Raw genomic sequence first — 72089 nt, 5'->3', positions numbered from 1 at the left:
GTTTCTAAACCACACAGAGAGGTATGAGGAAGTGTGAAAAAAATGAATAAATACGTTAGTATGATTACTTACGTTCTGTTTACATTTTTCGTCCTGAATCAAACCTCACCACCAGAGAGGATGTAATGTAAATTGAAACTAAAAATTATACCATTTTTAGTGACAATTAGAAAATATTAATTACAATTTGGTTAATTTGTTTTTTTCATTTGTCGTAAATCTCTAAATGTTGTTAAGAATGCTTGTTCGATCAGATTCTTCTTCTCCTATTCTATATCGCCTCTTACATAATAATCTCGTTGAAACATTGATTTTTCTATATGAGATATAGTAATGATTACTTACGATCTGTTTCCGGATCAAACCACAGCAGGAGGTAGTGAGAAGTGAAAAAAAAATAAATACGTTAGGAGTATAATATATGACAACAAAAATTTAAGACTATGCAGCTCACTGCAATTTACGGCAATTATTTATATATTTTTAAAGAATATGATGGAATCAAATTTTCAATATTATAATTATAATCCTCAATATACTTAATATGTAATATAATTTCATATCATTACATTGCGATATCATTTTTATAAAATAGGATTACCTTTATTAAAAGATAAATAATGAAATTAATGTAAAAATGATTATCAGAAATTATAATTTCGATTCATCAATCTTTTATTCAATTTCGTAATATTTATATTAAGTAACATGAATTTTTTGTTTTTTCATTTGAATGATAATAATTTTTTTTTAACAAAAATTTAAAATTGTTTGATAGAAAGAATGAAATGAAAATTAGGTTTAAATAAATAAAAATAATAAAATCAATGGATCATATATTCAATTTTCATATTCTATAATTCAAACATAAATAATATTGTAATTATGTATTGTAATTATAATGTTGTATTACGCAATTTTTCAAATTTTAAACATATTACGACAATTATAATAAATAAACAAAAATGAAAATTAAAAATTAATTTTAAATTAATTTGATAGAATGAATTCTTTGACATCTTTTTTTTAAAATAAAAATTATACACTATTATAATTCAAAAATATATATGATAATAGGAACAATAAATTTTATATAAAAAAAAATATTTTTCAAATTATTTTTGTTTGACTTTTGATTTATTTTTATTACGATTTTTCTAAATTTCTTTTTAAAATAAATTGCTTGTTACATTGTCTATTGAACGTTAACATACTTGATTGATGATGATAATATATATACATCAATCAATAAATAATAATAATATATGATTTTATTTTTTGTCATATATATATTAATATCAATTTAATATCCGAAATTAAAAAAAAAATCCATTTTTTCTAAAAATGTTAGGTTTCTCCCGCGAAGGATATGAATATTGTAATATAATCAAAAATATATTTCATTAAACACTGTGATATCAAATTAGGTTTTCAGGATTTTTTAGAAACGCTACCAAATTATATTGTTAATGTCTTCATCACATTTCCATTGGTAATCATAGTTGTCTAATGGTAACTCGAAATAAGTAGCTTTACTTTCAGTAAATTATGTCGACCTGATTTGTCTCTTTGACCGACTTGATAAATAAAAAATATAAAGTAGATACCCATCTAAGATTTACTATTACAAAAATAAACTATAATTACAATTTAATGTACCTGTCTGTTCGTTCATTTATCGTAAACATATAAATAACTGATAAGGAATGCATAATCGGGACCATATCGTTCATCTTATTGCTATATGCCTCCTACAATAATAATAACGTTTGAATCATTAGTTTTCTATTTATGGACATATTAATGACTACTTAACTTATCCTGGTTTCCGGAACAAAACACAGCAGTGGAAGTAGTGAGATGTGCAACAAAATATAATAAATTTAAGTTAAGGTTGGGATTATAACAATTGTTGACAAAAAGAATGTTTAAGGACAATGCAGAACGAATTTTACGTAAAGAGTTATAATTATTTTTCAAGAGGGCCTGTATGGATCAGGTTAATTTTCATATTATATTCTCCTCAACATTCTTAAATATTGTTAGCTGTGGTATATTTATTAATCCACATGTATGTACGCCCATGGTTTTCATATTCCAAACACGACCGATAAGAAATAATGAATGTGAAACAAGAATTGAAATTAAAAATTAAATTAATAACCATTGTCTTGTATGAAATATCGACTTTTTTCTAAAAGAAACCATTATCAATCAATATTCCAAGTTATGGTGGTGCTTGAAGGTAACAACAATAATTTGTATATTCAATGTTAAATATATTTTTAAATATTTCTGTTGACTTGATTCTATTCCTCTGCATTCGTTTTCTAAACCTATCATCACATTTCGGGTAATTAGTCTAATGAACGTTAAACATTCCTTGAGGTCTGATCATCTATAAAACCCACATCGCTAGCATTATAAACAATATATTTTTGTCAAGTCATCTTAATTTTACAACTGAATATCCGGAAAATTGAAATAAATGTAAACCATTTTTTTCTGCAAAAATGATAAAGGTTTTCCAGACGGGAGACATGAAGTAATTGTTAGAAATATCAAAAAATATTTGATTTTAAACACTTGTGAAATGAATTACAGATTATCAGCAGATTATTCAAAGAAAGGACTTTAATAATATTAATTGTCGAATGTAACATCAAATTTCCATTGGAATTCATAAGTTGTTCGAATGGAAACTAGAAAAAAACTAGCTTTACATTAAAATAGAATGTTGTCCCGACTGATTTGTCTCTTTGGACAACTTGTTAAATTAAATAAAAAGTAAGTAATACACAATCTAAAGATTTTAACATTGAAAATAAACTATAATTACAATTAAATTAAAACTTTCCGTTCATTTCATTTGTCGTAAAATCTAAATAAATTGAAAAAAATGCATATCGATCATTCATTCATTTCTTATTTTATTTCGCCTCTACATAATAATCTCTCGTTAAACATTAATTTCTATATGAGATGTAGTAATGATTACTTACGTTCTGTTTTTCGGATCAAACCACAGCAGAGAGGTAATGAGAAGTGAAAAAAATGAATAAATACGTTAGGAGTATAATATTAACAACAAAATATTAAGACTATGCAGAGCAATTTTTTTAGGAAGATTACAATATATTGTCTAGTGTAATAATACATTTTCATTTGTAATCATAGACGTATAATATAAACTCAAATAAGCTAACTTTGCATTCAATAAATGATGTAGACTGATGTATGTCTTTGACCGACTTGTAAATTGAATAAAAAGTTATACCCATTTCAGATTTTCTTAGACAATGGATATTAATTACAATTTGATTAATTTGTTCCGTTCATTTGTCGTTAAATCTAAATATTGTTAAGAATGCTTGTTCGATCAGATTATTCTTCTTAATTTATCGCCTCTACATAAATAATAATCTCGCTGAAACATTAATTTCTATATGAGATGTATAGTAATGATTACTTACGACTGTTTTCCGGATCAAACCACAGCAGAAGTGAAAGGTAATGAGAAGTGAAACAAAAAATAATAAATACGTTAGGAGTATAATATTGATAACAAATAAAATATAAGACTATGCAGACAAATATAACGGAAATAATTATTTTTTTTTAATTAATAATTAATTTATTATGATTTTAATAATATTTATTCTATTTTTTATACAATTTATTTCAAGTAAATTTTATCATTATATGTTTATGTGTATTTTTTGAAAAATTATAATATTGAATTTGATTAATAAATAATTTTATTGTATTCAAATTATTTTTTTAAATTGCTAATGAATTAATTAAAAATACTTGTTTCATATAGTATATATAATGAAAAAAATTTGTTTCATTAAATTTAAATGATTTTTTTAAGTTGAAAAAAATCTTGTAATAAAATGTTATTTCCAAAATTTCTAAATATTTTTTAAAATTTGTTATTATTTCTAATTTATAATCAATAATGATATTTTATATATTATAATTTATTTTATAAGGTCAATTTTCATATAATATCTCTCTCAACATATTAATTTAATGTAGATGTATAATATTATAATATTACTATTTCCGCAATGTTTCAAATCAAAACCACACCAGAAGGTAATAAATGAAAAAGTGAAAAAAAAAAAAATTTTTTAGATTATTTTTTGATTAATATCAAATTATAGAAAATATTCAATTTAAGAAATGAAAAAAATTTTTTTTCTTATAATTAAATTTTTTTTACAAATATATTCATTGTATATTTTAATTATTTTATTTTTTTAATTGTTAATATTGAACGTTAATGATAAAATTATAATGATAGAATTTAATTCAATAAATATTATAAATAATCATAATATGTATGTATTATTTATTATTTGATTTATATTTAAATGTAATAAAAAAAAATTAAATACATTTTTTTTTTTTCAAATTTTTTATTAAAAATTATATAATTTTTAAATTTTATATTTTTTTAATTAATATATTATTTTATTTTATAATTCATTCAAATTTTATTTATTTCAATCTATTGAAATCTAAATAATTTTAATTAAATTTCTTAATAATTATAATATTTTAATATTAATGTTATATATTCGAATCACATGTTAAAAATTATTTCATTTCGTATGACTTTAATAATATTTAAGATAAATGATATTCGATAAAAAATATTCATGAAATTAATTAAATTACAAATCATAAATCTTTTTTTTAAAAAAAATAAATAAATATGAATATGTTAATAATTCATTAACTGAAATTATTTTAGAAATCAAACAAAGATATAACAGAAAATGAAAAAATTAAATTACTGAATAAATTAAAGTTAAATATAATTGTTATTAAGCTTTTCAACAAGAATGATAACATGGAATGAAATTTAATAATAATATAAATTAAATTAATAAATTAATATAAAAATTTTAATATATTTCAAATGAAATAATATATTTAATTAAAAATTCAATATTTTTTTTAATTTGTTATTAACATTTTTAATTTTATTAGAAAATGATTTAAAATATATATATTATAAAATTTTTATAAAAAATTTATTTTTTTAAAAATGATTTATTTGTTGTAAAAATTAAACTTTTATGTTAATTTAAATAATTGTTCGATAAATTATTATAATCATATATCGCCTTTTAAATTTAATTTCATTGAATTAAATATTAATAATATAAATATGATTAGATATTTTTGATTACTTATACTCATGAAAATCCGGATCAAACCAACAGCAGAGGGTATTTTTAATTTTACGTAAGTGAAAAAAATGAAAAAAATGAAATAAAAATGTAAAATAAATACGTTAGGAAACAATATCAACAACAAAAATATTAAGACTATGCAGAGCAATTTTTAAGGAAGACTGCTAATATATATATTGTCTAATGTAAATAATACATTTTCCATTTGTAATCATAGACGTATAACGGAAAACTCAAAAAGCTAACTTTGCATTCAATAAATGATGTGTAGACTGATGTATGTCTTTGACCGACTTGTAAATTGAATAATAAAAAGTAATACCATCTATTTCAGATTTTTTACTTAGACAATGGAATATTAATTACAATTAATTAAATTAATTTGTTTTGTTCATTTGTCGTTAAATCTAATATTGTTAAGAATGCTTGTTCGATCGATCATATTATTCTTCTCTATTTATCGCCTCTACATAATAATCTCGTTGAAACATTGATTTCTATATGAGATATAGTAATGATTACTTACGTTCTGTTTCCGGACCAAACCACATCAGAGAGGTAATGAGAAGTGAAAAAAAATGAATAAATACGTTAGCAGTATAATATCGACAACAAAATTGTTAAGACTATGCAGAACAATTTACGGCAAAATTATATTATTTTTTTTTTTTTAAAGAATGATGATGGATCAGGTCAATTTTCATATTCTATCTCCTCAACATACTTAATATATATGTAGCTGTGGTATATATATTAATATATCATATGTATGTACGCCATGTTTTCAGATTTTAACCACGACCGAAAAGAAAAGTAATAAAAGTGAAACAAGAAATGAAAATTAAAAATTAGATTCATAACATTATCATGAATCAAATGTCAATTTTTCTAAAAGAAACTTATAATATAAAATAAATATTCAAGTCATGTCGTTGATTTAAGGAACAACAAATTTTGTATATCAAAAGTTAATATATTTTCAATATTTTTTTGTTGACTTTGATTTATTCATCCTTTCATACGATTTCTAAACCTTTCACATTTCGGTTACATTGTCTCTTGAACGTTAACATATACCTTGATGATGATAATCTATACCACATCAATAAATAAATACACGATATATTTTGTCATGTCATATAAATATCAATTTAATAAAATTTCGAAATTAAAATAAATAAATCCATTTTTTTTTAAAAATGTTTAGCTTCTCCCGAAGAAGAATGAATTATTGAAAATCTAAAATATCAAAATATATTTTGATTAAACACTGTATATAAATTTAAGTTTCAGCAGACTTTGCAGCAATTTTTAGAAAGACTACCAACATTTAATGTAAATGTAATATACACATTTTCCATTGTTAATCATAGTTTTCTAATGTAAAACTCGAAAAAAAATAGCTTTACATTCAATAAATGATGTCGACTGATTTGTATGTCTTTGACCGACTTGTAAATTGAATAAAAAAAATTAATACCCATTTCAGATTTTTCATATAAAATAATATTAATTACAATTTGATTAAACTTTTTTTTTTCATTTGTCGTTAAATCTAATCTATATTGTTAAAAATGCTAATCGATCATTCATTCTTCTTCTTATTTATCGCCTCTACATAATAATCTCGTTGAAACATTAATTTCTATATGAGACATAGTAATGATTACTTACGTCCTGTTTCCGGATCAAACCACAGCAGAGAGGTAGTGAGAAGTGAAAAAAATGGAGAAATACGTTAGGAGTATGATATCAACAACAGAAAATATTAAGACTATGCAGAGCAAATTTTAGGGAACACTGCTAATATATGATATATAGTCTAGTGTAATAATTACATTTTCATTTATAATCATAGACGTATAATGGAAAACTCAATAAGCTTACTTTAGTCATTCAATAAATGATGTTAGACTTATGTATGTCTTTGACCGACTTGTAAATTGAATAAATAGTTATACCCATTTCAGATTTTCTTAGACAATGGATATTAATTACAATATGATTTTATTTTTTCCGTTTCATTTGTCGTTAAATCTGAATATTGTTAAGAGAATGCTTGTACGATCAGTATTTTTCTTCTTATTCTATCGCCTCTACATAATAATCTCGCGGAAACATTATTTCTATGAGATGTAGTAATGATTACTTACGGCCTGTTTCGGATCAAACCACAGCAGAAGAGGTAGTGAGAAGTGAAAAAGTGAATAAATACGTTAAGAGTATAATATTGACAACAAGAAAATTTAAGACTATGCAGAAATTTTACGGTAAAATTATTTTTTATTTTTAAAAATGCATGATGGATCAGGTCAATTTTTTTCATATTCTATCCCCTCAACATACTTAATTAATATTGTAGCTGTGGATATATATTAATATAATATATTATGTACATGTTTTTCAATTTTAACGACCGACAACCGAAAAAATGTAAGTGAAACAAGAAATGAAAATTAAAAATTAGATTCATAACATTATCATGAATCAAATTAATTTTTAATCGAAAATTTAAATTAAATATATAAAATATTTCAATTATATGTTTCGATAGAAGGAACAACAAATTTTATATCAAAAGTTAATATATTTTAATATTTTTGTTGACTTTGATTTATTCCTCTGCATACGATTTAAAACCTTTTTCAATTTGGATATTTGTAATGATTACTTACGTTTTCTGTTTCCGGATTAAACCACACAGAGAGGTAATAAGAAATGAAAAAAAAGTGAATAAATACGTTAGGAGTATAATATCAACAACAGAAATGTTAGGACTAATGCAGAGCATTTTTAGGAAGACTGCTAATATATGTCTAGTGTAATAATACATTTTCATTTGTAATCATATACATATAACGGAAACTCATTAAGCTAACTTTGTATTCAATAAATGATTGTAGACTGATGTATGTCTTTAGACCGACTTGTAATTTAATAAAACACGATATACCCATTTTCAGATTTTCTTAGACAACCGGATATTAATTACAATTTGATTACTATTGCATCCGTTCATTTTGTCGTTAAATCATGAATATTGTTTAAGAAAGCTTGTTCGATCAGATTCATTCTTCTTAATATATTGCCTATACATAATATAATCTTGCTGAAACATTAATTTTCTATATGAGATGTAGTAATACATTACTTACGTTCTGTTTCCTCCGGATCAAAACCTAACACAGCAGAAACGTAATAGAGAAAGTGAAAAAAAAAGAGAAATATGTTAGGAGTATAATAACAACGAACAGAAAATAATTAAGACTGTGCAGAACAATTTTTAGGGAATACTGCTAATATATTGTAGGTATAACGGAAACTCAATAAGCTAACTTTGAAATTCAATGAATGATGTAGACTGTTGTATGTCTTTGACCGACTTTTAAATTGAATAAGAATTCAAAAAAAAAAATTACAACATTTCAGATTTTCTTAGACAATGAACATCAATTAAATACAATTTGATTAATTTTGTTTCGTTCAATTTGTCGTTAAAATCACAAGAATATTGTTAAGAATGCTTGTTCTCGATCAGATTATTCTTCTTAATATATCAGCCTCTACATGATAATCTTGCTGAAACATTCAATTTCTATTTGAGAGTGTAGTAATGATTACTTACCCGACCTGTGTTCCCGGATCTAACCACAGCAAGAGAGTAGTGAGAAGTGAACAAAATGACAATCTAAATACGTATAGAAGTATAATAATGGACAATAACAACACTGTTAGGACTGATGCAGATCAATTTACCGGCAAAATTCATATTAATTTTTAAAGAATACTTGATGGATAAGGTCAATTTTTCATATTCTACTCAACTCTCCTTAACATACTTACATATTGTAGGCTGTGATATAATAATAATCATTAGGTAATGTAAGCCATGCATTTTCAAACTTTACTACCACGACCGAAAAGTAGTAAAAAAATGAAACAAGAAATGACAACGTTATAAAAATTATCGACCCAATGTCATGCTTCCTATTCAATCGGCTCTATTAATTTATCTCGTTTAAGCATTAATTTCGATATGTATGATGTAGTAATTATATACTTACGTTACTGTGGTTCCGATCAAACCAAATAAATCATGGTTAGTGATATAAAAAAACAAAAAATTTGTATATCAAAAGTTATATATTTTCAATATTTTTTGTTGACTTTGATTTATTTCTGCATACGATTTTCTATTTTATCATATTTCGGTTAATTTGTCTATTGAACGTTAACATACCTTGATGCCTGATAATCTATACCACATCAAATAATAATTCCTGCTGAATACACATATGATTTTTCATGTAAAATATTATGAGATCATATTTAATATATCCGCATCTACATGATTCTGCTGAAATCAATTAATTTCTATATGAGTGTAGTCTTAATACATTTTCATTTGTAATCATAGAAGTTAATAACGTGTAAAATACTTTTGTAAGCAATAAGCTAACTTTGCATTCAATAAATGATGTAGACTGATTTGTATGTCTTTGACCGACTTGTAAATTGAATAAAAAAAGTTATACACATTTCAGATTTTCTTAGACAATGAATATTAATTACAATTTGATTAATTTGTTTCCGTTCATTTGTCGTTAAAAATCTGAATATTGTTAAGAAATGCTTGTTCGATCAGATTATTCTTCTTATATATATCGCCTCTCTACATAATAATCTCGCTGAAACATTAATTTCTATATGAGATGTAGTAATGATTACTTACGTTCTGTTTCCGGATCAAACCACAGCAGAGAGAGTAGTGAGAAGTGAAAAAAATGAAAAAACGTTAGGAGTATAATATTGACAACAACAAAATATTAAGACTATGCAGAACAATTTTTTACGGCAAAATGCAATTTATTTTTTAAGAATAATGCATGATGGATCAGGTCAATTTTCATATTCTATAATAAGAGGACGTATAACGGAAACTCAATAAGCTAACTTTGCATTCAATAAATGATGTAGACTGATGTAATGTCTTTGACAGACTTGTAAATTGAATAAAAAGTTATATACCCATTTCAGATTTTCTTAGACAATGAACATTAATTACAATTTGATTAATTTGTTCCGTTCATTTGTCGTTAAATCTGAATATTGTTAAGAATGCTTGTTCGATCAGATTATTCTTCTTATTCTATCGCCTCTACATAATAATCTTGCTGAAACATTAATTTCTATATGAGAATGTAGTAATCATTACTTACGTTCTGTTTCCGGATCAAACCACAGCAGAAAGGTAATGAGAAGTGAAAAAAAGGAGAAATACGTTAGGAATATAATATCAACAACAGAATTATTAAGACTGTGCAGAACAATTTTTAGGGAATACTGCTAATATATTGTAGGTATAACGGAAAATCAATAAGCTAACTTTGAATTCAATAAATGATGTAGACTGTTGTATGTCTTTGACCGACTTTTAAATTGAATAAAAACTTATACACATTTCAGATTTTCTTAGACAATGAATATTAATTACAATTTGATTAATTTGTTCCGTTTATTTGTTGTTAAATCTGAATATTGTTAAGAATGCTTGTTCGATCAGATTATTCTTCTTAATATATCGCCTCTACATGATAATCTTGCTGAAACATTAATTTCTATTAGATGTAGTAATGATTACTTACGGCCTGTTTCCGGATCAAACCACAGCAGAGAGGTAGTGAGAAGTGAACAAAATGAATAAATACTTTAGGAGTATAATAATGACAACAACACTGTTAGGACTATGCAGAACAATTTACGGCAAAATTATATTATTTTTAAAGAATACATGATGGATAAGGTCAATTTTCATATTCTATCTCCTCAACATACTTAATATTGTATCTGTGATATAATAATAATCATAGGTATGTACGCCATGTTTTAAAATTTTACCACGACCGAAAAGTAGTAATGAAATGAAACAAGAAATGGAAATTAAAAATTATCGACCAATTCATGCTTCCTATTCAATCGGCTCTACTTAATTATCTCGTTTAAGCATTAATTTCTATATGAGATGTAGTAATGATTACTTACGTTCTGTTTCCGGATCAAACCACACCAGAGAGGTAATGAGAAGTGAAAAAATGGAGAAAAACGTGGAGTATAAATCATAACAACAGAAAATATTAAGACTATGCAGAGCAATTTTAGGGAAGACTGCTAATATATATTGTCTAGTGTATATAATACATTTTCATTTGTAATCTTAGAGGTATAAACGGAAACTCAATAAGCTAACTTTGCATTCAATAAATGATGTAGACTGCTGTATGTCTTTGACCGACTTTTAAATTGAATAAAAAGTTATACCCATTTCAGATTTTCTTAGACAATGAATATTAATTACAATTTGATTAATTTGTTCCGTTCATTTGTCGTTAAATCTGAATATTGTTAAGAATGCTTGTTCGATCAGATTATTCTTCTTATTCTATCGCCTCTACATAATAATCTTGCTGAAACATTAATTTCTATATGAGATGTAGTAATGATTACTTACGACTGTTTCCGGACTCAAAACCACAGCAGAGAGGTAATGAGAAGTGAAAAAATGGAGAAAATACGTTAGGAGTATAAATATCAACAACAGAATATTATTAAGACTATGCAGAGCAAATTTTAGGGAAGACTGCTAATATATTGTCTAGTGTAATAATACATTTTCATTTGTAATCATAGACGTATAACGAAAACTCAATAAGCTAACTTTGCATTCAATAAATGATGTAGACTGATGTATGTCTTTGACCGACTTGTAAATTGAATAAAAAGTTATACCCATTTCAGATTTTCTTAGACAATGGATATTAATTACAATTTGATTAATTTGTTCCGTTCATTTGTCGTTAAATCTGAATATTGTTAAGAATGCTTGTTCGATCAGATTATTCTTCTTATTCTATCGCCTCTACATAATAATCTTGCTGAAACATTAATTTCTATATGAGATGTAGTAATGATTACTTACGTTCTGTTTCCGGATCAAACCACAGCAGAGAGGTAATGAGAAGTGAAAAAATGGAGAAATACGTTAGGAGTAGTATAATATCAACAACAGAAATATTAAGACTATGCAGAGCAAATTTTAGGGAAGACTGCTAATATATTGTCTAGTGTAATAATACATTTTCATTTGTAATCATAGACGTATAACGAAAACTCAATAAGCTAACTTTGCATTCAATAAATGATGTAGACTGATGTATGTCTTTGACCGACTTGTAAATTGAATAAAAAGTTATACCCATTTCAGATTTTCTTAGACAATGAATATTAATTACAATTTGATTAATTTGTTCCGTTCATTTGTCGTTAAATCTGAATATTGTTAAGAATGCTTGTTCGATCAGATTATTCTTCTTATTCTATCGCCTCTACATAATAATCTTGCTGAAACATTAATTTCTATATGAGATGTAGTAATGATTACTTACGTCCTGTTTCCGGATCAAACCACAGCAGAGAGGTAATGAGAAGTGAAAAAATGGAGAAATACGTTAGGAGAAAATATGTCAACAGAAATGTGACTATGCAGAGCAATACAAGACCGCTCATATATTGCCTAGTGTAATAATACATTTTCATTTGTAATCATAGACGTATAACGGAAACTCAATAAGCTAACTTTGCATTCAATAAATGATGTAGACTGATGTATGTCTTTGACCGACTTGTAAATTGAATAAAAAGTTATACACATTTCAGATTTTCTTAGACAATGAATATTAATTACAATTTGATTAATTTGTTCCGTTCATTTGTCGTTAAATCTGAATATTGTTAAGAATGCTTGTTCGATCAGATTATTCTTCTTAATCTATCGCCTCTACATAATAATCTCGCTGAAACATTAATTTCTATATGAGATGTAGTAATGATTACTTACGTTCTGTTTCCGGATCAAACCACAGGAGAAAATTAATACGAAGTGAAACAAAAATAAATAAATACGTAAGGCGTATGATATTAACAACAAACATATTACGACTTTGCAGAACAATTTTTAAGGGAAACTGCATATATATTGTATAGTTCAATAGCAAATTTTCATTTGTAATCATAGATGTATGAAGAAAACTCGATAATCTATCTTTACATCTAATAAATGGTGAAGACTGATGTATCTCTTTGACAGACTTGTACATTGAATAAAAAGTATAACCCATTTCAGATTTTTTAGACAATGGATATTAATTACAATTTGATTAATTTGTTCCGTTCATTTGTCGTTATATCTGAATATTGTTAAAAATGCTTGTTCGATCAGGTTATTCTTCTTATTCTATTGCCTCTACATAATAATCTCGCTTAAACAGAGAGGTTCTAAATGAAGTGAAAAAATGGAGAAATACGTTAGGTTAATATCAACAACAGAAATATTAAGACTATGCAGAGCAATTTTTAGGGAAGAAGCTAATATATTGTCTAGTGTAATAATACATTTCCATTTGTAATCATAGACGTATAACGAAAACTCAATAAGCTAACTTTGCATTCAATAAATGATATAGACTGTTGTATGTCTTTGACCGACTTTTAAATTAATAATACTTATACACATTTCAGATTTTCTTAGACAATGAATATTAATTACAATTTGATTAATTTGTTCCGTTCATTTGTCGTTAAAACTGAATATTGTTAAGAAAGCTTGTTCGATCAGATTATTCTTCTTAATATTCGCCTCTACATGATAATCTTGCTTGAAACATTAATTTCTATATGAGATGTAGTAATCATTACTTACGTTCTGTTTCCGGTCAAAACCACAGCAGAGAGGTAGTGAGAAGTGAACAAAATAAATAAATACGTTAGGAGTATAATATTGACAACAACACTGTTTAGACTATGCAGACAAATAGAATACATGATAGATAAGGTCAATTTTCATATTCTATCCCCTCAACATACTTAATATTGTAGCTGTGGTATATTAATTATCATATATATGTACGCCATGTTTTCACATTTCACCACAACCGAAAAGTAGTAATGAAGTGAAACAAGAAATGAAAATTAATGATTAGATTAATAACATTGTCATGAATCAAATGTCGATTTTTCTAAAGGAAACTTATAGATAAATATTAAAGTTATTGTAGTGATAGAAGGAACAACAAATTTGTTTATCAAAAGTAAATATATTTCCAATATTTTTGTTGACATTGATCAATTTACCTGCATACTATTTCTAAATCTTGTATCACATTTCGGTTACATTGTCTATTGAACGTTGATATAACTTGATGCCTGATAATATATACCACATCAATAGCATAATAAACGATATGATTTTTGTCAAGTCATCTTAATTTACAATTGAATATCCGAAATTGAAATAAATGAAACCATTTTGCTGCAAAAATGTTCAGCTTTTCCAGACGGAATGAGTAATTGTAAAATATCAAAAAATAACACCCGTGATATCAAATAAAGATTTCGGCAGTTTTTAAAAAAAGATATATTGTCGAATGTAATATCACGTTTCCATTGGTAATTATAATTGTCTAATGAAAACTAGAAAAACTAGCTTTACATTCAAATAAATTGTGTCGACTGATTTGTCACTTTGACCGACTTGTAAATCAAATACAAAGTAAAACCCATCTACGATTTACATGGAAAAACAAATATAATTACATTTTAATAACTTTGTTTTGTTTATTTTGCGTAACATCTAAATACTGATAAAGAATGCATTATCGACCAGATCATCTTCTTATTATATCGTCTCTACATTATAATCTCGTTGAAGCATTAACTATTATTTCAGATATATTAATAATTACTGTTCCAGGATCAATTTACGATAAAGTTATATTATTTTTAAAAATGCATGATGGATCATATCAATTTTCATATTTTATCCCCTCAACATGCTTATTATTTCTGCTGTGATATATTGATTATCACATTCATGTATGGTATGCTTTCATATTCAACCACAACCGAAAAGAAGTAATGAAGTGAAACAAGAAATGCAAATTAGAAATTATATTCATAACATTGTAAAAAGGGATAAAAGGAACATCAAATTTGTAAATCAAATATAAATATATTTTCAATATTCTTGTTGACTTTCATCTGCATGCAATTTTTAAATCATGTATCACATTTCGGTTACATTGTCTATTGAACGTTAATATACCTTGGTGCCTGATAATATATACCACACCAATAGCAGAATAAACGATATGATTGTGTCAAGTCATTTTAGTTATCAATTTAATATCCGAAATAGAAATGAATGAAACCATTTTGTTCCAAAAATGTTAAGCTTCTCTCAACGGAATGAATTATTGTAAAATATCAAAATTTATTTTGTTAAACACTATGATATCAAATTAAGATTCAGCAATTTTTTAAGAAAGACGGCCAAACTATTATCTACTTAAATATCACATTTCCATCGGTAATCGTAGATGTCTAATAGAACCTCGATAGACTAGCTTTACATCCAAGAAGTTAGGTCGATTGATTTGTCACTTGATCAGTTCTTCTGAATATGATTTCTAAACGTTTTGTCACATTTCAGTTACATTATCTATTGAACGTTAATATACTCTATATGATAATCTATACCACATCAATAACATGATAAACGATATGATTTTGTTAGGTAATTTTAATTATCCATTTAATATCCGAAATTGAAAAGAATGATAGCATTTTGCTCCAATAATGTCTCCCGAAGGATTGAATTTTATGAAAATATTAAAATATATATTATTAAAAATTGTGAGATATCCAATTAAGGTTTCAGTGTATTGTAAAAAAGACAGCCAATATGTTGTCTAATGCAATTTCACATATCCATTGGTAATCATAGTTGTCTAATGGAAACCTGATAAAATAGCTTTGCATTTAATGAACGGTATAGACTGGTGTATCTCTTTAAGCTACTTGTAAAGTGAATGCAAAGGAATACCCATCTAGGATTTTCTGATACAATGGACATTAATTACAATTTAATTACCGTGTTCAGTGCATTTCTCGTAAAATCCAAATATTAATAAACAATGGATAATTGATCAGATCATTCTTCTTATTCATCTTCTCTACGAATTAATCGCATTGAAGCACTAAATTCTATCCGAGATATAGTAATGAATACTTATGTCCTGTTTCCAGATCAAACTATCAAAATATATTTAATAGTAAACTGTGAGATATCAAAAAAAGGTTCCAGCAGTTTTTAAGAAAGACTGGAAATGTACACAGCCAATATATCCTAACCTGAATTTCAGGTGAAATTGACCAGAAATTCTGGTTAATTTCAGGTGAAATTGACCTGAAATTCTGGTCAATATCTGGTTAATTTCAGGTTAAAATTTCTTGACCTGAATTTCAGGTCAAATTTCAAGAGAAATTCTGGTCAATTTCAGGTGAATTTCAGGTCAAGAAATCTTCAACTGAAATTCAGGTTAAGAAATCTTGACATGAAATTCAGGTCAAGAAATCTTAACCTGGATTTCAGGTCAATATTTCTTGACCTGAATTTCTGGTCAATTTCAGGTCAAGTTTGGTCAAATCTTGTCAAGAAATTTCTTGACCTGGGTCAAGAAATCTTGACTGAATTCTGGTTAAGATTTCCGTGGGTGACTTTCAGGTCAAATTTTCTTTGGATCATTTACTGGATGCTGTTATGGCTTTCAAAAATCTACTTTCTATTAAAAATAGTTTGTAAAATTGTCTATTAAAATGATTCCTCCATTATAAAAACGTCTGAAAAATGAAGAGAAGACATTGTAAGTGTTTTTAAAACAGTATTTATTTTGCAGTTAAGAAAAAAAAACTGCTACATAAAACTTAAGCACATGTTTTGCTTATCATTTGTAGCAAAGAGCGATAACTCTTTACCAATATCTTGTTTGATCATCACTTTGGACAGAGAAATATGCAAATTATGCATGATATATATACCGGTATGTACAAAAGTTCCTGCTCTGACACATAGCCATTGTACTTATAATTACACAATTCGGTAATAATTGGTATATACACTGATGAAGTTAACTTTTTACATATATGCACATGCTTTGTACAAAGGATTGATGTGGGCTTTGTCAGTGTGATATATATGGAGCTGTGTATATGACCAGAGGTGTTGCCTTGTAGCCAATCAAATCCCTTGTTGCCATGGCCAAGCCTGTTACTTGAGAGTAGCCGTCGCTTGTTGACCTAACCAATAATTCAGACAAACAGAGTATGGACTCCTCACTCCAATTCAGGGGTTACAGGCACTGACTGGCCCCAGATATCTGCAATCTCATACCAACAGAAGGCAGCAGTCCGTCCATTTAGGGAGAAAGAAAACCTAATGAAATAGAATTAAAAAACAAATGCCACAATGAATATAATGTTGACTAAGTAAATATCATGATAGTATGTCCACGTATGTACGTGTATAGATAATATGTTCTACTAGATGTTTCTGAGGTTTGCCGGCACGCATAAAATATGAATACATGTATTGGTCTTAATTAACCGCAAGTGAAAAAGAAAAAGATTTTGTTGATTTGTTCGTCAAATTACCAAGTCATGTTATTCATACTGGAAACTATTTGTGTGTCTTTTACCAAGTTGATTAATTATGGACATTTGATCTATTCGAAGGTATTACAACATGTATTTAGAATTCTACATGGTTAGTATAAAAGCATACTCCAACTCCAACTGAAAAGTCCTTATTTCTTACACTAGAAATGTATGTGTTTCAAACAAGGTAAATGTTAACCACATTATTTAAAATTTACAAGCAGGAACTTAATGTCACAAAAGAAATATGTTGACTAAGTAAGTTTCATAAATTTCAGAAAGACAACTCGTATTTAAGTATGAAATCATTTCAGACGTGAAAAAAATACCTGATCTCCGTAGCCCAAGAGGCATGGCTAGTTTGCTCATCTTCAATTTTCAAACACTGTCACGTCTGGAGAAAAGTGCTGTTTGTGGCCATGCAATTTAATGTGGTCAGTCTGAAATATTCAAAAGTTGTCATTAATAAAGTTTTACAACAAAGAGGCTACAATACTAGTGCCTTTTTGTTAAGATCAATGCCTAGGCATATAAATTATAATGCTGGAATGTCACTATTAGATCATGTACATGTTTGTGAAAATGGTTACATACTTTTTATATATGTTAGGTTTACACTATGTTCCCGGCGGCCACGGCAGCCCCGTTTACACTATGTTCCCGGCGGCCACGGCAGCCCCGTTTCAGACCACCGTGGACAAAACGTGGTGACCGCGAGACAACGTGAGACAACGCAGAAGGACGTGATAGACAAACGTGAGCGGTCGTGATTACCGTGGATGCCGTGTCAGATTTTTAAACTGTCAAAAAATTTGCCACGGCAGTCACGGTACAGATGGTGAACGCCACAGGACGTAATAAAACGGCATTGACGTAACAAAACGTAACATCGCGTACGAGGCCGTGACAAAACTTCCAGACGGTTCGTGGTGGAACGGGCAGCAAGCACGTTCCCGGGAATCTCACGGTGATTTCAAGTTTTGTGACGTTCTGTTGCGTTTTTTCCACGTTTTGCCAAGGTTTATGCAGATTGACTGCACGTTTTGTACCGGTTTGTCAAGGTTTTAACGGCAAGCCAAGGTGGATGATAGCCGTTTTGATGCGTTCTGTTAAGGCACATCACGGCTTGTAGCGGTGGAAAGCCCGACGTAATACGGCGTGTTACGTCCTATTACGTTGCAAGCATTGTATGATAGAGTATCATTGCCTTGCCTGGTGCATTTTGCTACTTTTTGGAATTATTTGTTTTAATAGATAGATAGAATAGTCATTTTCAAACACACTTTCCCCTGTATCCACGGTCCACCACGTAATCCGTAAAAGACCGTGGCAAAACTTCACAAGACCTAGCTCAACTTGAATACAGAAACAAAAATAGCCAAAATTCAACGGCGCACCACGTTATTCGGGAAAACGGGGCTACCGTGGTCGCCGGGAACATAGTGTAAACCTAGCATTAGGTCCATGGCAAGTCTTTCACAGACCCATGTGTATCAAAAAGAAAAAAAAAGGAAAATTGTGACTAAATTAAACAATACATCTGTAGAACAAATCATATGCAGCGTAACTCAAGATTGTCTCCCCTTATTAGTAGTTATTACTACAATTAGTTCGGAAGTTAGGGTCCAGCCTGGACAATCAAATCACTGTGAAATTGGCTTTTATTTTTTACCTTTCTCTTAGAACATATGGTCAATGACCTGAATATAGTGTATTAAACATCAGCCTTGGGTTACGTAACTGAACTACATATGTATCCTTCAAATTTCATCATCATAAGTCATATATTTAACACTTCAGAAATGCGGGGCTTTGCAGGATATTAATAGATAAGAAGAGGATGAAGAGCCAGTTCTTATACAATATATCTCACTTCATTCAAAGGGAAGATATTATGAAGTATACATGTATATTGTATAATATACCACATGAGTTATAGCAATCTGATTTTAAAGTTAATTATGGAATTTATTTTTAACTTAAAACTTACAATGAATAAAAACATTGCTCCCAATACACTTATCAATACAGTGACATTCATATGTACAATATCATACAAACTTAAAAAGTCCACATTTTATTTGCTCACCAAATAAAAAAGTTTTGGTAAGTTATTCTTGCCCAGTCCTGGAATATTTTCTTGATTAAAATCAATTTTATTTCTCCGGTGTTTAATTTCAAAGACATCAATCTGTCGAATCTGGAAAATTAAAGAAAAACAAACTAAGGATGGCAATTTTGCATGTTTGTATCTCTGCCATATACATGTACATGTATACATTTTGTGTATATGTAACTACATGTACTACCTATAGGTTAACTACCCATATTTACTTGGGGTTATTGAATCAATATTGCATGTAAGGTTCTTTAATAAAGATTTACTTTTCCCTATTACACCATGCTGATAACTGTTCTTAAAATAAACTTTTACAGAACTGTCGAATCAGTTAAAAGTTCTATAAATGTCCTAATCAAAGACTAGACATACAAAATGTTATTATATAAGTACATGTATCTATAATTAATTTCAATATTCTATGTTAACATGATAGAATGTATACCAATGTAAACTTCAACATTTACATATATAAACATTACCCATAATGGTGTGGAATTTATACAATTACCACACTGAAGTTGTGATAACACTAACAGCTAGTGTTCATGTTTTATTTGATTTCTAATTTCCTGTTTTATTTGATTTCTTATTTAACTTTTATTCTTTATATAAGCCTATTTAAGCAAGGTTATGGACAAAAGAGAATGATGACAGTCTTGAGTCTTATAAACATAGTTAGTTCTACATGTACAATTATTATATGTAGATTTCTACATGTACTATGTAGTCTACATGTAGGGTACAATTAATGTACATGTACCCTTCTTCATGCCAATCATGATTATAAATGTAATTTGAAAGATTCATTACAGTATGGGTTGTGACAATCTAATTCACTGAATATGGATATGCATACACTACATACAGTACCTGATGATACACAAACTACTAGACTCTACATAGAGTACAAACAGTAGGCCTAATGGACATACAATGTAATGTATATACCTTTATTTATTTGGTCAGATGGACTGGGCTTTCTTACGGATTTATTTTTGCTTTAGTTTTAGGTACTTTGGAAATATATGGAGTCATAAAAAGACACACTAAAACTACTGTCTTAATCAGAACCTCCCCGCTTCCGGGCGGCATAGGATTTATTTTTCATCAGATGTTGGCTTCTCAAACTTACTTTGTGATTGTCATATTTTGTTCCGATAACATAGTCAAGCTGCTTGTAATATCGCTGACAGTTAGGCATCCTAGTCGTAGTGTACCGGCAAACATCATATATCGTAATGTATTACACCACATTCACTAATATTGACGATATAATCAAAATATTGTGACAATATCATAGGCCACCGTCTTGATCTGTTGTCACAGACTCCATGCAATCTGGGTCGATGAGATGCTTGACTCCGCCGATCCGTAAATGATAAACATATCGATGATCTAGATTTGAACTAGAGCGCCATCTATATCGAGCAGACGTAAACAACAGCACGTGCGCGTTTTGACTACAGAGGCCGGGATGTTGACAATCTTCCGTAGAAAATGAGTAGAGGCGAAAGAAGTTGTTTCAGGTAATCCATCGATATGAATATGAAATTTAGACGAGTTTTTTCTCTCTCATAAAACAAACGAGGTTGTTTTTTTGTTGATCAGACAATATTTTTGAAAAGTTTCATTGGGGTCCCGACCCGGCCCTTGGGATATTTTTTCCTTGCGGTTATTTTATTATATTACCCTAGGAATATGATTCGTTAACCCCATAACTATGCAATAATTGCCAAATTAGGAAAATTTTAATAAAATTATGACAGTAAATTGAAATTTTGTCAAAATACAGAAAAATATGACGTATGAAGTAGCCTATATATATAGCTAGCCAGTACATGTAAATCACAGGAGCCTGACGTTTTGTCAATTGTACATGTACGGCGGTGTATGTAAATATACAATATACATATATAAAATACTCCTATTGATTGTCAGTACTATATTTAAAAGTGGTTTTAAGTAAAGGGGTACTGTACCTATACAAGAAAAAGAATTAAAAAAGATCAGTCAGAAGGTGATATCTTTTCCCTAAAACAGTAGCTAATTTGTTGCAGCTAATGACAAGTAATGTACAATGTAGAACTGCATTTGTACTAACTGCTTTATGCTAGGCCTATTAAAATTAAAGAAAATTGACCAGAATATAATTTGAGGTCAATTATATAGAATAATTATCATTGTATGTAAAACATCACGCCTTTCATAAAACATTCTAGTGTCATAATTACACAGATTTATTGTTAATTTATTCTGATTTGTTGGTTTTCCTATTATTATGTTAATTACATGTTGAGTAAAATATTGTAACAGGCAACTACATTTGTACATGTAGGCCTATGCTGTATAATAAATTGACTGACTGCTGTATTGATATTTGTGATGAAATCCGTGTTTTTTGGGGATATTTAATAATTATAATTGTAGTGTAAAAGCATGCCTGTTGGTATCTCTAGCTATGCAGGTTGCTAATACATGTATTTATATTTGGACATGAAGCACATCATGACATGACTGACTAATATTACCTTATTGCAGTTACAACGATACATTAAATGGTTTCTAATAAAGTATCAACATCTTTATGCTTTTTGCAATAACTTATTTTATGAAAGAATTATGTAGAATTCTATATACAGTAAACATGCCAGATGTTACATGTATATATGATATTTCCTGAAACTTTTAAATCTAATTTAATTAAACACTGGTAATGCTGAGTCATCTGATTTATTGTTAATATAACCAAAAAAATGTTAAGAGAAACTTGAACATTTTTTTTATCTTACTATGACTATTTTAGAGGGAAAAACCAATGCATTTGATGACAAAGTGTTCTTTATTTGCAGAACAGTGTACAATATGATTCCGACTTCTACTGTAATGAAAGTGTTAACAGAGTATGCCATCTCCAGTATATTACATTCAGTTTTATTTTGAGTTTTGACTTTATGTCTGCAGATTCAGCTAAATAACTTGTAGATAATGTGCAGTTGAAATGTGAATGTTTCTCTTTTAGAGGTCAATTTCTGGTCAAATTGACCTGAAAGGAGCAGAAAAGTCAATTTCCGGTTAAAAATCTAATCTGAAATTGACCAGAATTTCACATGAAATTGACCAGAATATAATTTGAGGTCAATTTCAGGTTAAAAAACTAACTTGAAATTGACCAGAATTTCACATGAATTTGACCAGAAATTGACCAGAATTTGACCTCAGCAAATTTTAATGTGAAATTCAGGTCAATTTCAGGTGAAATTCAGGTTAGTTTTTTCACCTGTAATTGACTGTTCTGCTCCTTTCAGGTCAATTTCAGTTCAGAATTTCACATGAATTTGACCAGAAATTGACCAGAATTTGACCTCAGCAAATTTTAATGTGAAATTCAGGTCAATTTCAGGTGAAATTCAGGTTAGTTTTTAAACCTGAAATTGACTGTTCTGCTCCTTTCAGGTCAATTTCAGGTCAAAATTTTAACCAGAAATTCTGGTCAATTTCAGGTCAATTTCAGGTTAGGAAATATTGGCTGTGTAGGGTTTATTGCAATTCAAAAGAAATTCATTTCCATTCGTAATCGAAGTTGTCTAACAAAAACTCGATAAGACTGCTTGATCTCTTTCATCATCATGTATATAAAATGCAAAATGATACTCATCTATGATTTTTATTGACAATCAACAATAGTTACAATTCAATTTCATTGGTCTGTTCATTTTTCGTGAAATCAAAATATTGATAAAGAATGCATAATCGATCAGATAAGTTATCTTAGTCTATTGCCTGTAGATAATTTTATCCTTGAAGTATTTATTGCTATTTGAGATATACTTCTGATTATTTGTTTCCAGATAAAACAAGCGGAGAGGTAATAAAAAGTGAAACAAAATGAATAAATAGGTTAGGAATATATTATTGACAACGAGTATATCATCAATATATATATTGGTGTAATTATTTATATCTACTGTTAATATATAGGGAGTTGGAGGGTATAGACATGTTGCCTGTTGCCCCATTCCTACATTCTATAACATCCGACAATACAATATTCTGGAATGAGATATTCTTCGAACTTGTTATCACATGAAACCATGGAACATGGATTAACACAATGGTGACTTTATCACTAAATACATATACCAATGATAAACATACTAACCTCTTAAACGTTGATTTATGTCATCCGGATTAGGCTCCATGTTCAGGTTTTGATTTTCTTCCTAATTCACTGTAAGCATAATAGTCTGGATCATAGTTCGATTATTGTTATTTAACTTTCAATACATTTATTTCAGAGTACAACTACTGTATATTTGATACAATTGATTTACTACTAAATTAAAAACTGGATGTCATTAAACGTAATGTGTACATTTTAGTCATGCTTGGTTTTAGTAGTAATTTATACTCAATTGTCAATACGATGCAACAAACAGTAAATTCGCTCATACCGCTATATTAACATCGAATATTACCCACATTGAACATTTGAATTTAGAGTATATCGTGGTGTAATAGCATGAGGTCATTGTGACGTCAATTATCTAAAACGGCATTAGCGTAAAATTACATTTTTTGATTGTTAGTTGATGAGTGTTTGTTGATGTATCAGAATTAAAAAGTGGCGATAAACATTCACTTCATAATACAATTATATAACGGTATTAAAGCAAAAAATGGATAATTCCTGTTTTATTGAAATTTAATTGTAACCCGTTGTCTAAATCAAAACTCCCAATCATTTGCTGTTCACACTTTATTTTATTACAATGGAACTTTAAAACTCTCATGACCTTTATTTTTAAAATCACACAGTTACAGCTTGATATAGGTAATTACCGTTTTTGCATGGGTTACATTCACTCTTGTCATTACATACAGATTACTGTTTGATGTATCAAAATCAAAATGTGGCAGCAAAATAAAGTTGGACAGTCATTCGTTATTCGTAATTCGAATAACGACTAACTGTCTAACTTTACTTCTGGCCGGGTAAAGAAAAGTTAGAAAGTTATTCGTTATTCAAATGTGGCGATAAACATTCATTTCATAACTAAATTAAAATGGATAATTCACTATGACCTTTTTTTTTATTGAAATTTGATTTTAACTCGTTGTCTAAAAATCACAATCCCTTGCTGTTCACATTACTGTTATTTAAATAAATGGAACTTTAAAATGCTCATGACCTCTATTTCAAAAAACCACACAGTTACAGCTTGATATAGGTAATTGCCGTTTTTGCATGGGTTACATTCACTCTTGTCATTACTTACAGATTACTGTATGGTATGTCCATTTACTTCAAGTTCCTTTATTATCAAATTATCATTTCGTGGCTTTCTATTGGTATTTACCCCATATACACATTTTAACTGATGTCAGTATTTATCTAAAATATTTGTATAATATTCAATAAATATAATACACGTATAACTTACGAAAAATGACAGTTACGCAACGTTTTAGTGAATGAGGCGACAATCATAATTAAACTGCAAAAATGATAATTATCTCCAGCTATAAACAACCTCATGAAGAAAAAACTATTCTTAATCATGCAGTTGGTATTCAAATGTAGGCTTGCAGTGAGTTTAAAAAACGAAATTGTTTTTTTAATTGAATGATTAACTTGTTAACAAGTAACACGAATATAACATTAGACATGTTAGTAAAACATACACATGTTGAGAAATACACGTCACTAAATCATTACGAATACACACCTCTACATGTAGTTGAATGTTACAATACGACACACTTGTTCACTATCCCAGGCTACCATAACTCAACCATGGTGTCGGATCTGAGAAATATAAGAATGTACATAGTATTACGCAATTGTACAAATTGTGTTGATAAGATGATATACATAAAAACGAAGACTAACATTTTACCATATGTCTCCCTTTTCTTCACTTTTCTGTTTAAAACTAAGAAAGCGTTTTCTTTGACTATATATAAGTTCACAATGAGTGATATACGCCAGACGTATGCTTGTCCTGGGAATTTTGAAGTCAACATGGCACAAAACTACCCTGTAAAAACTAACACAACAATGTATTGGCAATTAAAACTGCATCAATATCAGATTAACCTTACATTAAACCAGTCTGGAATGCAAGACCTGTGAAACAACTAACGTAAACCATGAATCCGTGTAACATGATAATGAAGAATGCAGGCGAACACAAAATAATAACATCGCTCTTTCTTCAAAGAACAGTCAAATTACGTAATAAGGGTTCCTCCCAAAGTAACAAACTGACACGCTTCCATCCGTCACGGTGCTTAAAGTCAAATGATATTGATTTGGTCAGTGAAACTGCTTTAAATTAGTAAGTTTCGCTGAACAAGACCATTCAATATCGGTCACATATTTAAACGATTTAATCTACGTAGTTCTCAATTTGGTTCTTACGTTTTCTAGCTCCACTGTGCTAATATTCTGTGATCTATTATAACTCAACACACTTTAACTCGCATCAATAGATTCGAATATTCCCTTCGAGCCCCGTCGGATGCGAGATAGAGACAACTCCATAAGAAAACAGTAAACACAATATTTGGTATAGCGTGCTTCTGAACAAATCATCGATTGTGATGTTAGCGAAGTTTGCAGTGAATGAGAAAACTCTGCGACAGACTAATACTTACTTTTACACAATTCGATGTACAAATACTTCAGTCAGAGTTTGTGTTCAGGGAAAACTGTAATTTTATTACCTTGCATATTAATCTATGAAGACGAAGACCATTCATTTAAAAAAAAAAAACTTTGAAGTTGTTCATTCCAGTATGGTACATGTTTGATATCATGTTTCTTGGCCTCTTAATTAGTTATTGATAGGAAATTGTTAGCCTACTTTAACTATGTTATATTGATTTACGGTCGAGATTTTCTACTTGGACAAACTTCCAAATCCTTCATCCATATATGCTACATCGGGTCTCATGTCCTGATAATTATTGACAAGATGTCTTTTAGATAAGTAAGCCTATTTTATCCCCTTGACCTTGAGCTAGGATCAATCCATTCATTTGAACAATCTTGGTAGCTCTTCATTTAGGAAAATCATGAACTTGCATCAATTGTGAAGTCACCAATCCCAGTATTCCAATATATAAAAAGCAATAACATAAATACCGATGCTATTGAATTTACGTGAATGATGTCTGATAAAGTATCCATATCAATATGCCATAAAAATATCAGGTTGTAATATTCAGCCGTATCATTGCTACGCCACATATTTTCATTCATTTTACACTAAAATAAGTGTACAACATTGAGTCAGAGAAGTTCAATCAAACTTAGGTATGTTTGTTGGATACTTATTATAAAATAGTATATATGGGACAACGATATAATTCTAACAGTGTGGACAGAAACTAGAATCACATTTTCAAGATCTGTCTCTTTATAAAGACACAAAAACCTATACTTACCTTACGGACGCACATATCTGTCGTGATGTTATAAATTAATCAAAATATAAAATACCTACAACCAAGGGCAGATAATCCACTTATATAATATGAAAATATAAAATACTTAACAAAATGAGAAACGTAAATGCAACGCAAAAACCTACTTATGTTTGATACGTCTGGGTTAGATACAAACATGCTAGAATATACTTTAAGAACGCCCGATAAAACTTATGTGCACAGAGGCTATAACGAATTATTACAAATTAAAGATAATATTTAAAAAATGAAGTGATGATAGAATACTCCAAGAATTATGCATTAATCTAATAGATACAGATATTATCTAAAATTAAAAACAGCTTTAATTTCATGATTAGTTTTAACAATTTGTACTATGCGTCACCATACTTACGATGTGTAAAGCATTATTTGATATTTGAATTAGCGTGTAAATAGTGTAGACAGTGTTAGCGTACCTTCTAGAGCACATGTAATTTGGATAGAAAGACTCCGGTACTGTGTCCAATACAATCATCAACTGTCCATGACTTGGATCCTACAAAGATATAAATATGGATATATATTATATACATCAATAACATATGTTATGTATGTCGATGTTATAGCTCAACTGTTGTTATATTATTCCTTGTGAGTGGATATACATTGTAGCAAACTCGCGTCGTTTTCTGTGAACAAATAGAAAGTAAGTATCGCGCCTTATGTTTAAAACAAAGGCAGATAACTCTACAATATGCAAATACAAAGTATTAAACAAAATGAGAAAAAACTATCAAGGAAAACATTTCAATTTGATACGTGTGTGTTGAATGCATACATACCTACTAGAAAAGACTTATTAGAGTATTTGATATTCGATTTAACATATAAGACAGAGGCTACAATTCATTACATGTACCATGATTTATATTTATAGATATATTTCTAGAATCCTGTGAAGAATATTCCATTTATAGCAAAAAGGATACTATCATCATCTGCTAAATCACATTAATTGCATTTTATTTATACAGTGATTATATCGTTTGTGATTTGAGTTGACCACATTTGTCTTGATCATTTTATTTTAAAAGAGGTCAATACGCGTGAATATAGCGTAAGCAGTGTGTATTTACCTTCTAGAATACGTGTTATTGGGATAAAAAAAACGATGGAATAGTGTCAAATACAATCACCAACTGTCCATGACTTGGATCCTACAAAGATGTAAATATGAATATAGAATATATACATGCAAATGGATTGCATTTCATTTCATGAAATTTTATTGACAAATATTTACATGTCAACTGGATTAAACAACAGGCAAAGCCTATATAAGTTTTCTCCAATAGTGGCGAATGCGAAAAAAAACAATGAAACTAATTTGACATAAATATAAAATAAAAAATAATGCGAAACATTCATAACACACGTAAGGGGACATAACGCATATGGGAATACCTCACACACCTGATACACGCAATATATTTACACCAACAAGTACAGCAAAAGTTTGATTATCATATATTAAACATATTTAGTCACTGGCAGGTTTTAACAAAAAGTTCATGTGCAGTTACTGAATTGGTCACTGTTACCAGCAACTATTAATATGATTAATTATTATCAAGAAATTATATAAATCAATTTTATTTACAATTTCAGGTTACTATTGAATGTACAGGGTCTGTCAATAGTGATGCTCAACCTGACGAGTCTTATTATAAATTGAAATGATATACAAATATTTTTATCATTTATTATTTTTTTCATCCTGGCTTTAAACATATATAAATTAAAACTGCGGGTTTTCCCAATAAAGCATGGATTACATATGGTAAGTATAGTGATGTTTTATATCAAAAAGTTACTTACTTTACACCATTACTACCATTGAAAAGTTTGAGCTTCTAATTTCGCTTCAAGTTAGAAATATGAAAAAATAATTAATTGCATCCCGAAATAAATATTCAATAGCATGAAGTAATAATTGCGCATACACCAAAGGCGAAATAAATTATTTTATGTTATTTTTTGTGTTAATTAGGCATATATATACACGATTAAACACATATTATTGTTCAATGCAAATTGGAGTCTCTTTAAGTCATATATAAATGAAAACGGCGAGTTTCCCCAGTAAAGCATGGATCACATATGGTAAGTATGGCGGTGTTTAATATCAAACGATTTAATACAAATTGGAGTGTTTATCTTCGCAATAAGCTGTACGCAATGTCCATATCTGTAATTTTGTCCATTATAACTATATATATATATATAAATAATCATCTCTGCATTATACGTACTGTGAGGTGCAGAGACCGGACAAAACACTTGAACATGTCATATTTGTTATATATATTTCATGCATTTTGACAAATTTCCAACCAATGATCATACCTCCTATTGCTATACTGACCGGCACGTCTTTGTTACCCATATAATTGTGTGTATTTTCTATGAGGGTTGTAGAATTATAGAGGTACGCATCGTGATGAGAGGAAATAGTTCATCAAAATGCCCCCTTAGTCAATATGATTGTTTATACTAAAATTAATTGTAGAGAGAGTATTTGATGATTCATAACAATAGAATACGATACAATATAATTGAATTTTAACACGCAGTTTAGTATATGTAATTCGAAATATTTCTTGAAAATTATGTATCGTCCCATTCCACTCTATTCAGGGAAAGGGTAAAATCATCAGTTTAAGCCCATGAAACAATTTGATATTCATTAATAAAAAAAATCCATATTCCGATGACTTTTTTGTCAACACCTATAACACCCAATCTTCTGGTTCAAAATCATGAACGTTTTTTTTCACAGTTTATTCAAATTAACTCCAAATGAGCATTTCTTGGATCTGGATAATATAACTACTAGCAGAAATCTCTAAAATGACAATGTTCTTTCCACATTAACTTAACTAAGAAAAGTGTATTGTACATAACATGATCTTGCAATAACAGTTATTTCTTTTGTTTTGTGGTACAGAGAGAAAAAGTTAATACTGGTCCATTAATCAAATTTACCTGTATCACCACAAATACATTATATTGCAATTGGTTATAATTAAACCCCTATACTGACTGGGCTATATCGATGGTAGAGTCTAGATCTAGAGTATCTTAAACGGCAGCGGACATTTGAAAGAATTTGTTTTTTTTATACAAATCATATCAATAATTTACTTAGACAAATGCATTTTTTATAAATGTTTGTGTTAACGGTATTTACCTCATTAAGCCATGATCCGAATATAGTATTCATGTATATATTCCATGAAATAAACTTATTTATACGCAACGATTTCAGCATTATTCAGATTGGGCATTATAAACATCGTGAGAGAAGAAACTATTAAACTCGGTACACTACTACTCCAGACGCCGCCATTGTTGTCAAGTAACTCAAGACATTACTGCGTATGTGGGGTACATGTATAATTAGACCACAAGTATACACTAGGTAGACGTATTCATGAAAGAGGTATATGTATTTTTCTTTAAATAGCGAGAGTGCTGAATAGACTGGTGAAAAGTATTATATTTCCAGAGTGCTGAAAGGTATAACATATAAACATAGTGGCATACTTCATAAGTACACTCACGTTAACAGAAATCACTTCAAATATGAATAAAACCTTAATTTCATTAAATCGATCCGAAATATCACAGCACATTTACAGCAAAACCACGGATGAACTGACAATGAAATAGTATGTGTTTCCCGACACAATTTATTGATGGTTTTACCACTGGTATGTGTTCTAGAATTCATTAAAATATTTGTTTAAGACATAAAATTTCAACAGTGACTTAAGAAGAAATATCCCTTTAATGACCTGAATCAATGGCCCCACGAGTGTTGTTCAAACAATATACTAAATGTATAGTGCACGAGGAAATGTCTTATTATAGATGCATTCAAAATAACATACAATAATTACATACATACATTATTCTCCTGTACAATATAACAAGCTTGGGAAGGAAGCTAATATTAGAGATTTTGAGATTAGAGATTCCCATTTTGCCCGATACAGAGTACGGACACCGACACTCGACACGGACTTCAAAATTCGGGGGCTGTTTCAAAATGTATATTCAACCAATTGAACTCGCCTTACTTTTTCATGTTCATTCCATGTTTATTAGAATATATATGTATATAGAATAGAATAATGATTATAATTTAAGTCAGATAACTCAATCAGGTACTAATTAGGCATAAATTTCCTTGATTTTTTTATACGGCATTGATCAATTTTACCTTTGTATTTAAACCAAACAAATAAGATGTATCAGAAATTGATACACTGGCTTTCTACTCTGTAGATATACGGACACCTTTATATGTGTAATACTCGATAGATATTTAGAGGTCGTCCTTATATCAATAGTCAAAAGCCTGTGTATCAAATGAAAAACTAAATGATATCGGTCTGGATATGCACTCAAGCATGACACAGGTAGATACTTAGAGACAGTGCTGTAGCATACGTAACTGCGAAACAAGCATATCAAATCAAACATGTATAATAAAGAAACTTAAACAATGAACACAGTTAGCAAAATTGAAAGTACCCCTGCGAGCCGTTGATGAATAATTCATGAACATTAATGAACAAAATTCATGAATATTCAATTATTCATGCTAATTTTCATGCATTCATGAACTTAAACATTCATGAATAATTTAGGAAAAATATTTCATGAACACTCATGAATCTTTTCTCTTTTATTTTAAGAATATTCATGAACTTAAAACCATCATGAATGATCATGAATGTTTATTCATGATCATTCATAAGTTATTCATGAACTACAACTCGCAGCAGTATGCACAAACAATTCATGAATATTCATGAACTTAAGTCGTGTTCATAAAGTTTAATGAATGCAAGTTGGAGTCAGCTACATCTGAATTTCATGAATTCTACTGGGGGTCCAGGATTGAAATTTTCTATCAAACCAATTACAATTCTATTGGAATTAATTCAATATTTGATGAAATTTTTTATGACAATAGGTATAATCCATATATTAATATATAACATCAGAAGAGTTTAACATTGAATCCCAAATAGTTTACTGTGTTCATTATATTTTCATAGTGCCACGGATAAGTGCTAACAAAATCTTTTTCATGGATATGCAGCAATCAATTTCATAATACATTACAAGTAAATTAGTATTTGTCCAAAACAAACCTATAGCTGTAAAGCAAGATAGTTTATGTGTATATTTCAATTCAATAACATTTGACAAAATGTCACAAACCAATATCTATGCATAATCACTAAAGCAATATCAGTGTGCGACAATTTCATGTTAAAAAAGAACTGCAGATAAATGCAAACTTACTGAAAGTGTTCATCTGTACTTGAAGAAATCTAGGAATGGAATAATTTGTTCACTAATGTGCCAAAACTTCCATTTTAAAATGAATTATGTTTCCCCCTCCACATGCCAGCAAATACAACAGACATTTTGGATCGTGACTGTTTTGACGGGAAATATATATAAAAGTCATGTGCCTCATGTGGTCATGTGACAAGTCATGCGATTTCAGTGGATATTCATTAAAATTCATCAAAATGATGAAATAGCATTTCAAGAATCATTCATGAATGAAACATTTTCATTCATTTTAAAGAATTTTAATAAATATCAGTCATGCATAAAACTTCATGAATAAATCTTGACACATTGATCATGAAGAATCCTGAATATTTGATGGATTCATAAAACTTCATGAACAGTTTATGAGAGTCATTTGATGAATATTCTTGTTTTGGTTTTTTTCATGAACACAATCTGCTAATATTCTTGAAAATTCACGAATAACATGTTTGTATTCATGAATATTTATGCCGGCATGAGTACCATCTCGCAGGGGCAATCACACATTTAAAGTTATATACAAGTTGCAAGCAGTATTAAATTTATTACAAAATATCAAGAACATATATATTTTGTAAATATCATCGACGAAATTTGATTGCAACCCCTAGCGGAGCCAATGTAATGACGAGATGTTGGGTAATGAATATGTATAATTAATAACGGGTTTTATTTAAAAACAGCAGTTTATATATATTCTGTTTTGTATCATTTACATTTAATTGATATTCAGTGTAACCTGACATTATAAAATGAAAGACAATACACAATTCATTTCAATTGCCTTTTTTTGTATTTCTGAAAATGCACATTTCAAAGAAAAAAAGGGTCCTCCTGCACATTTTTCGTACTTCGTTTTAGAACATTTTGGTAGGTGCGGAGCGCAGGGGGGAGGGGGGTGGAGTTACAAAATATTGAGAACTTGCCCCCCCCCCCCACCACACATTAGGTTTCATCTTCCTACGCCACTGAGTATAGTGTGCATTACGTGTTCAAAACGATAAACTATTCAAAATTATACCTTACGAGTTATTCGTATGCTAATGACAGACCCACATATTCACACCAAACGATTTTCTGTGGCATTGTTATCGATTTATTTAAGTGGCCCTGATTTGGTATTTAAAGTATAAGATTGCACTATTTCATAGTGTATATCGGTGACAGCGTACATTACATGTGCGCAGTGAGGCATGGGGTATAGGAGATTTCAGAAAAGATCACGTGACGTCAAAGAAAGTTTACATCCGGGTCCTCAAAAGTACAAACAGAGTATGGCGACTAATAAAAACAATAACAGATACATACATCCCTGCTACACAATCGATACTTTGACAAAACTGTGCACGTCCATACTTGCAAATTCTGATTTTAAAATGGTTTCTTATTGTTTGATAGGTTACAGACATTTACATTTTTATATTTACTATTGTTTATTGCTAAATATATATGTGTGTAGATTTAGTGTTGAAGTCAGCCTGCGAAGCGCTGCCGGTCCGGTGTCCGTTTTTGTTCACACACGTAGAAATCCATGTTGTGGAAAAGTTGTTATGAATAGAGAATTGATTCAATGTATTATATTTCTGTTAAACATGAAAAAAAACTTCACCGCAGGCCATAGCCCATAGTTGGGGGAAATTAAATCATATTATATTATTAAATAGAAAAAAAATATCTCAATGGGTACTTTTTAAAAATAGATATTTTGTTCTTAGCCATGTATATGTTGTTTTAAAGAAATGCTCTTGTATCGTAACAAAATTACGAATAGTAAAACATTGTACACGTACGTACTGTACACGTACACGTTTTTGTATGGCTGTTGATCTCGAAAAATAAAATGGAGAAATCGTTCAGGTCATACTATAGATTCTATATTTTTTTTTTTTTTTTTAATTTTCACCGCTTATATTCCATGGGCTGTTATGTGAAGTCTCAAATTGAAGTGATATTACTTTTAAATAGTTGAACACGTATTATGCAGACGTACTAAATTTAGATTTACGAATACCGGGAGATCGTAGACTGTAAATGTCGACCAGGACACATTGCGTACGGCTTCGAAAATCCTAAAATACTCAAAGTTTTGTTTGAAAAATGGATAAAAAGTAACTATAAACTGTCCAATTTATATGTCAAAAACTAAACTCCAAAATTTCTGACGAAAAAGTCATCCAGAATACGTAATTTTGTGATTCCGAAAATGGACGAAATTCGAGATCTCAGCAGTATTGTAATGACTGCCGTTCGCTTGGGGTAATCATCGGAAGCTAATGTGTCATAATCACACATTGTAAGATGTTTTACCAAGGAAGACTTAAAACAGTAATCCCATACTATGATATTTCGGGAACTTAAATTGTAATTTCAAGCTGATATTTGCAATATTCTGTCAATATAATAGGTAATGACGACCTTGTTTTTCTCGTGGCGGTCGAAAATGGAGTATAAACAGAGTAAAATCTATAAATACCATATGTTTATATCTATATATTATTGTTACATATTTTTATTTGCACTTTTTGAAATTAAAATAACGCAACAATAGTTCTCGGATTGCCCTAGTATTTATTACAATAAAATGCAAACAAATATCGCAAGTGGCTGTGTTCACACCGTGTTCATGGGTACAGATATACGGAGTTGTACCTTTGAGCGCCCGGATGTACCTTTGTGTGACGTCATCGCCATCTTTTCTGAAATCTCCTATTGACATAAGCGGTAGCAGCTGCATGTGTATCTGATAGATTCCTACACTAAATGCAATGCTTATGAAAATGACATATCTAACTTTGTATTTACGTCTTATTCTGCAGTTTTTCTGGTGCATACCAATACATGCAAAATATGTAAGACAACATTTATGTTTGCACTGATTTTTTATTATTGTTGAATTCAAAATCAACATTGCAGCTGTTGCTAAAGGTTAAATTAGTTCGTAGGTGGACCCTATATCTAGTAGTAATGGATTGTTTACCTAGGGTGCTAATTATCAATTATGGTTATGATCTATGGACTAAATATGTTTATCCCCAGAGCACTTTTCCCTAGAATCACATATTGATATTGAAGATGTATGTGCCTTATGTTTCAAACTCACGGATCAAGGGGAGCTTTCATATGGTATTTACCACCAACTTTGTGGGAATTAAAATATTTACAATGCGTATGTTTTGATTTCACATTAGTATCAAAGAGACATCTTTAAGGCATAATAAACAAGAATTTTACAGTGCTTAGCTTCAAGCATCAATAAAACCATTTTATGATTTAGCAGCTCTGGCATTGGGTAATATCCCACGTCATTACATTTTAAAGATCCTATCTGAGATTGAATCAAACATATTACGAAACATCTAGAACTCTTCAATATTGAAAACAGCCATTAATCGACATGTGGAAAAACTCATCAACTGGTATATCCACCTAAGCTGAAATGTACTATGCAGAAAATGTGTCGTCAGGGTTTGAGTGTATCATGGTGAACTAGCGGTCCAGACTGTTGTCCGAGTACACTTAAACATAACTCCTGTATACAGTACCGAGGGAATATCCACTTAATTACTTCCTGGTAAGATACCAATTACACATAATGAAGTTTGCAGTCGTAATACAAATATAAACAGATTGATTCATCACTAGTAGAAACTAAATCTAGAATAGAAAAGGTTATACTTACTGTTCTTCATAAAATTTTTGTTAACGTGAGAAAATCTAGTTCATTGTTGGAAACGTCGCCATGTTTATTACCTTTCTGTCGATAAACCCACATTAAGGCGCGTGCGAACTGTGAGTGGAATGTGTATTGAACCACTTGTTACTTATCTACCGTACTATCTTTTGTGGGATATTTAAAGTACATGTATTATGTTTCTACAAGGTATTGTCATGTCTGATTTTTTCAATCTCTATTTTGGCAACTTTACAATAGAAAAGCACGGAAAACAACGCATACTATAACAGAATTGAAATGTAAAGAAAACATTCTTAGGGAACCTTCTGATATATTAGATGCGTTACATTCACATTTTAGCACAATATTTAAAGATAATCATAGTGATTTATTTAATGTTGCATTTGCAGATTTTGTCAATACAAAAGTTGAAAACATAAAGGCTAATGTCAAAGCTGAGAAGGAATGTTTTTTCGATACCGCTGTTACAAGTGTTGAAATATCTAATTTATGTAAAAAAAAAACAAACACCAACAGGGCCGGAGGGCGTGATGGCATAGTTTACGAACACTTGAAATATGGTGGCAAAAAACTGTTTGATTATATTGCATGTTTATTTAAGATGGTCATAGATAATGAGTATGTACCTAACAATTGGAAAAAAAGTTTGATTATTACCTTATATAAGGGCCAAGGAAAGCCAAAAGAAAATCCGGACAGTTATAGGGGCGTTACATTATAACCAGTGATTTTTAAGCTGTTTGAGATGTTAGTTTTGGACAGAATAAGCTCTATTTTATGTTCGAAGAGCTTTCCAAACAGACAACAGTCCGCGTACCAAAGCCAGTAATGTAGTCTATGTACATCCTTTAATTTACACGAATGTATTAATTACAATTAAGAACACAATTCAAATGACATGTGTGTTTCATTGCTCGGGTGGGTTACCATAGAATCATATATTGACATCAGAAAATTATTGTTTGTAAGAAGAATTATTGCCATGGATAGTGCATTCTTGATTCACAAATTTTTTGTCACCAGATTTCTTTACGTCTTCTTTTGAATACAGAAAAACAACAAGGTTTCATACCAGACATCATAAGTATATTACGAAAATACTGATTGTATGATTCTTTTACTAATTATGTTAAATCTAGTACTTTTCGTAGTAAAAAAATATTGGCGAAAACTTGTTTATAAAAATGTTTACGAATGTGATGAAAGATCACGTCTAGAACGTATGTCTAATGATATAGATTTTATTAGATTCAAATGTATTCACCCTTAAAATAGGTTGCACTTTCTTTGGGAACTCGCTGTAAAGTTCCCACAGCATAATAATCGTGTACATTGTATTTGTAAATGTCACGAATATCAAATTGTATAGAATTATGTCAATAGTGTGGAATGCTTTTTAATGATCATGTCACCCATATTATTTTGCATTGTGATAAAAATAGCGAAATTCGTGACAAGAACTGGTATTCTTCGGTGAATAATTTTGGATTATAATTCATGTCATCGCTTCACAATTTAACAGATTTTGATTTATTTAACACATTGTTGGGTAAAGAATTTGCCTATGATTTCTCAAACAGTGCCTTAGAGGAGTTTAGATTAGGAAATGTATCTTTTTGTATAGATTCCTGAAAGCATACGATCATTATTGCTTTGAATAATCTCAACTAATTACTAATTATTAGACTTGAACTTGTACATATTTTGTAAATTTCTATTTTGCTTTGTTTTTTTTCTTGTTTTCATGTTAAATTGTTAAATGTCATTCTTTATGCAATCTTCAATTTTGGAGGAAATAAAGATAATAATAATGGTATTTACCACCAACTTTGTGGGAATTAAAATATTTACAATGCGTATGTTTTGATTCCACAAGTACAAAAGAGCTGTAAAGGATATTGGTAGTACTGCCATACATCATTATAATTACATCTACATTAAAATGGTCACTACATGGTGTCAAGTTTTGTCTACAATTTCATTCCAGTTTTTGACATTAAGACATCTTTAAGGCATAATAAACAAGAATTTTACAGTGCTTAGCTTCAAGCATCAATAAAACCATTTTATGATTTAGCAGCTTTGGCATTGGTTAATATCCCACGTCATTACATTTAAAGGATAGTAACCTATCTGAGAACATATTATCAAACATATTACGAAACATCTAGAACTCTTCAATATTGAAAACAGCCATTTATCGACATGTGGAAAAACTCATCAACTGGTATATCCACCTAAGCTGAAATGTACTATGCAGAAAATGTGTCGTCAGGGTTTGAGTGTATCATGGTGAACTAGCGGTCCAGACTGTTGTCCGAGTACACTTAAACATAACTCCTGTATACAGTACCGAGGGAATATCCACTTAATTACTTCCTGGTAAGATAGCAATTACACATTATCAAGTTTGCAGTCGTATTAACAGATTGATTCATCACTAGTAGAAACTAAATCTAGAATAGAAAAGGTTATACTTACTGTTCTTCATAAAATTTTTGTTAACGTGAGAAAATCTAGTTCATTGTTGGAAACGTCGCCATGTTTATTACCTTTCTGTCGATAAACCCACATTAAGGCGCATGCGAACTGTGAGGGGAATGTGTATTGAACTACTTGTTCCTTACCTACCGTACTATCTTTTGTGGGATATTTAAAGTACATGTATTATGTTTCTACAAGGTATTGTCAAGTCTCATTTTTCCGTACCTTCTGCAAAATGGTATGTTAGGCTCATGGTCTCATCTGCAGTTCTAATATCGTAAATATTGTATTTTAAAAATAGTTTTTTTGTTGACACATGACATTGCAGCTGAAAAACGTAATAACAGTCTGGGTGTTACAATTAAATTCCCGTCTACTCCAGGTTAATAGATAAACTAAACACGGCTATAAGAGCAAAAATAAGTGATACATATAGCACTTCCCATTATTGGATATTAAATGAGAAAAACTCATTAAGTTGTCATTTACTGATTTGATATACCTCAAAGGTTTAGTGCTAGCGGCATATCATAAATGATTTAATGTATTTGATAGTTCCACATCACAATCGGCGCGGTGGCTGATTGGTGTCCAGAAAATGTTACAAAAGCGTTTCCCCTCTGGATCTTGAATTATAATTTGATGTGGGGCAATTGCAAAGTACTGACCGCTGGTCGGTAGTTTTTACTGGGTACTGCGACTTTACTCCACTGGAAAGTCCTTTAATTTAATTTGGTTGTTATTAAGTCGGATGCGCGGTGAACTAATGAAACCAAACCGAATAAAGTAAAATTCATAAACCATACGCGCTGTAAGTAAATATATTAGCAAAAACTATTCCCATCGCCATTAAATACATGTACCTCTGTGTATTGTAGCAACGTGATTCTGGTATTATTATTATAGGTTTCGCACTATTATGTTAGTATGGTCATTTTTACTATCTGCTAAATATGTGTATCATTTATAATGATTAGATAGCGTTTGTTACAGGTTAGCCAGATAACTCTTTTCTGTTGTTTAATTATATTTGTTTAACTTTACACCGTATAATTAGGACGCATAACATAAGATTACCAGTAACCTGAAATATAAATAATATTAGTACGATAAATGGCATACACGTACTGTTGTAAATGTCGAGCTATACATAGACTGGACTAGGCTTTACGAAACGTCACTCAAAAATATAATGTTTAGCTATGTTTTATAGTTTTAAAATTATAATTACAAGGTGTATTGTTTTAAATAAGTAAAACACTTTCCGAGACTGTTATGTTTCTGGGTCAGGAAATGATTAAGTCTGTTTTTGGCCTATACCCCAGAGGTCGTCGTGTCCTTGGACCCTTGTTATGGCAAACGTGGCTCCCTTTCCCCGAGAGTCCATGGTTTTATTCATCTCTTGCTTTTCACTTTTGCATGCTTCTTACGCACTTCCACACCCTGTCTGATCATACATAATGCATTAAGAATCGTCAAAACCGCCCACTTTAGACTATGCACAGTACAGACTAAACAAACATGGCACACGATACTAAAACTAGAAAAAAGGTACTTTCCACAGTTACACAAACAACACAGACAAGTATATGTATATAATAGACAGTTCGCAGAAGCCAACACTTAACTAATTAGAACCCTATTTTTAGTACTATTTAATATACATATTAATATAATTAAAATATTTTTTATCATTGGTCATGTAGTTTTTTTAGTTGATATGTTTTATTGTGCCACAATTGATGTCTCTTTCATTGTTATCCATGTTTAGGTGTCGACCCCTTCGGATATGGCCCATTTGTTCAATGTATCATCGACGTCTAAATAAAAGTTATCATAATCATTATATGGATAATATTTAGTATAATCATTTATATGGAGTTGAATCAAAAGTCAATTACAATCTTGAAAGCAAATCCAATCAATACTACAGATAAAAAAAGCACACATCATCTTAATTAAATAATTAAATACTTCATAAACATAAATTTACAACTCATTGAATAGAAGAAAAGCTATGTTATTACTCCAACACTCAATCAATTACCCACCACTCACTCTTATCCCCTCTCCATATTCTACTGTTTATCATTATATGACGAAGCAGATTTCATCACACGTAAAAGTTGATAAAATTATAGATTTGCTGAAGAATCTGTGGATAACGGCCGCTGTGGTCAAGTCGTAGGCCACGTTGGTTGTAAGATGTTCTACTTTGTTATTCAGGTATATACATGGTATTTACTATATAAAAAGACACGGTCCTTTATATTCATTTGGGAACGGCACGTTTACGTTATTTATGCGTAATTATGACATTTTGCCCCATTTTCATAGCACCATTTGGGTGCCCACTGATAGCCCTTGAAAACTAAATCACAAGTCTTGTTAAAAGGAAAGGTTCATTCTTTATGTGGCTCATGTCATTTTCATTTCACGGATGTCTATGCATTTTATGTGTCCGTCTACACAAATTTTGAAGACATTTTGAACCGTTCGTGAATATAGTAACAACGAGTCCCCAGGAGGTACCTGTAGTCGATCACCTGGTGTGTAATGCACATAGTAATGGTGCTGTTCATGGCTCTAAAATCCCATATTGGACCACAACTCCCTTCCGCACCACCGGAGGTCAGAGCCCAATATTTATACACATGTCTGTTCTCCTTCTTTCCTCAACGGATGTTTGATTTTTTAGGCGCCATAACCTGGTCATCAATCCTAAAACAAAACTCTAGGGACATGAAAGTGATTTATATGATTTATACTCCTGATTTCCCTATTGAAGGCCTCTTACCCACTGTCCGTGCCCAGGGGGGCCAAGTATGTCACAAAAAAATTTTAAGAGTTCTGTTACCCTTCCCCAATAGGATGTTTGTTGATACAAATCTTGGGTTACAAACCATGAACAGAACTCAATGTCTAGTTAGTTGATGTTAATGGACTTTACCTTCTATTTCCAATATTGGCCCCGCCCCTCCTGTCCCCGGGGGGATCAGAGCCAAAATTTATACAAGTTCTGTCCCCTTCCCCCAAGGATGTTTGTGGCCAAATTTGGTTTACAATTCATGTAGAGCTCTAGGACAAGTAGAGATTTAAAGGATTTAACCTCTATTTCCCCTATTGGGCCCCGCGCCCTCCTGCCCCTAGGGGTCCAGAGCCAAAATTTATACAAGGTCTGTTCCCCCTCCCCCCAAGGATGTTTGTGGCCAAATTTGGTTACATTCCATTCAGAACTCTATGATAAGTAGCGATTTAAAGGATTTACCTCTATTTCCCCTATTGGGCCCCGCACCTCCTGCCCCGGGGGATCAGAGCCAAAATTTATACAAGTTCTGTTCCTCTCCTTCCCCCAAGGATGTTTGTGGCCAAATTTAGGTACATTCCATTCAGAAACTCTATGACTAGTAGCAAATTTAAAGGATTTACCTCTATTTCCTCTATTGGGCCCCCGCCCCTCCTGCCCCCGGAGAACCAGGTGAGCCAAAATTTATACAAGTTCTGTTCCCCTTCCCCCCAAGGATTTTTGTGGCCGAATTTGGTTACAATTTCATGTAGAGACTCTATGGACAAGTAGCGATTTAAAGGATTTTACTCTATTACCCCCTATTGGGCCCCGCCCATCCTGCCCCCGGGGGACCAGAGCCTAAATTTTTATACAAGTTCTGTTCCCCTTCCCCAAAAGGATGTTTGTGGCCAAATTTGGTTACATTCCAATTCAGAGCTCTATGACAAGTAGCGATTTAAAGAGATTGTACCTATATTTACGCCACAATTTGGGACCCAGCCCATCCTGCCCCTCGAGGGGTCAGTGCCAAAAATATTTATAAAAGGGTTGTGTTCCTTTTACCCACAAGGATGTATGTGGGCTAATTTTGAGTTAACCCTAATCCATAAAGAAAACTCTAGGACAAGTAGCGATTTAAACGATTTACCCTCTATTTACCCCCTATTGGGCCCCGACACTCCTGACCATGGCGGCGCACCATGCAGACAATATTTATAGTCAAGTTTGTGTTCCCCTCCAAAATGGATGTTTGTGGCCAAATTTTGGTTACATTCCATTACGAAGAGATCTCTGACAAGTCAGCACAAATTTAAAGGATTTTCCTCTATTAACCCGCTATGGGGGCCACCGCCCCTCCTGCCCCGGGGGGTCAGAGCCAAAATTTATACAAAGTTTGTTTCCCCTCCCCAAGGAATGTTTTGTGGTCAAATTTGGTTACAATCCATGCAGAACTATAGGACAAGTAGCGATTTTTTAGGATTAACCTCTATTTCCCCACATTGGGCCCGCCCCTCCTGCCCCGGGGGGGGGTCAGAGCTAAAATTTATACAAGTTCTGTTTCCCCTCCCCCAAGGATTGTTTGTGGTCGAATTTTGGTTACAATCCATGCAGAACTCTATGACTAGTAGCGATTTAAAGGAAATGGGACGGACGGACGGACGGACGACGGACGGACGGAGACGGACGCCGCGCCATAACATAAATAGCTCACCGGCCCTTCGGGCCAGTGTGAGCTAAAAATTGAGGTATGAAATCCGGATTTTAGTGTGATGCCGGAAACCTGTCGTTGTGATCTTAATTCATACAAGATACAGATAATGTAGATGGTCTAAAAAACGGTTATAAGAGGTATCAAGAGTACAGTAAATAGTGAGACAAAGGCGATATGAAAGGGAAATAATAGCATCACGATTGTCAAAACAAAAGTCCGACGCGACAGGTCTATGCCTCCGTATGACACAATTTTTGGTGAATTCTTGGGCGACTTCCGGTTGACTGTTTTTGCTTGGTTGCAAGTGTGTTAACTGTTTGTTTGTGAAAATGGGCATTCTAACTAAATATTTAGATACAATCGTGCTTTGAAATTCAATGAATGGTATTTGTTATATACCTACTATCATAAAATTAAGTGTCAGGTTGCGATTCCTGTCGGGCCGTCAGAACAAGGATAATTCAGTAGTTTATTTTATACAATGTTGGCTATATCACATCAAGGACATCCCTACACTTACTACAATATCTGATTGAATTACAAGATCCCCTTATTAACACACTACGTTCATTCGACGAATCTGACTAACACTAAATATGGGGTATTTTTCGGATGACCTTTATACTACGAGAATAAAAACTACGTGACGTGATACAATAATCTCTGACAGTCTTTTGTGAACATATTTCGTCAAAATGTATGATTCATCTTCAAGATTTTGTATGGCAGCAATTTGTTTGGACCCATTCCCAGAGGTCAGACCTGGAATTTACAACTATTGTGGCTGTTGTCAGTTCCTCTTATCAAACGCGCAGTGATATATACGAAGATGGTTTTTGTATATTACTGGTATGTTATAACCCTTCTAAATTGAATCCGTGGTCACTTCAAATTCATCGTTATTTAAATTGGTGGTTTGGTTTTCATGAACAGTTAAGGGTTCATTAAGGACGGCCTCACAGTGTACTGTGTGTGTCTTCCTTGTCGTGGAAACGTTGCGTTGGTTGGGGAGAACTGCGGTATATTACCTGTTGTGTCTTTTCGTGTATAGTGGGACTCTGTGCCCTTTGTATAGTGTTATAATCACTCATGATTCATGCCGTCGTTGAAAAAAGGAAATACACCTTTTACGGTCAAATATACCTAAGCATCGAGCGAAACCAGATCTTTCGTCTACCTGAATGCTGCTGCGCTATACTTAGCAGCTCAAAACCTACCACTAGTATGGGACGCTAGTTGGGTCTCATTGCTGAGGAATAGAAACACAGAGGTCTACCTTCACTGCTATGTGCTATGGCGAGGGTTGTGCAAGGAATTATCGAACGTTTAATAAGCGAAAGAAATGATAAAATTAGTTATTTGCCATAAAATTAGCCGCCTTTTCGGATCTTATAATAGATGGACAGGCAGGTTCAAGTTTAAAGCCGCTATTTTCAGGGAAACCATATATATGAGTAATAATGTTTGGTTCTGTAGATTTGTTGATATATAGCATTGTAAAACATACTTGTATGCGTCTCTATCAATGCTATTATGAAAACGATTAAAAAAACCACTTTTAAAATAATGAAAAAGCCGTAAATTACGAAAGATTTCATTGACATGAATGGTTTGCCATAATTTGAGGTCATAGTTTTTTGAGTGTCAATAAATCTAAACTAACCCGTTATTCCTCGAAGTATGGACGCCAAGTCCTCTGAAGGCTGAGTTTGAGATTTTCTACTGAATTTGCTCCAGAAATGAAAAGTAGTTTACAAGTCTTTATTTTATCCTATTTGTTAAGAATCTAAGTATATATATGTAGCCGAGGAACCTGTTTGTTATTGACAGTAATGAATCTGAAATCAGCCCGAACCCATGACTATATGATCGCATGCTCTGCTGAGCGCTATATCATATAGCGTTACCATAGACAGCGTTGAACATCTATATATGAATCACCGTTATATCAATTTATCAGAATGATGTGTCAAAAAGTACAATCTAAACATTTCATATATACAACATTATATACTTAGTGCGTACAATTAATCACTGGTTCTTTCAATGCCATATCATGGTATCGAATGTAATTTCAGTTTGACATTCTATGCATTTCTTACTTTTCGATGGTATATTGATTTTTTTTTTCAATCACAAAATAATTTTTTTTACCTTTATTCGTGTAATCTTGCTTAATTCATCATGTAAATCTAGGTGCTTGGGTACTTGTCCTGGTCTGTTTAATGTATGTTCTGTTACATTTAACTTAAATATATCATTTTACTACGTGTTGTTGTGGACATATGAGAGGTGAGTGTATGATGTGTGACGCAGGTACCCTTCATGTGATAAAAGATTGGATATGGTACCTCCCGTGGTGAAAAGGTCGTAAACGGAACACTGACATTAGGTCAGTGAAGTCTAAACATTAGGCGGTGCATGTAGGGGAAAAAATTACACTAATAAACAGTACATATTGTTATTAGGTTTCTTTGTTCTAATATCTTATCTTTATACAAATTAAAAGTATTTAATCTTCTCATTGTTATAGCGGCTAAAGATCGCCAAGAATTTTTGTTTGACTTTATACAACTATTTCTTCTATAATCCGCGTACTTATAAACTTCACAATAGTGTAACTATTTCAAAATTCACTGGTACGTTGTGAAAAGGTATGTAAAGAGTACAACAACAATATCACATTGCTAAACAAATCATATGAATAAAAAAAAAAAAAAAAAAAAAATAATTATGTCGTCGGAAATTACAGTTATCGAGTTAAATCACGGATGCTCACAACCCCAAAACTGTATTACGGCCTATTGATTAATTTAACTGTAAAACAATATTACCACAGAAACGACGAATTAATCTTCATTACCAAAGAAACAGTAGGACCAACGATGTCAAGTAATGCCATAGATCTGCAAATTATAGGTACGTCGGTGTAGCTTGGAAATTTAAAACCCCGATAACATGACCTGTGAAGGAAACAACAAAATTATGGACGCTGCACATTTTTAAGCTGTACACAATAGTCACTTAAATATGAACAACATAGTTTTTATTTTTTACTATTAAAGTTTTAGATAATCTAGTAAGGATCTGCAATGGTGTTCAATATAGTTAAATAATATATCTGTATATGGGTCAAAGTGGTTTTAAATTTTACATTGTATTGTTAATTATTCGTATGACTTATATTTAAACTAGAAAACTACAATAATAATGTATATTCATTATGAATAGGTATATGATGTAAAACACCTAATGATAGAATCTACATGACAGGCATTTCAATACATAATTTAAATTTAGTTATTAGGTATCTTTTTTGGGTTGTTTTTCTTGTTCCTTGGTTTTCTATTTTGTTATTTTCTTTATTTTAAATACATATTTTATACTTATTAATGTATGGGTTCATTCGTTTACATCACAAAAACTATTCTATAATTGATGATACAATTCTTTATATTATTAAAGGGATAAGTGAAAATAAAATATATTTGTGCCCTCAAACAGATACTAGTATATTCAATAATAACAAACAAATATAATATGGTAAAATATGTGTGTTACCGTCATGTATGAGTTTTATTGGTGGAAAACGTGTCAGTTACATTACATTGGTATACGGTAGTTCTCAAAATATAATACATCAAGCACAGCAAGAGTTGTCTCCGTTCCATTGTCACTTGTTAAATGTCTCATTACGTTATTGACAGCCAGAGACGAATGTTCTTTTCTTAACATCTTTGTTGCTAATGCACTTAGTGCTGTTCACATCCACAGTTATCCACATACACAAAAATAAAATATATTAAAATAAATCATAAAGGTACACTTCTTGTTCTACAATTTCTATGTGACTGTATCTATCAAATGCCCCAAGATTATTGGGATTGATAGTTGTGGGGAGTTATAATATTCTGAGTTATTCGATGTTTTATGGGTGTCGCTCATCACAGGCTCTATTGGTCAAAAAAATCTGAAAATGTGGAAAATGTGATACTTAAGTATGACTTAGTATTGTATTACGCCGAGTTAGTCCTGTAAACAATAAATATAACATGGAATAAGAGAATATATTATCTGTAGACATAGTTACAGACATGCTAGTTGTTCTATTGTTTTTGTTTTATTCTATGCCAGTAAAAACAATTGATGAATAACTAAAATGGTAGAATCATTCCTTCAAACAATGGCTGCAATACAGACAATTCCCACGGTAATAAAATATAGTATGTAATGCAACGTAGGAATATTTGTACTTTGTCAAATTGTTTAATTACAACTCTTCATTTTTTTAGAATTAGACGACGTTTGCATGAGTCTAATGAAACCACTTTTGTGTTTGTTTTGTTTACTCGTATTATTTTTGTTTGGATAATCATGTTTCAACAATACGAAGAATCTTGAGAAAATCCTCTATTTGAACAAACATATAGGTTAACAGTGTTTAAAAATTATACAACTGACGCTGACTGTCCGTGTGACATTTCAGCCTGAAAGCGTCTCAATCACATTAAAAGTTGTTTCCCTTTAATTGGCATCGGGTTAAAGTCTTTTTATATACATTATGTTGATTTTAAACCTCCACACTTGTTCGAATAATTTACAAAGCTAAATTTCAATCAGAAGTATTAAATATCCCACAGATGGTGTCTTAAAAATGTACGCGTGTGATACACGTTAGTATAGATGTGGTCAATTTGTGATCACATGTTGCTCAATTTGCTGGACAAAACAATATATAGTATATATCATGTTTAAATAGAATGCATGTAATCAAATTATTTAAGCATTGAAATTTTATCAATATATATTTGGTATAAAAACAGACAAAGAAACTGCTAAATGGTTTGGACTTATTTGGTCATAGAAATAAAACAACAAAGAGACGTGTAAAATAGAAAGATAAAATTACCTCGGTGGCCAATCTCCGTGCATCATGTCCAACTTCTGCTATATAATCTATTTGATTGGGTCCCAATTGACTTACAACGCAGTCTAGTGAATTATATGTTATTCAAGTTATCTCAATAAATGACAAAGATCACTGCTGGGAGGTCTGGATAGTATTCTGATCCTAGAAAATTACGGATGTGTAAATAGAGCCATCACTTCTGTATATACCTCAGCTGCGTAATACAATCCAGTTTTTCTATGTGTCCAAAACTGACCAATTGTACACAACTGTTTAAAACTGGTGTATAAACACCATTAATCGATAAAGACATTTCTCTCTGTGTCACCTTTTATATTGTCTTGATTGTAAACAAATAAATGGACATAGTATAGATAATAGAAGGTTGTTAAACCACAGGGACGTTTATCTGTAGACGAAAATACTTATTGGACCTTTGCCAGATTGTTATTTGTTTGTGTGTGTCATGTGTGTTGTTTTTTAATATTCTATGTCTCTAATACCCCTATTGAATAACTGATAAGGTGAAAAACATTCAATCAAACAATGAAACTGTGATTAACAGGTAGTTCTCATTTCATACATTATCTCTGGGATATCCGTCAATAAAGCTTATCAGCATCTTGTATTTTGTCGAACAAAAATTATTATGTTATTGATACATTTCTAGGATTTACCCTTATATTGTTTTAGCTGCAAATAATCGATGTCGATGATGGATTTGTCCTCTTTGTAGATAGGCCGGATATTTGTCTGAATGATTCTCAATTCAATTTGAAATATATATATATATTGAATCTAGATAACGAAGGAAAAAATGTTTCTTTATCTAAATACACTTATTTTTTTACACTTCTGTAGTTAATCTGAATATTGAGAATATTGACGTAAATAAGTAATGAAGTCTAACTTGAAGGCAGGTTTGTAAAGGTGACGTTGATACTCCGGGACGTTCTTTGGAGAATGCTTACTTTCATTATTTTAATATAGCCTTTTCAACTGAGAAGAAATAAACAGAAACAAAAAAACCGTTTATTGAATTGCATGCTATATTGTGTTTATTTCATTCTTTGCAAATTTGCAAGATTATTTTGTGGTTTTCGAGGATAAGGCTGTTTTTAAACAAAAGTGCGTTTTGCTTTTTTAAACAAGTAAATTGTTTGTTAGTTAAAGATAACCAACAAAGTCATACAGTTAAAACAAATTATCCATAGTAAGATCAAATGAAATGATTACGAATTCGTTTGCAATCTTTTAATATATACAAATTGAAAGTTAAATCTCATAATTCCATGCAGATATAAAACACACAAATAATACTTAAGACATGTTAATTAAGTAAAGAAATACATTTTAAGTCAAGTGTCTATTACGATATATGCGACTTGAATATAATCATAAAAATAGCAATGTGATTATTAGTAAATTACAAAAGAATTGACCAATACGATTAGTTATATGAAATGGGAGAAAACGAATTCAAAACTGTCACATATGTTAAGACATGTTTTTTTTTCAAAAACGACGTGATAAAAGCGGTCGATAAGCTACATTAGAGACGATACATTATACGTACACTCAAGACCGGTCTTATGAACTACGTAAGTCATAACAAATTACTCATCGACCACTAACTTTTTTATTTAAACCTGGCTATAATTTAAGACACGTGCACGATGAAATAGGTACTATACTAGCTCAGTGACGGTAAGTTTAGATAAGGTCGTCGTAATTCGGCCGTCAAATATATTTAAGACATATATAATCAGTGATGATTTTTTTTTAGAAAAAAAGTGTCAAAATTCAAACTAGTATAGAAGCTTTAAGACACAAAGATAAGTAAATTTCAGTGAACTCCTTTGAATAATTAGGGACAGATCTAGTACGTGGTCCTTCAATATTTGACTCAGCTAGATAGACCGTCTCTATGATATTTGACTGATGTCACCAACATTAGTCCCGGTCGCTGAAAAATTTAACCACCACTATAAAATTAGACTGAGGTCATCAAAATTCGACCGGTCGCTTAATTTAGATCATTGCTGTAATATTAGACTGAGGCCATCAAAATTTGACACAGTCGCTGAAAATTAGACTCGTCACTGAAAATTACACCACCACTATAAAATTAGGCTTGGGTCATCAAAATTAGTACCCACACTGAAAATTAACCCACCACTGCAATATTAGACTGTGGTCTACCAAAATTAGACCGGTCACTGAAAAATTAGACCCATCACTAAAATTTAGACCCATCACTGAAATATTAGACCAGGTCACTGAAAATTTAAACCACCGCTGGAATATTAGACTGTGGTCACCAACATTGGACCGGTCACTGAAATTAGACCCATCACTGAAAATTAGTACCCGGTCACTGAAAATTAGACCGCTGCTGTAATATTAGAACGGGGTCATAGACCATTAGTACCATGGTGGTCATTTTTTAGACCAGTTTGCTCAGAATTTAGACTTATTCTGATTATTGGGTCATTTTATATCAATATTAGGCCTATTTTAAAAATTAGGGCAAATTTTGAAAAAAATAGGCCTTTATGGTCTTCAAGTGATTTCGGTTACATTGTCTATTGAACGTTGATAATACCCTTGATGCTGATAATAGTACTAACCACATCAATAGGCATAATAAACGATATTGATTGTTGTCAATTCATTTTAATTTTACAATTGAATATCCTGAAATTGAAAATAAATGAATAACCCATTTTGCTGCAAAAACTGTTAAAGCATTTTCCTGTCGGAATGGAGTTATTGTAAAATATCAAAATATATTTTTTAATACTGTTGACATCAATGTAAGGTTTCTAACCAGTTTTTAAGAAAGATTTTCACACATATTGTCCTAATGTAATAACACAATTTCTATTGGTAATCTATTAGCTTGTCGTAATGGAAAAATTAACTAAAAAAACTAGCTTTTACATTCAATAATATTTATGTCGTCTGATTTGTCTCTTTGACCGGATTGTAAATTAAATTACAAAGTAATACTCATCTACATACAAAATAAACTATAACTACAATTTCATAACTTTGTTCTGTTCATTTGTCGTAACATCTATATATTGACAAAAAATGCAGTAATCGACCAATTCATACTTCTCATTTCTATACGCCTCTACACTTGATTATCTCGTTGATGCAATCAATTTAAATTTGAAATATATCAAGGATTAGTTACCACTGTTTCGGATCAAACCTACAGGAGAAAGGTTATAACAGAAGGTGATAAACAAAATGAATAAATGCGTAAGGCGTGTAATATTAAAACAAAAATATTAAGACTTTGCTAGAACAATTTTGAAGGGAGACTGCTTATATTATTGTCTTGTGCAATAACACCATTTCCATTCGTAAATTAATAGGGACGTATGAAGGAAAACTCACGATAAAACTAATTTTTACATTCAAAAATGGTGTAGACTGATGTATGTCTCTTTGACCGACTTGTAAATTAAAATGTTAAGCGTCTCGGAAGTCTCGAATGAAAAATATGGGAAAAATGTCAAAAAAATATTTAATTGAAACGCCATTGAAATGATGGTAGTATTAAAAGGATAAAGTAAAATCTTGTATAATAAAAGTATATACTACCTACTCATTCCCCCCCCCCTCTTACAGTTTTGCACTGACATGGACTCCAATAACCATGCTTTCTAGTATTATCATTATCAGTGTATAATGATAGCACAACACGCGCGGCGTTTCTATTGTTACTGGAATAGTCGATGACGTCATGACCCGCCACTTTTGGAGGGAAACATATGAATGACTGGATTCCAATCAGCTGTTCAAATCGAATTCGTTGACGATGACGGGAGAGAAAAAATATGGGTATTTTAATATATAAATATGCAACTGCCGCGGGAAAAAAAATATATTCATTTACTTGAAAAAACTGTAAATATAAGGAATAGATGTTCGCCCGGGTTACATTAAAATTTACACGGGCTCCATTATCATTATACCCTCATATACCTCAACAAATTAAACATCTATTCCTTAAATCGATTTCAATATTTCTGAAGACTTTTATCATCTACATATGATTTCTATAATGCTTATCACAATTCGGTTACATTGCCTATTGGACGTTCGTTGATTATACCTCCCAAGCGAATGAAATATGGAAAACATATAAAAATATATTTAACAGTTAAAATGTGAGATATCAAAGAAAGTTCTAGCAGTTGTTAGGAAAGACTGCAAATTATATGGTCTATTGCGATTCAAATGTAATTACATTTGCATTCGTAAATCTCGATGTTGTCTAACGGAAAACTCGATAACTAGGATTTACATAGAAGCACATCTAAGATTTTGTTTAAACAAGGGACATTAATTTACTATTTTATTTACCTTGTTCAAGTGCCATTTTCTCGTAAAATCTAGATATTGATAATGAATAGATAATTGATCATATCATTCTTCTTCTGTTTCTACTCAATCTAAACGAAAATAATCTCTCGCGTTGATACTTTAATTTCTCATTCGAGATATAGTAACTGAAGTACGTTTGTCCTGTTTTCCAGATCAAGACTATGAAAATTTATTAATACATGTAGCTAAACTGAAAGATATCAAATAAACAGGTTCCAGCAGTTTTTAAGAATAAGACTGGAAATATAGGGTCTATTGCATATTCAAAAGTAATACATTTCCATTCGTAAACGAAGTTGTCTAACAGAAACGCGATGGGACTGCGTGATCTATTTCATCGTGTTGTATATAAAATGCAACATAATGACCATCTATGATTACATTGACAATCAACAATAGGTACAATTCAATTTCATTGGTCTGTTCATTTTTCGTGAAATCAAAAATATTGATAAAGAATGCATAATCGATCAGATAAGTTATCTTAGTCTATTGCCTGTAGATAATTTTATCCTTGATGTATTTATTGCTATTTGAGATATACTTCTGATTATTTGTTTCCAGATAAAACAAGCAGAGAGGTAATAAAAAGTGAAACAAAGTGAATAATTAGGTTAGGAATATATTATTGACAACGAGTATATCAACAATATATATATTGGTGTAATTATTTATATCTACTGTTAATATATAGGGAGTTGGAGGGTATAGACATGTTGCCTGTTGCCCCATTTCCTACATTCTATAAACATCCGACAATACAATATTCTGAAATGAGATATTCTTCGAACTTGTTATCACATCAAAATCCATGGAAACATGGATATAACACAATAAATTATTTTATCACCCAAAGACCTATAGCAATAATTTACACATACTTACTTTTATCAATGTTTTACACCTATACATTGTTTTACCATGCTTACATTTTCCCCCTTTTTTCTGTCTCACTCTGATCAGTTCCAAAATTTTACCAGGTTTTAGTATTTTCATGTCCTAATTCATAATGTATGCATAAGAGTCATGGATCATAGTTCAATTATTATTTTTTAAACTTGTCAATATATTTATTTCTGAGAACAACTGATGTCTTTTGGTTAAAGAACTGATTTACTACCTAAAATTAAGAGCGTACAGGGATGTCAGTATACGTAATGTGTACGTTTTATTCATGCTTGGTTTTAGTAGTAATTTAGACTGTATTGTCAATACGATGCAACAAACAGTAACATCGTTCATACCGCTATGTTTACATTGAAAACATTACCCACATTTGAACATTTGAATCTATAGAGTATAATGCGTGTTATTTCGTGGTGTGACAGCATGAGGTCATTGTGACGTCATTTCTATAAAACGGCATTAGTGTAAAATTACATTTTTGACTGTTAGTTGATGAGTGTTTGTTGATGTATCAGAATCAATATGTAAAGTAAAATTAGCCAGTTATTCGTTATTCAAATGTTGATATAAACATTCATTTTCATAATAAAATTGCATAACGATATTAAAGCAAACAATGGATAATTCAGTATGACCTTTTTTTATTGAAATTTAATTTTAACTCGTTGTCTAAAAATCACAATCCCTTGCTGTTCACATTACTGTTATTTAAATAAACGGAACTTTAAAATTCTCATGACTTCTATTTCAAAAACCACACAGCTGCATGGGGTTACATTACTTACAGTATTACTGTGTGGTATGTCCATTTTACGTATAGCGCCATTAATTATCATTTCGTTGCTTGATATTGGTATATACCCCATATATACATTTTAAAACCGATATCAGGATTTATCTAAATTATTTGTATAATATTCAATAAATATAATACACGTAATAACTTACGAAAAATGACAGTTACGCAAACGTTTTAGTGAATGAGGCGACAAATTATAATTAAACTGCAAAAATGACAATTATCTCCAGCTATAAACAACCTCATAAAGAAAAAAAACTATCTTAATCATGCATTTGATAATCAAATGTAGGCTTGCAAGTGAGTTCGAAAAAAAAATTGGTTTCTTTAATTGAATGATTAACTTGTTAACAAGTTTAACACTAATATAACATTAAAATGTTAGTAAAACATGCACATGTTGAGAAATGCACGTCACTTCCAAAATCATTCTACGAATACACACCTCCACATGTAGTTGAAAGTTACGATACGACACACTTGTTCTCACTATACCCAGGCTACCATAAACTCAACCATGGTGTCGGATCTGAAAAATATAAGAATGTACATTAGTATTTACGCAATTGTACAAATTGTGTTGATAAATGATATACATAAAAACGAAGACAAACTGTTTACCATAGGTCTCCCTTTTCTTCACTTGTTTGTTTAAAACTAAGAAATCGATTTCTTTGACGATATATAAGTTCACAGTAAATGAATATACACCAGATGTATGCTTGTCCTGGGAATTTTGAAGTCAACATGACACAAAACTACCCTGTAAAAACTAACACAAAAAATGTATTGACAATTAAAACTGCATCAAAATCAAATTAACCTTACATTAAACCAGTCTGGAATGCAAGACCTGTGAAACAACTAATTACGTAAGCCATGGATCCGTGTAACATGTCTTTACATGAAGAATGCAGGCAAACACAAAATAATAACATCGCTCTTTCTTCAAAGAACAGTCAAATTACATAACAAGGGCTCATCCCAAAGTAACAAACTAACACGCTTCCATCCGTCACGGTGCTAAAAGTCAAATGATATTGATTTGGTCAGTGAAACTGCTTTAAATTAGTAAGTTTCGCTGAACAAGACCATTTAATATCGATCACATGTTTCCACGATTTAATCTAGGTTGTACTCAATTTGGTTCTTACGTTTTCTAGCTCCACTGTGCTAATATTCTGTGTTCTATTATACCTCAACACACCTAAACTCGAATAAATATATTCGGCTATTCCATCGGATGCGAGATAGACAACTCCATTAGATAACAGTAAACACAATATTTGGTATAGCGTGCTTCTGACCAAATTATCGATAGTGATGTTAGCGAAATTTACAGTGAAGGAGAAAAACTCTGTGACAGACTAATACTTACTTTTACACACTTCAATGTAAAAATACTTCGGTCAGAGTTTGTTGTTCATTAAACACTCATTCTGTAATTTTATTACCTTGCATATTAATTTATGAAGATTAAGGCCATTCATTTAGAAAAAAAAAACTTTGAAGCCGTTCATTCCAGTATGTACATGTTCGATATCATGTTTCTTGGTCTCATGTCCTGATAATTATTGACAAGAAGTCTTTTAGATGATTAAGCCTATTTTATCCCCTTGACCTTGAATCAAGATCAATTCATTCATTTGAACAATCTTAATAGCTCGTCGTTTCGGAAAATCACGAACTTGCATTAACTGTGAAGTCACCAATACCCGCATTCCAATATATAAAAAAGCAATAACATAACTACCGATGCTACGTGAAAGATGCCTGATAAAGTATCCATATTAATATACCATAAAAAATATCAGGTTATTATATTTAGCCGTATCATTGCTACGCCACAATTCATCTTACACTAAAATAAGTGTACAAACATTGAGTCGGAGAAGTTGCATCAAACCTATGTATGTATGTTGTATACTAATTATAAAAGAGTAAATATGGGGCAACGATATAATTCTAACAGTGTGGACAGAAACTTGTGTCGCATTTTCAAGATCTATCTCTTTATAAAGACAAAACAAACCTATACTTATCTTATGGACGAAAACATATCTGACTTGATGTTATCAATTAATCAAAATATCAAATACCTACAAGCAAGGGCAGATAATCCACTTATACAATATGCAAACATAAACTACTAAACAAAACCTACTTATGTTTGATACGTCTGGGTTAGATACATACATGCTAGAATAGACTTAAAAGTTTAAGAACGTCCGATAGCACAAAGGCTATAACGAATAATTACAAGTTAAAGATACTATTAAGAAATGAGGTGATGATAGAATACTCCAAGAATTATGCATTAATCCAATAGATACAGATATTATCTTGAATTAAAAACAGCTTTAAATTCATGATTAGTTTTAACAATTTGTACTATGCGTTACCATACTTACGATGTGGAAAGCATTATTTGATATTTGAATTAGCGTGTAAGAAGTGTAGACAGTGTAAGCGTACCTTCTAGTCCACATAAAATTTGGATAGACTCTGGTACGGTGTCCAATACAATCATCAACTGTCCATGACTTGGATCCTACAAAGATATAAATATGGATATACAATATATACATGAATAACATATGGTATGTATGTTATATCTCAACTGTTGTTATATATTATTCCTTGTGAGTAGATATACATTGTAGCAAACTCGCGTCGTTTTTCTGTGAACAAATATGAATTAAGTATCGCGCCTTATGATTAAAAGCAAGGGCATGTAACTCTACAATATGCAAATACAAAGTATTAAAGAAAATGGGAAAAAAATATCAAGGAAAAAACTTTAATTTGATACGTGTGTGTTTGAATGCATGCATACATACTAGAAAAGACATTTAGAGCATTTGATATTCGATTTAACATATAACACAGTGGCTACAATTTATTACATTTACCATGATTTATAGATATATTTCTAGAATCATGCGAAGAATTTTTGCCATAAATAGCAAAAAGAATACAACCGTCATCTGCTTAATGACATTAATTGTATTTTGATTATTCAGTGATTATATTGTTTGTGCTTTGAGTTGCCTACATTTGTCTTGATCATTTTAAAAGAGGTCAATGCGCGTGAATATAGTGTAAACAGTGTTTACTTACCTTTAAGAACACGTGTTATTGTGATAAAAAACCGATGGAATAGTGTCAAATACAATCACCAACTATCCATGACTTGGATCCTACAAAGATGTAAACATGAATATAGAATATATACATGCAAATGGATTACATTTCATTTCATAAAATTTTATTGACAAAGATTGTATTTGTCAACTGGATTAAACAACAGGCATATCCTATGTAAGTTCTCTCCAATAGTGGCGAAAACGAGAAGAAAAACAATGAAACAAATTACACATAAAAAAAGAAATGAAAAATAATGCGAAACATTCATAACACGGGTAAGGGGACATAACTTGTATGGGGATACCTCACACACCTGATACACACTACATTCACAACTACATGTACAACAAAGGTTAGATTATAATAGTACCTAAATATTAAACATATATAGTCACTGGCAGGCTTGAACCAAAAGTCCATGTGCAATTATTGCTCTTGTCACTGCTACCAGCAACTATGAATAGGATTAATTATTATTAAGAAATTATATAAATATGTTTTATTTACAATTTAAGGATACTATTGAATGTACGGGTGCTGTCAATGGTGATGCTCAACCTGACTCTTATATCAATTAATATGAAATACAAATATTTTATCATTTATTCATTTCTTTTCATCCTGGCTTTAAAGTCCTATATAAATTAAAACGGCGAGTTTTCCCAATAAAGCATGGATTACATAAGGTTAGTATGGCGGTGTTTGATATCAAACGATTTAATGCAAATTGAAGTGTTCATCATCGCAATAAGCTGTACGTAATGTCCATAACTGAGATTTTGTCCATTATAATTATATATAAATAATCGTCTCTGCATTATACGTACTGGGAGCTGCAGAGACCGGACAAAATACTTGAACATGTCATATTTGTTATATATATTCCATGCATTTTGACAAATTTTCAACCAATGATCATAGCTCGTATGGCTATACTGACCGGCATGTCTATGTTACTCATATAATAAGTTATCAATACCGTGTAATTTGTCACATACGCATTGTCTGTATTTTCTATCTATGTTACCCATATAATTGCCTGTATTTTCTCTTGGGGTTGTAGAATTATAGCGTTATGTATCGTGAAATGAGAGGAAATAGTTAATCAAAATGCCCCCTAAGTCAATATGATTGTTTATACTAAACATTAATTGAAAAGAGAGTATTTAATGATAACAATCGAATACAATACAATATAATTGAAATTTAACACGCAGTTAGTATATGTAATTTGAAATTTTTCCTGAAAATTATGTATCGTCCTATTCCACTTTATTCAGGGAAAGGGGAAACTCATCAGTTTAAAAATAAACACATAAAACAATTTAATATTCATTAATCAAAAAGACATATTCTGACGACGTTTTTGCCAAAATCTATAAAAACTTTTCTTCTACCAAAAGATATCTCACTTCTTGTGGTTTAAAATTATGAACTTGTTCGCAGTTTATTATTAAGAATACCATACATAGATGGTAACTTGATGTATATAATACCATTTGTTAATAGTTATGTTGAGATACCTATGGCTAAACCACACACAAATCGGACTTTACAACAGTCCAAATCAGATCAGTAATTAAATGCTTTCGTGATATTTTTGCTATAGTATATAGAACCACATTAACTTTACTAAGAAAACTGCATTGAACATAATATGAGTTAGCAATAACAGTGATTTATTTTGTTTTGTGGTACAAAGAGGAAAAATATAATGATGGTTCATGTATCAAATTTGTCTGTATCACCACAAATAAATTATATTGCAATTAGTTAAAGACTGACTGGGCTTTATCGATAGTCATAACACCTGCTAGAGTATCTTTAAAAGCAGCGGACATTTGATTAGATTTAGTGTTTTTATACATATCATATCAATAATTCACTTAGACAAATGGTTTTTGGATAAATGTCCGTGCTACCGTTATTTACCTCATTCAGCCATGAACCGAATATAGTATTCATGTATAGATTTCAATGTTATAGCTTTTGTCACATCTTGTCTCCCTTCACCTTAATATTTTGCCCAGTATAAAATTACCATTAGAAACTTTCCCATAGCATTTTTCAAATTGTATTTTTATTTCCACAGTGTGGTTTTAAACCAGAATTAATATCCATTTTCTTAAAACTTGGCATTAATTTATTTCTAATATGCAAATGATCCACTATGCAATGTTATTGATACATTATAAGTTAATATTACATAACACATTGGTAAAATGAAATACACTTATTTACACACAACGATTACAACATTATTCAGATTGGGCATAATAATCTAAACCTCCTGAGTGAAGAAACTATTAAACTCGGTACACTACTCCAGACGCCGCCTTTGTTGTCTAGTAACTCGGGTCAATGCACAGCTGAACTGCGTATGTGAGGTACATGTATAATTAGACAACTGGTATACGCTAGGTAAACGTATTCATTAAAAGGGGTATATTTATCTTACTGGCTGGAGTTCTGGATAGGCTGATGGGAATTATTATATCATTATCTACCAAGCTGAAAGGTATAACCTTAACACAGAGTAATAATACATACGTACCTTCAAGTTAACAAAAATCCTTAAACTATGAAAAGTCTTAAATTCCCTAAATCGACCCGAAATACTAACAAATACTACAAAACCCTGGATGAACCAAAAATATAAACTAATAATTGTTTCAGAGCAGAATTTATTGATGGTTATACTACTGATATATATACTATCTAAACAAACGTCATTCATTAAAATATATTATTAAGAGATTAATTATGCTACGATCGTGATGTAAAGAAGACATGTCCCTTTAATGACCTAACTTAATGACCCTATGAAGGTTGTTGAAACAATAAACTAAATGCATTTGTCATAAGAAAATGTACATAGTTCAAAAGTTCTTTTGTAATTTGTTGTATATGAAATACTCGGTGTCTTCCACGGTACATGTATACACGGTGATTGACTGAATAAAAGTATATATGTACATTTGATTGATATGATATAATGTCCATATCACATTGATAAGGAATCTCATTTTTATCAACGACTATCTAGTTATATATTTGCGTAAAGATAATACCGTAAGGTAATCAAATATTTACGTTTACCGTATGGATTTTTGAAATATCTTATATTCATTAAATGTTGTTATTTAATGCGAATATAGATACATTACTAGTAAGCTGATATTAAAAAAATATATTTTGTCTTTTTCAGTATTAGGGAATTATCATCCGTGTGGGAATTACTTTTCATTTATATTGGCCATTTACTTTTAAAACGCGAAGTTTACAAATCAGTAGATATGGATAAAACAGCATTTCACTATAATTATCTTTCAAAACAGTTCACCATTATGCTGATTTTGATACGGAACTTTACAAATGGAATCTATTGTATCGTATATACTGTAATATCAATAGCAAAGTACTCATTGGTAGGCTGTACTTATTATCACTCATTATTTCCATAAATCGACAAGTGCACAGTGAGGCGGAACTAAAAGGTTGCTTTCGTGGCATCAGGTACATCGACGGATTCAACATTTGCATTAAGTCCTTATTGACGACATAGTTAATCACACACATTTTAAAGATAGTTTTCAGATTATCTTACGTTTATATCTAAAGGCACTACCACAAACTTCTGTCACAACTAGAATAATATGTCATTTGAAATGTCTCGTTATCGTATATTGATTATATATGCTTGCTAAGAACATAGCTTATTTTATGCGTATAGCTCATATCAAGCCTAATCATGATGTTTTGTAATTATGCTAGGATTTTTTTAGGAATTAGTCTAGTTTGGAGTTCCAAAAGTATTGAAGATTGATCCTTAAAAGTATGATATACTGTCTTAATAACTTGGACCAGGGATCTTTTCATGGAATCAATATATTTTCTGATTGACTGCTGATGACAGAATGATATCGCAGTCTTTTGATCGGTTGGTCTGGCCGGGGGGTACGTATCCCTATATTCGATCAGCAGCCATCTTTAATTTCCCTTTCACACACTATGATATCTCAGAAGTTTACAAAACCACTCTTAACCCACCCTTTTGAGTGGCAGTTATTGGTTTTGTGCATTGGGCGGTTTTTTTGTGTCAATCCCGCTTAGAATATTTGATAAGTTTTATATTTTCATGATATTGTATATCGTGTAGGTCTCTGTGACGGGTTCTGGGACAACTCCACTTTTGATAAAAAATATTGATTAGTTGTAGTGATGTGTAGTTGCTATGATTTTATGGTTGCAACTATTTTGCAGTGTTTATCGTTATTAGTTGTTTTAATCCACAAGTCACAAGGGCATAAACTATACTTACAAAGGTTAAGTTAGACACTTGCAAAATATATTGCTGTTATTTGCAAACTGAAGGATGATCTTACAATTAACATTACATACAGAGAATAATACATTAATGTTGAAGAAAGTGTCTATACAGTTGTTATATTAGCTTGCCTGGGTCATACTACATCATCTCTATGTGTTGTCAATTGTTGTTCTGGTACTGTCCAAATAATGCGATTGACTTTTAATTTTGCAGACCGACATTTCGTGTTGTATACCACTGTTTTGTTTAATTTTATTAGGAAACATGATCAAATTGATTCTCCATCAGCAATACCGAAAATGACTTGATGTTATTCTATGCATCAATCAGCTTACACTGGCAAATAACAATAAATACATAATTTTTACCTCGTTAAGATAGAGTAAGGTCACTATATTTACAAATGTTGTGTATTGATAATGAGTGTCATATTCATTCTATATCTAAAATAGGTCATGATGTAACTGGAACAAATTACCTTTGGATATGTATAACAACTATGGACAAATATTAATTAAAAAATCATTATCTTTAGAATAGAAATTGTTTGATAAAGGTTTTATACCTAGCCATCTTAAGTTATCAATGTGAATATAGATACGTTAATTACTGTTGCATGTACTGACATTATGTATACAGTAATTTACATCCCCACTCCTCCCTATACATGTATTCTAATGGCTTTTTGAACTGAATCCCGTCACACCTTTAATGTTTTGCTAGGTTCTAACAAGCTCCAAAGCGCTACATCCTCCATGGGTTTCAATAACCCATTACTCCCAATCCAACTACATCCTATACTTATTTTAATACTGCATTCAGTATATTGCTCTATCATGCAATATCTTTATTGCATGAAGCGAATTAAGTAACTTACATATCTAAGTAAGCTCCAATGACTTCATTTCTCGATGGAGATTTTGGATTAAGCATTTACCTATGACCTGCGTGATATTCCGACATTGTTTACATTTGTGACCTAGTTTTATGCCACTCCAAATTTGAATTGATGTCAAAAGGTTTATTTGTAATATTGTTGTTTCAGTAACAGTACACAGTTATCAGTATATGTACGCAACACATTTGCCGATCAATCCTTAATGAGGCGAGCAAATCAGGTGTTGATTACGTGTTCTATTCAAACTTCAGAGTTATCCGTGTGCTAATGATATATCCATGTAATATACACGAGACGTTTTATCTGGAATTGCTATCTATTTAGTAAAGTGGTCTCGAGTTGGTTTTTAAACTAAAGATTTGAACTGTTGTATTGTGTGCGTCGTAAAACAGCATATGTCTACACGTGCGCTGTGAGGCGTTCAGTATAGACAATGGAGGAATAAAGTTATCTGACGGCCTGCAATATGTATATCGGGATACACTAAGTACTTACATAAATGTAGCATATCGGAATTTGTATATGTTATACACATCAATTCATGCACAATATTTTAGACAATGTCTACGTTGGTTTCTAGTATTGTTTTCCCACTCGACATGGCTTTTCTCTAGCTATAGGATCCCCGCTTATTTGCACAGCTTTGTGAAATATTAGAGTAGTTCATATGTGGACTCCATAAGCAGAGGAACCAATTAATAATGATTTACTTAGGGTGTTGATTATGGTTCGGTGGTTTGTTATTATTTATAAAATGTCACATGAAGCATCATTTAAAGCGTTATATTATATTTTACATCTGATGATTAGGAGGTTGTGTGATTATGTCAATGGCTTGACCTAGAAAAAACATATTGGAGGAATAATTTTAATTTGAGGCGAACACATTTTAATCAGTGTAAAACCCATATCGATTGTTACCATAATTTTGATCCTCGTCATTATTATCGAGTCCTACATCAACGAACAATATAATAAAACAGGTGTTTGATATGTTGTTTTATACGGTATACGTATGAAATTTTAATTTCTTACCAGATAAGGAACGAAATTCCCAAACAATTATAGTATGAAAATGTATTTAATTCAGATGTTAATGGAAATTGTTTCAGTTCTCTAGGTTTGAGAAATATGCTGACTTACATGTTTTATTCGATTTATAAACGTCGAAGTGTAGTAATAGTTGATTTCAAATACAGGTACATCTGTATATGTATTTTCGTCAAATATTTCTCTCATTGGGTTTATTTCATTTACCTACACTAAAATGTATGCAATATTATGTCTTTTTCATTCTTTTTGATGCTCTGTGTCGATCCAATATCACTCAGGATGACCATATATAGGCTTGATTGTATATCATTAACTTATATACCTAGCGGCTTGACATTGATCCTGTGTGATGAAGGGCTACCATATTTGTTCAAATGAATATCCTTGATCTGTAGTAGAGGTAAAAAAAATGTAAAATCGGATAAAATCTTTAAAAGACTTATTTTCAATACCTATATATAGCGAAAATGCCGATACATTATGGAGCATGTTACATGATTGAGTGACTACTTCAAATGAAGGACCCTGAAAGTCATGGGTGTCAGTTTCATGTAGGGTGATGTCTTAAAACGACTTTTTGTCACTACCTAGTAGTTTAACTCTTTACTGATATCGGGGCTTTAGCACTCTTAGGCATGGATCATACGCTACAGTGATTACACGACCAAATATGTGAAGATCTGCAAACAATCTCACATTAAGTTTACAATCTCCAGTATTCCGATGTTAAGCATGTAGCATGATGGATGAAACACTCCCAAATGTATATACGTGACCTACTTTCAACTTCATAAAATATCCGATGTGTAAGTGTTTAATATCAGTTAAAGAGAGCAATTTAACAATGCAGTTACAAATAAGTACTTGTATGAACAAAACACAACATGTCTGATGCCAAACCTGGGATATTTTGTTTTAGATATATTGGCCAAGTGAACCTGAATGAAGGTCAAGGTAATTCCTATTAACAAATTTTATCAACCTCAGCATGATATAAACCCATGATAAGGCATAAATGGGTTATCTCATATCAGAATAAGTCATTCAAAGATTTTTGATTTGTTATCCCTGTACCCTTCAATAAAAATCAAAGTCATTCATATTCGCACTGTGAATTGACCACACTTATGTAAACATTTATAAGATATGAATTAGCATAAACAAAATTAACGTAAGCGTACCTTTTAAAGCACGTGCAGTTTGGATAGAAAGACTTTGCTACATTGTCAAATACAATCACCAACTGTCCATGACGTGGATCCTGCAAAGATATAGATACCGATATAGAATATGTACATAACAATTATGGCAAGTACATCGATGTTGTATCTCAACTATTCTAATTGATATTGGACTGGTACATGTAGGCATCTCTTTGAGTGTCAGTTTGTGCATTACTTAAAAGTAGATAAGGAAGATGAAAATATTCTGGTTAGAAAATACTATCTTTCATTTAATGGTATTTGATTGCAATGTGTGGGTGTACCGTTGCCATATCTTGTATCTACTCAAGTATAACAAAACTAACAGACAATTCTTGTTGATTAATTCTAAGATGTTTTCATGGCGGGTACACACAGATATTTCCAATAAATGGCACCAGTTGTGCATGTAAACATTCGGTTTCTCAATTCTGACACCACCAAAAGTCTATTAACTCTTTAAGCATGTATTTTGGAGCGTTTTGTATCAGGTCTGTATCTCTAACCCCTATCATAGTGGACATTACTAAAACTACAAATTAATTATTATTGCTCAAAGTCATTAGTAATATATTATAAATACATTTGAATAAGTCGTATGCGAAAACATCGTTTTTTTGTAATTTTAGAAACCTGTTCTTGTCGACATAGAAAGCTGGTTTGACTGAGCTATAGCGTACATAAATAAGTGCCTGATCTTCTGACCATTTGTTTTACCAATAAAAGTACTTGATAATTCCCCGGAATATGTCAGTGTTTTTTGCACTAGTTTCGCATACATATGATAGAATGATAGGTTTATGCAGTATATAGCCCTCCCTGTGATATGTGAAGGGAATAGCGTCACTAAATTGCTCATTAAATCCATATGGTTGTGTGGATTAGCAAAATGTACCTACATTCACTAATGCGTAAGTAACATGGTTTAATCGGTCAGCCGTGAAAAAAACTATTCAATATATCTCTGTCTGTTCATGCTTACAATGATATTTGGACGACTGCTACTAAACAATCAAGGCCCTAATTAGAAATATTCTTTCATATTTGTTCATCTTTATATGTTACTCTACAAACACGCAAATTGTTATCTGCCGACCTTCATTTTCATTATATCTTATAGTTGACGACATGCTCGCTGATGTTCAACGTTTGTTTGACATATTTTTAGATTTCGCAAAAAGAGTACGCGGACATCAATCTTACCTCTACCCTTCATTGTGTTGAAACATTAAGTGATCAAGCGCAAAGTTCGACATTTATTCGACTCATTGATAAATGTCGGGGTGCACGATAGTAGTGTGAACCATCTTATTAGTTCAAGACTTATTGAAAACATTGTCCAACCAGTAATTCTGTATGGATCTCCGACATCAAAATGTCAAGAGAATCTACCATCAGGCAAGGGTATTGTGCAAAACGATGTCAAATACTTGTTTTATCTATTATTTTAATTAAAACACTTTTAACCTATATTTACACTTGCTAGGCTTGTTCACTATGCGCAAATTTTCTTTACCATAACTGCATGATTAGTTTGAACTAGTGTAAAATAAACCAGCCAAACAAAGAAAATTTTAGAGATCATTTTATTTAATCAGATCAGAATTTTAAATATGTATTCAATTTTGCTAAAAGTTATTATATAGCGTAATAACATAAAGTATTTGTACTCGGCCACATGTGTGAATTCGGTGACTGTTATTGTGCAGCCATGCGAAGCGGACGGACGCTTACACACTTGAGTTTACCTTAGTTGTCAAAACACTGGTGTTCAAGTAGATCTATGTGTTTGAGATTGTCGTCTGACTTGACGATATTACATCCTTGGGAGCCATGTGATTATATAATCTACGCTTAGATCCATCGCCATCGATGGATGGAACAACTTCACTTGTGTTCGATAGATTCAATGTATTTGTGGTGACGCGTAAATGTCAACACGTGGATTACTAGCGGTGCATGTTTTATAATACTCACGATTACAATCACAAAGAACAAAGACAAGAGGATATGTTTATAAGTGACCTCTGTCAGAGGGTCTCACGCCCGTCCAACCCCAAAGACTCGATCGTAGGACGAACACAGACACAGAGGTCATGTTTACATTTGACATCCATCATTTTTAACAAAAAATGATAGCCCTGCACGTCGCCCCGGTCGGGATATTTATTCCCGTTTCTTTATATAATTGTTAATCTAAAAATGTCTGTATCATATATAAATATAAAAAATATACGTATTGTTTATTTTGTTTTCCAAAATTCTATGAAACAACAATATACACGTAATGTTGTGTCAAAATGTAAACAAAGCCATGTGTTTCTTTAAAAAAAGTAGCCCCTTTACGTTACATAGAACATTTTCATACGCAAGTTCAAACTTCAATGTCACCATGCAGTTATGGTAAACAAAATCGGCTAGTACTTGCGTATAGTGAACAAGTCAAGCAAGTGTAAACATAAAGAGTATGGTCCTAATATCATGTTGAAGTACCCAAAATATGCATAGAAACTTGGAGAGTCAATAAAACTCTCCTATCGACAAGAAAAGGAGACTGTCACTTGTAGGTTATGTAGTAAATCTACTGACAACATCACTATGCATTTTCTCATATAATGTGATCGTCTTTTCGATAGTCTCGGCACATTGTTGGAATATTTTGTAAATTGTATTGATGTTCATAGATATGTCCAATTTTAACATTTATCCTCGCCAGTAAGCAAGATGCTATTAAGTATGGGAATAGGTGGTCAATGATAATGATATCAACAAACAACTTTATTGTTTTTTTGTAAATGAAATAATGCAAGAACTGTCAATTTCCATTCATTTGTAAATATTTGACATATATTCGTATTTGTATTTCTCGGTATAGGTACTGCCAAATTAAACCAAAAATATATTTCTGGGAATCCTCTTTTTGGACACAAGATTTCATAGAGAGGTGAATGTTAAGGAGCATGCTGATTGGGTATTAAAGGTGCACCAGTTTCAATATTCAATGTGTTGGAAGACAGCAGTACATTTGTTTCTGACAGGGGAGATAATGAAGATGGACTATTATGAAAATTTTGGTCAAATTTTAGTGCGGAATTCCACGAAAGATGGAACCTCCCATATCAATGTTTAACAAGATGGTACTTGTTCTAGCAAGATGGTACTTCTTCTACTACCAAATTTTATTCACAGTTGTGTAAGATGACCGTCTTCAACATTGGTGATGAATGACCGGACATGTAAACTCCATTTAACCTGAACAGTGGCAAACGTTAACACTGTCGTCAATAGACAATTATTTGGTAATGCGGTCTTAAAATAATGTCTGTCTGCCTGTACTGCGTCACCATATTATATATATAAGTATATGGTTATCCTTTTTTCTACATATGGTTATTAGGTTTTAGTAAATGGTTATAATTTATTTACTATGTTATTATATTTTTATTTTATTTTTGAATTCACTAAAGCACTGACACGAGGCTTTGAATCTTAGATTGGTTCCCTAAACAGTCATCAGTCATCGCTAATGCAGAAATAAAAAAAAATCGGTAAACAGTTCCAAATCAGAGTCACGGAGACGCTTACCTCAGGCCTTTTGCAAAATAGAATCATACATCGATAAAATAGGAAAATATAATATAAAATATGATGAAACCAAATAGAATAAAGATGAAAACCTAAACAATTTGGACAAAAATGTTAACAAAAACAAAATATAAATAGTGGCAATATAAATCAATATTGATAAAATGATAATATAAATTTATAAGATAAATACTTTATAGTTATGGGTTTTATACACATGCACACTATAATATCAATGTATAATGTCCATAAATGTGGTAAAATGAAACAAACATTATTTTGAATAAATGCACAGAACACTTGACACCCAAAGACCAGAACATTATGCAGATGCGAATGATAAAGTAAAATTGTAAACTAACCTTCCGGAGAGAAGTAACTATTCAATCCAATACACTACTCCAGAAGTCGCCATTATTGTCCAGTAACCTAAGTCAATACACAATGGAACTGAGCTACGTGTATGACAAGACAGCTGTCATGCGTAGACGCATTAATTAAAGGGGTATATCAATATTCTATTAAAACAGCTAGGGTGCTGGAAAGGCTGGTAGGTACTGGAAAGGCGGGTTTGTACTGGAAAGGCTGGTATGTACTGGAAAGGTTATTGGAAAATATCATATCTACAATGTTGAAAAGTATAACCTTAACACACTCATACGATACATAAATACACCCAAAAACTTCAAATATGAAAAGCTCCAAATTCGTTATATTGACTCGAAATACTGCAAATTACTACAAAAAACCACCATTACAACACGTACTGTTTCCCCGCACGATTTTTTGATGATGATAATACTGATATGCTTTACAAACATATTCTAGCATTAGTTAACAGATAAAAAGGAAAACGTTATGCTTCAATCGTGACACAAAGAAATGTCCCTTTAATGACCTTACCTAATGACCCTACAAAGATTGTTTAAACAATAGACAAACTGTATTTGTCACGAGACAATGTGCATTATCATCCAAAACACCTTTTACAACAGGGTGTATATGTTATACTGGGTGTCGACCTCGTTGCATATATACAAGCTATTTGACTGAATAAAAACATATGTAAACGTTCAGTTAATTTGCTATAATGTCTGTATCCATATCACATCAAAAACATATCTATTTTTTATCACCGGCTCTTTACTTATATTTGGGTAATGATAATACTGAAGAGATAGTCAAATATGTGCATTCACTGTGCGGATATGTTAAAATTTAAATTATCGCCCTGTGGGAAAGTGACTTTTAATTATCATTTTTTTATATTAGAACTTTGTTTTTTTTTTAAATGTGAAGTCTACGATTCCGTAGAGAATGATAAAAAACAACGGTTCACACTATTGAACTTCAGCAACAGTTCACTATACCGTTGAACTGGTATATGGAAACTATTGTCTTTATAAATGGAAACATTCCTGTTGTATATACTGTAATATCAATATATCAATACCTGTTCATTGGTAAACCCGCTAATTTGTTGCATCGACAACAGCACAGTAAGGGGAACTAAGATGTTGCTTTTGCTGCGGCAGGTACAGCGATGGTTCCAACATTTGCATTAAGTCCTTATTAGTGAATCACATAATTGTTTTAATAGTTAAGTTTTCAGAATACCTTACGTTAACGTTTTAAAGGCACTACATCAAAATGTTATCAATTTAATAATATGTTATTTGAAATGTCTCGTTATCGTATATTGATTGTAAAAGACACTTAAAGAATATATAATTGTTATTGGTAAACTGAAGAATTTTCTCGCAATTAACATATCATACAGAGAACAATACACATCTATTGCTTTAATTGTCACTTCAGTTATATTAGCTTGCCTGAGTCCTACTATGTGTCGTCAGTTTTATTCCTGGTACTATTCAAATAATGCGATTGACTTCTAGGTTTAAAGGCTTTTAACATTTCGTAATGATGTTTTATTTAATTTCAATAGGAAACTTACTCAAATAGATTATCAATCAGCTATAGCGAATACGTCTTGTTTTCTGCATCAGTCGACGTAACCGGGGAATAGATAATTCAAATAATGCGATTGACTTCTAGGTTTAAAGGCTTTTAACATTTCGTAATGATGTTTTATTTAATTTCAATAGGAAACTTACTCAAATAGATTATCAATCAGCTATATCGAATACGTCTTGTTTTCTGCATCAGTCGACGTAACCGGGGAATAGATAGAAATGACACTGGTGTGAACGTTGAACTAATAACACAAACCAAATTAATGTTCCATAGACCTTATATAAGATGAAAAATAATTATCCCTAGCAGTTAGTGTGGACGTTAACTGATGTATAGGTTTGGACAATTACGTTGCATGTTCTATTTAAACAGCCTACATATATCTACAGTGAGGCAAAATGTTAAATGATGATGAAATAGAAATGTAGTCACTTTTATATATTTTATTTACAACTAGGAAATATATGTTTTATTCTGATATGTACAAAATGATAGTTGACTCCATTTTAGTTAGACACTTTAATTCTTAAATTGGTAACTTGGTAACTAAATTGGTGAACCTAATAATTATCTCTATGTAAATAGAATACTGAGGTCATTCAATGCACTGTGTACTCTTTCATACATGATTAAGAAAACAGACCGAGAACGCCACCTACCCGACAACTTAGAAAAGTTTTTTCCAGAGTGTTTTCATACCATTATTGTATTGTTAACTAAAAGGTTTAATGTGTGTTATATATATACAGTACAGTATGGAATTTCTCCGTACATATGTTGTTGACGACAATGTACTACTCTAGTGTGATTATAACAATATGTTTTTGACACACAATTTATCAGTACATATTTTGTTGACGAAAACGTCTTACTAGTAACACAGTTTCGTCAGTCCACTTTCGGCCAACGTAGTAATTCACTATATCCGCAAATAGGAATCGGCGTTCTATGAAATGTATTCCCGCACATATGACTTGTATATAATGCAGCTTAATATACAACAGTCAGTAAACTGTGAACAATCTACTTTTGTTTTCAATGTCAACCTTTTAGATAATCCCAGTAAGGATCCACATAAAGTCAGGTAGTAAATATATGTATATTTGTATAATGAAATTTAATTCATTATAAATGTACATAACTAAACACATAAACATTTTAACATATTATTAAAACAAGACAAAGACACTAATTTGCCAACCTACAAGTTATATATATATATAAATAAACTTACATTACCAATTACAATGTTTAACTCGATGATGGAATTATAAGGCCACAGCTTAACTCCATTTATGATAAGATCCTAGGGGGATCTCCTTCCTTTAAATTCTTTATTCACTGACCGCCTGTGTTAAAACAACTTATTGGCCCGCCAGTGCCTCTATGGTATCAGAGATGATCTGTATCCCCTCATTGCAAACGGAGCGGGTGCAATCCAAGCCCCTGCCCCTAAATTTCTACCTTGAAATTTCTAC

General features: G+C 31.1%; 2 long non-coding RNA genes across 4 annotated transcripts; both read right to left on the bottom strand.

Annotated features, from left to right (window-relative positions):
* Positions 1-16968: 16968 nt before the first annotated feature.
* On the bottom strand, positions 16969-24214 carry LOC138309621 (uncharacterized). 2 transcript variants are annotated; one of them, XR_011206302.1, is made up of 4 exons: positions 24035-24214; positions 19843-19953; positions 18070-18193; positions 16969-17532 (listed from the first exon to the last, which is right to left on the bottom strand). It is a non-coding gene; the product is annotated as an uncharacterized lncRNA (long non-coding RNA). The 2 variants fall into 2 exon arrangements; XR_011206301.1 differs by having other exon boundaries at positions 18083-18193; positions 24035-24199.
* Positions 24215-25581: 1367 nt separating this feature from the next.
* Positions 25582-69204, bottom strand: LOC138309181 (uncharacterized). 2 transcript variants are annotated; one of them, XR_011206214.1, is made up of 5 exons: positions 68997-69202; positions 65029-65108; positions 57540-57619; positions 56895-56970; positions 25582-25681 (listed from the first exon to the last, which is right to left on the bottom strand). It is a non-coding gene; the product is annotated as an uncharacterized lncRNA (long non-coding RNA). The 2 variants fall into 2 exon arrangements; XR_011206215.1 differs by lacking the exon at positions 25582-25681 and adding an exon at positions 54930-54948 and having other exon boundaries at positions 68997-69204.
* Positions 69205-72089: the final 2885 nt, after the last annotated feature.

Source organism: Argopecten irradians, chromosome 15 (assembly GCF_041381155.1).
Source record: "Argopecten irradians isolate NY chromosome 15, Ai_NY, whole genome shotgun sequence".
Classification (NCBI taxonomy): Eukaryota; Metazoa; Mollusca; class Bivalvia; order Pectinida; family Pectinidae; genus Argopecten; species Argopecten irradians.
Note: the sequence above shows the minus strand (reverse complement) of the source record. Positions and strands in the feature narration are given on the sequence as shown.